Raw genomic sequence first — 72,089 nt, forward strand, 5'->3', positions numbered from 1 at the left:
TTAAATATTTGCATGCTTTCACATTTCATTTCCCTTTATTAATTAGCAGGGACATCTGCATTACCACAGGATCATTAATTTATGATCTAGTGGGTCTTTTCCACATCTAACTTGCCTGATGAAAGAGAATGCGACAAAAAGGAATCGTTTGATCAAGACTTCTCCCACAGATTTAAAAGAGGGCCTCTGAATATCATTAAAGATATTGATTTTTTGTTATCTATTTAGTTTATCAGGCGACAAACATGTCAACAAAAAAAGGAAAGTATATTTTTATTATCATTTGCTATGTTATTGACATGGAGGTTGGTTGGAATCCCATTTAAAATAAAAATAAAACCAAATCAATTTTGGTAGCACTAAGATGTTGCGATATTTCTTGTTAAGCTAAAATCTTAATTTCATTTGGGGAATTGCTGAAAATACAATTGACAAATTAACCAAATTCCTGAGATTCAGTCACTGAGGGCACATTTTTGCAAAACATTTTTATTCCTTTGGGGCTTCTGTCTTTAATGGTTTCACTTCTACAAAGAATTCACATGGTTATTGTTTTAGAGCTATAAGGGGAGGTATATCTCCTCTAGTGTAATTCCTTGGAGGGTATGGAGTGTTCAGGGAAGACTAGCCTCTGGCATGAAGACTTGCTGAGGTCTTATCTTTTCAGGGCTACTCTTCCACCTTTGGTATCTATCTTTCACCCAATTCTTGCCTGTGGCTCTAAGAAACTGTAGCAGGCATAGCAGCCACACCCCAGTAAAACTCTCTAGGTGGACCTGGTTTAGCCAGGTTGAGGGCAACTGACAGGCCTTAAGTCAGTGACTTGAGTGGATAGCTACTCCAAGCATGTGGAGGCTTCTCATAGAGGAAAAGTCAGATGAGCACAATTTGTTCCAACAGTCATGAAGGTGGTTGAAGCAGGTACTTTGGGGCAGCTAGAGTCTAGTCACACATCAAATATGCCAAAGTCATCCACATCATCCTGGGCCATCACTTGTCATCCTGAACTCTAGAAGAAAAAGTGAAGCTGATGAGCTTGTGCAATTCTGCCTCCACTTAAATCCAATTCATGCTCAATTCAAGACATTGCCCCTTGATGCCATTGGTCCTCTTTGAAATGAAGAATGAACAACAATATGAGTATAAATCCTTCCTTTTGTAGATAAGGAATCTATGGCCCAGAGAAGGTAGATAACTTTTTCAAGATCACACAGTTTGTAAGTAGCAAAGGCAGGATCAAATTGACGTTTTCTTTCTCCAAATTCAATTCTCTTTCCAATGTAACAAACTAAGAGATTTAGAGTAAAGAGTCCCAATGCCCCAGGCTCTCAGTAACAACAAGGGAGCTATACCACAAATCTCACATATATGGATATATTCTTCTAGAAGAAGAAATGTATTTGCTCTTGTAAAAAAAATACATTCATCTAGTCATTTGAAGCAACTCATACTCTGAGGTCTCAATTAATTTGATGGAAAATTATGTTTGGATTAGGTATAATATTCATTCTGCTGATTGGTACACAAGCTTAGCCTGTGTCTAGATAGGAACTTCCAGTTGGGCCAAATAAAATAATTTGCCCATATATCTAGTGTGGAGAGTTACCCTAGCCATCCCTAGAATGGAGTTCTTACTTTTTCCATAATAGCAAGATTTGTATGGAAGTAATCTGGAAGAGAATCAATTTAGAATCCTAAAGTAAGCAGAGAGCCTTGCATCACATGCTCTAGTTCACTTTCTGCTAATACCAGGAACATGCCCACATTTGCAAATGTTACTATTTTTTCTCTGTACTCTAATGTAAATGGCTTTATATGAAATTAAAGTGATTATATACCCAAGTATATAAACTACTATTTATTTTATCTGGAATACTGCCTCAAATTCCTAATTCACTGTCCTTGAAATAGGAATACCCCAGAAGCCTGGTTCTCATTCCATATGAATGGGTTGTAGAATCATAGATTTTTATCTGGGAGGGACCTCAGAGACCAACCAGTCCAACTTTTTTATTTTGCAGATGAGGAAACTGAGACTTAAAGAGATTATTTTCATAAGGTCATATAGCAACAGAGTTGGGACTCTATTCCAAAGTCAGTATTCTTTCCATTATATCACCCTCGATTTTATGACCTGACCTGACAAAGGGAAAGGCAGCCCAGCACACATATAATATATGGGATTTATTATTTTTTTGTATTAGCTAAACCTTGTCACTTCAGGTAGTTTATTTTTAAAGTAGTATCAAAACTTCAGTTTCCTCATTTGTGAAGTGATAGTGTTTGCACTACATACAGTCCAACGTATTTCCCCAAAATCTATGATCCTATGATCTATGAAGTTAAAGTCCATCTAAATTTTATTTAGAAAAAAAAATTCTCATTCCAAGAACAAAGAAATATGTACCTTTGGGTTTGTAATAAAAACAAGAAAAGTTGATTGTGGTCAAGATTGTTTCCCCATTTGTAATTATTGTAGCTCCCCTGCTCAATCAGGTGACTTCAATGACAGGATAATGTATTGACCATTCATTGTCCAGCATTCATCATCTATGGAAATCATAGGACATCTAGGTGGCATAACAAATATAGTGCTGAACCTAGCATCAGGAAGACACAAGTCCATAATTCTGTTTTATTAGTTCTTTGATCACAGGCAAATCTGTGCTGTGTGCCTTAGTTTTCTCAGCTATAAAACTGGGACAATAATAGAATTTTCCACCCAGAGTTGTTGAGAGAATAAAATGAAATAATACTTGTACAGTGTTTTGTACTTCTTAAAGTGCTATGTGAATATTAGAGATTATTGAAGAAATTCATAATTAGTGCTGCTAATCAATTCAAGATTCTGGAATTAGCAGAGACCCCTGAAGCATATATTCTATATCATTTTCTGCTAATTCTAGAAAATTCGTTTATATTTATATGCTACTATTTTTCCATGTATTATATATATATATGGTATTATATGAAAATAAAATGATTAATTTCAAGCAATAAACTATTATTATTTTGTTGGCTTTTTATGGGGTATAGATGGAAAGTCAAGAGACAACTTACTATCTCACTGTTATTCTTTTTTTATTTAATATTCTATAGCCTATTTCACAGTTAGATAATTTTTTGGAATTGGAGTTGGATAAAAGTTCATTAGTACGTTTATCTCTAGTACTCTGGTAGCAGAAAAGGCTCCAAAGATTAACTAATTCCAGTATGATTGTGATCTCTTTTGCTTGGTCTACACATGTGAGCTTTTCATTCCATGTAAGTTGGTGATTGTATTTCATATTTTCATCTATTTAAAGTGTTGTTCTGAAATTCTTATGGGTCAATGTTATGTCGTTTTTATTATTGCTATTATTATTACTAACTTGAGTATATAACATGTTTATGTAACACTACGCTTACAAAGTATAATATGACATTTAAAACGGCCCTATGAGGTAGGCAGGGCAAGTATTATTATTTCGATTTTTTAGATGAAATGAGGTTCTGAGAAGGTAAAGTGTTTTAACTTAAGTCGTGTACCCAGTAAGGCTAAATAAAATCCCCAGTCTGTGGATTCCAAAAAACAGGTCTCTTTCCCCAATGTCAGACATCTATGAAATTCACCTATGAAATTCTAGTTCAGAGTCATGAAAATAAATGAAAATGAAATAATTGCAAGGGCATAGAGCACATATGAAATCAGCAAGATGTGTCTGTCCAAGACAGATGCCATATGTGAATTTAATATGCTTGAAAACACTACCTGGAATTCCAAACATGAAATAAGATGAAACACTGTCCATTTGAGCTTCTCATGTAGGAGCCAGTGAACATGTGAATAAAGGAAGATTTATTTCTAGGGTAGACGGATGGCAGAGATTTCCTTTTGATGTTTCCACTCTTTCCAATGTAGTTATAAAGAGCCCCGGTGTTGCAAACTCCACCCTTGATTATAAACATATTTAAAAGTTACAATAAGGATAGATGTTGGACATGTGCAGCCCACATTTTTTATTTCTATTAATGGATTTTGGACAAATAAGAAGAAATGATATTTTTTGTGGCACAGGTGGTTTTAGTTACTCAATATGTTTGTCTAATTGTTCAAATGTTACCTACACAATATTTATAGCAAATATTCCTTTTTAAAGATTTCCTAATCTTCTGGATGTTGCCCATACCACATCTAGCAACAATCTCCTCTTTCTGCATGCAAAAGCTGTAATATGCTCTTGTCTTCCCCTTTGCCATCCAGTCTTAAGAAGCTGGATCTGACATGTAAAACATTAAAAAAAAAATACACACATTCAAAAAGGGGGAACTGCCACCAGCTGTTGCTAATAAAAACAACTATAGAGCCTCCTTCAGTAGCTTCCTCTTTTTACTTCATATCTATACACTATTGGCAGTAATTGGGAGTTGGGTTAAGGGGCATTTCTCTCTTAAGTGAGACAGTAAGAAAGAAAGAAGATGGGTGGAAGAAATAAGTGGACATGCTACTCTCCCCGAATATTAATATTCATGCAATATCTGCTCTTTCAGATGGGAACGAATAAGATGAAATGATTTAAAGAAGGTTTGATCAATCATCCAGTTTCTTGGCAAGAAAATCATCCCTTTGCATTTTAGAAAGAACATCTGGGTAGAATCACAGTGGTTAAAAGAGTTGGGTGGTTGGCAAACAAATCTTTACCCTCCTAGTTAATGCTGGGATTTTTTTTTATGAATTCCAAGCCTCATAGTGGACAGTTTTATAGAAAGTCCTCAGGATCATAAGTTCAGAGCTTGCAGGGACCTGAATAACCTCCTCCTCCAACCCCCTTATTTCACTGAAGAGAGGCCAAGTGACTTCCCCAGAGTGTCATAAAGATAGTAAATTGCTTAAGTGGGATTTAAGGCTGACTGGATCTTTATTTACCTCCAAACCTAAAGCTCTCCCTATTGTGCCATGCTGTTTCTGAATCTCTATGAAACTGCAGTCTTTTTGCAACTTCTTTCCTGTTTGAGGATGAGGGTGTACAAAATCCAGAAAGCCATCTGATGATCTGACCAATCTTCTCTGACTTCAAAGAAAGTATGGCTTCAGTGAAAATCCAATCCCTTTCCTGGCCTGTGAAGTTATTTCCTTTCTTATTCTTGTCTGAAAAGTTCCTGCCACCAGAAGCAGCATCATTAACAAGGAGACGTTTTCTCAAAATCTCTCTAAAGTCTAGGGGAGTCAGGAGGCTTCGGCTTCTGTCCTGCAAAAGGGCTCCAGGGAAGCTTCTGCACAAAAGGACCTCTGCACATGTCAATATACAAGAGTTTCTTAAGGAATTAAGTATTTCATCCCTGTGCTGTGTTGTGTTTTTTTTTTCTTTTGCTACCCAGAGCACAAGTGAAGCCTTGTATAGGAGACAAAGATGCGTGGCCCCAGGAGGGGTAGGGGGTGGAGAGGGAGGGTCGCGCGGGGGCTGATCCATTTACGGCTCTTTCTCTGAATAGTGAAGGACACAGCATGAAGACTTTTGTGACCTGCATCTCCCTTGCCAGATGCTAAAAGGCCATTAGTAAGCCAAGCTATCGACCTTTTCACAGATATTCCCACCCACTAGCCCCTTGCCCCAGAGAATAGCTGCTAAGGCAGGGCTGAGGAGGTGGAGAAATCACAGGAGGGCGGGCCACTAGGACCTCCGTAGAAAGCCAAGTTTGAGAGATGAAGAAGCCTTCCCTCTGCCCTCAACTAATTCACTGGAGATTAGGAGGAGTTCACAGGATTTGGGAAGTTTGGGGGCTTGCTCACACTGGAAGTTCCAGACTGAGGACGTTCATGGGGACGTCTTCTCTTTTTGTGCTTTAGAAGAGGGTGTCAATGGTCTGTCTCAAGTAAACAGAGAATTATTTCTAACTCCTATTTTTACCAGATGAGGTTGGATTTCCCAGCTACTTCTTCCTTCACAAATCATAATGATAATAATTATAATGTTAATTATATGTAATATATCATTATAATAAATTAGAATTACAATTATAATGATTATTATATATTACAAATATATAAAATATAATATGTTATTATAAATAAAATAACCTATATAATGATTATTATATAATCATAAATATCATATAATTATATTATTATAATAGCAATGACAATTATCATCATCATATAATGCTTTAAGGTGAACAAAGTGTCTTACATATTTTTCATTTGAGCCTCATAACTTGGTGAGAAAGTTACTAATAATATCCTCTTTTGAGAGATGAAGAAACCAAGACTAAGAAAGGTTAAATAATTTACCCCAGGTCACACAGGGCCAGGGGCAAGTACTACATAGTTCCCAACAGAAACCACATGAAATCCACCCTCAGTTGTGGAGAATAGGGGAAGTGAGAAGGGTACCTCTCAATCAGGGTAAGGAGTGAGAAAGAGACCCTGGAAAACAGCTGGGAGATTGGCAAAGATGATGGAGGCATTACAGCCCAGCTCTCCCCCCCAACTACTCCAACAAAGAGAGTTCATCCCTGCTACTCTGTCAGTTTCCTATTTTGATTGTTCTTTCTAACCAGGTGCTAAAGATTATAAGACCATATAGTCTTTATATATTTGTTATATATGTGCCCTCCGAATTCAAGACCCCAAGGGATGCTTCTTAACTTTGATAGTTCTGCCACCTATACAAGTTGTCTCAAAAGGGTACAACAGAAAGAACACTGATTTTAGAATTAAGATCTTGGTTCAAAATTTGAGTTCTGATCTTTGCTACTTTTTGTGACCTTGAGCAAGTCACAGCTTCTCTGGAACTGAGCTTTCTGATTTATAAAATTAGATGATTTTGATTAGACAGACTCTGAAGTTCCTTCTAGTTCTAAATCTATGGAACTGAAATCTAAAATTTTTCCATTTACTTTTTAACAGGGATCACTCTCTGATGTGCCATCCTTAAAGTATCTGGAACCATAGGCTCTATCAAAGGGCATTTATTATGTGCCAATCTTTACCTATGATAGTCTTCCCCCCCATGCTGCCTTGTGTGCATAGACCCATTCTAGTTTCCTCAGAACTTGTGACCTAAAGCCAACAGACTAGCACATAATAGTCAAGCTCCTGAAACTCCATTGTGCTGTAGGTGTATCATTTGTGATCCATCTCCCTTGGGCCATTGCTGCTCCAGTTTTGTATGATAAGAAGGTGAGCTTCTTCAATGCCCTCAACGTGAGTGCACGTTTATACACGTGGCTTCTAAAGAAACACTATTCCACTCTTTAGTACATTATGTTATTGCTATGGTAACAGCTATATTTTAAAGAAAAACACTGGAACTTTCCTAGTTTCCAAGTACAGTTTTTATTCTTCTTGTGCTAACAAAATAATGTGTTTCGCCTAAGAACTTGTTAGGTGGCCTGCAGCTAAATATAAAGAGCCAGATTCTCATCCTGTGTAACTCTATGGGAGAATCTGAACCATTGGTTTGTTCAAGATATATTTAAAAATAGAATTGGTTATAAAACTCTTACCATGAATGTGGTCTCTTCCATACAACACTAAGTATATTGTGACTTCTTTTTCATCTAGTAAGCTACATACATCATAATTCCAGAAGTTTCTCACAGTACACAAATTTGGGAAGTAACCTACATTTGTTTGCTCTTGTTAAACTGAACGATTTGCTGTCCCCAATATTTGCCCTGAACTTCCTACCTCCATGCTTTTGCTCATGCCGTTCCCATTCTGTAATGCTCTATTTCAAACTCTTCTTTCTGAATTTTTCTCCATCCTTTAAAGCTGGACCAAAATGCTAATTCTCTCATGAAGTCTTTTCTGATCCTTCAGAAATGAACTTCTTTTATCCTTTTAAACCTTTACATACTCCCTTGAAATGTATGTCTTTATCCGCTTATCACACACAATTTATAGTTATCTATGTATGTAGGGCAGCTAAGTGGCAGAGTAGATGGAACTTCAGCTGGAGTCAGGAAGACTCATCTTCCCAAGTTCAAATCTGGCCTTAGACACCTACTACACCCAAAAGGCATCCTGGGCAATTCTTCAAACCTGTTTGCCTCAGTTTCCTCATTTGTAAAATGAGATGGAGAAAGGAATGGCAAGTTGCTCCCATATCTTTGCCTAGAAAACTCCAAGTGGTGTCATGAAGAGCTGGATATAATTGAAAAATGACTGAACAACATCATCTACATACCTCCCTACTAGACCATAAGCTCCATGAGGGGAGGGATCTTAATTTATCTGAACTTTTTATCTCTTCCAGCATCTCTTATTGAGGACTTGTCCAAGTATTCCAACTTAGCTATTATTGCCCCCTCCTTTTTTTTTTTCAGCAAAACAACTTCTCATTGTCCCTCTTGTTTTATCTTCTATTTGTCTAACCATGGGTGTAGGCAGACTGTTAAATTTGTAGCAAGCATTTACACCTCATAGATAAATTCTACAAATCTGGATTTGATTCATTGTTTTTGTTGCTTGTCTACACTTAAGAAAGTAACTAATAAAATGTTAATAACAGATTAAAATTGAAATTGAGTTGTGCTTTTTGGAAAACCAGTTGTTAAAATAATTATCAGTACACCCATGTGCCTAACTTTCCCTTTTTGTGAGCTGTGGACCCTATGAAACAAAGGGGGTATTGCATGAGGTCTAGGAATCATATGCACAACAAGAACTATCATTCTGATCTTTATTTAGCTCTAGGAAAATACAAACTTAGTTTTAAAGCATTACTGAATTCAGAGCCCTTTTGATCATTATGCAGTTTCTCAATCAATGGATACTAATAGTCCAGCTGATAGCTTGTGAAGGTTTTTGCATGTTTTAATCTCTTTTTTACCCTTGTTTAACTTCTCAAAAGCTTTTCAAACCCCAAAAGGTTGGGAAACCCTGGACAAAACTAGACATTGTTTTGGTTCATGGAATAGACTAAAACTTAGTGAAGGATATTAAGGCAAATACTTATAAATCTATCAACAACTTGGATCCACCTTCAATCTAATCAGAAAACCAGTGTTTATTAGGTTTCTACTATTTGGGAGGCTCTGGGCTGGGCACAGAGGGTACAAAGATCAAATTGCATCAGCAAAGCATGGAGACCTAGAACTGGGCATGAGTAATCCAAAATACATTGCAGCCAAATTTCTTGTTGTTTGTTGGGAAATAGAGTGTTACAATATGGATAGTAGATATTCAGTAAATACCATCTGAGGATGATGATGTTGGCTGTGCATCCACAATTAATTCTGTATCACTTTTCAAGCAAATGTGGATTTAAACAAAAACTACCTTTTGATTCATAAAATTTTAGAATCATGATGTCTACTTTTCCTGTTATCACTGTGTTTAATGTTTTTGCTTGTGTATCTTGGGCAGCATCATGACATGTTCACCTATTTATATATTTACTTTAAATACGTTCTTTGTATAGAAAATTTGTGGAATCTTCTTTAGTGCTCTAGCTTAAGTATTAAGTAGTTTTAGACTGATAAAGCAAGGGCAACTAGGTAGCTCAGTAGACAGAAAACTAGGGCAGGAAATAGGAGGTCCTGGGTTCAAATTTGGCCTCAGACATGTCATAACTGTATGACCCTTGGCAAGTAACTTAATCTTAAGCCCTTACCACTCTTCTGCCTTGGAACTGATACATAGTATGGATTTTAAGACAGAAAGTAAGAGTTTTTTAAAAAAGGATAAAGTTAAGCTAAATAATGCTGATGTATGGATTACACTGTTGTATTCAATAAAACCTTTGGAGCAGAGATTCTTAATGGAGTCTGTAAATTTAAAAAATAAAAAATTTCCATAACTGTACCTTGATCCCACTGGTTTCCTTTATAATTCTTTGAATTTTATTTCATGTATTTAGAATCATTATTCTGAGGAGTCTACAGGTTTCACCAGGCTGCCAGTGGTATCTATGTCCCCCCAAAAGGATAGAAACCCCTGTTCTAGAGCAAGCCCCCTGTACTGCCTGAGCATTTAGAGGATGTTAGAACCTGTACAGTCCTATGAGCATCCAGCTCACTTCAAACACACATTTTTCATATTGCTAATTTTGTTTACACAGAAGATAAATATTCACCTGCCAAAAGGGTTACTTATATCATTGTCATTTGCACTTATATATAGATCACTCTCGATGCTAAGATCCCAAAGCCTTTGGCCAATATTCATTAATTCTCAAATTCCCTCAGGGGGTAACCCAGCATTACTATTTCATGGATGGGCAAACTGACAAAAACAGATCGAGTGATTTGTACAAGGTCACCATACAGTAACTCAGGGGCAAGATGGGAACAAGACACAAAAGTTCAGCATCCTGAACATACTTCAAAAATGAGATAAATGTCTCAGTATAATGATCATTTGTAAGTGTATTTGCCTATTAGGACATGAATTTTAATTTGTGTGGTCCCCGTTGACTTTTAAACCATTTCACTGAAATTATCCTGGAAAATGTTCTGATTTTACATCATCTTTGGGGTGATCCAGTAAACTAGCTCAAAAAACAAAATCGGATGTTCATATATTTCACTGAATCCAATAAAAATAACCACTTTCCAGAAATTACCCTGTGCTTCTAGTACATTGGAGCCTAGAGCTTTACAAGCATAGCAAAGTGAGAAGTAACTGTCTTTATGTTTAACTTATCTAGACCAACATATTTGAGATGTAAGCACAATAGTTACACCCTCTCCTTTTTTGTAAACACCTATTCTTTCTTTGGAAATCCAGTGGTGAACTTTGCACATGCATAGAAAGTGTTTGATGTTGAGTGAACTGTAAAACAGTGGTTAATTGCTGGATTTCACAAAGTTCTGCCTTCTGCTTAAACCATTTCAAAAGCTTGTCTTCCTGGAAGCAGTCATTCATGAAAAGGTGGGATTGTCCTAACTATGTCGACATCATCAATAAAGTGTTTCTTGGGGAAGAGCTTCAGAATTAGACTGTAAGCTCTGTGTGTACATGTGTGTGTGTGTGTGTGTGTGTGTGTGTGTGTGTACATGCACTTTCTGAGGCACTATGGTACTGTGGTAAGTCAGGGGATCCGGGTTCAGATCCCAACTCACTCACTTGCTACCTGTGTTATTCCTAAACCACCTGAATTTAGATAAGCCACTTTACTTCTAGACCTCAGGTTCCTCTTATCCCAGCTGTGCCCTTTTTGCATGTTGGTGTTTTGTTTCCCACACTAGATTATGAGCTCCTTGAGAGCAGAGAGTGGTTTTTAACTTTCTTTGTAGCCCCAGTACTTAAAAAAGCATCTGTTGCAGTGGATCTAGGTGGCTCAGTGAATTGAAAGCCAGGCCTCGAGATGAGAGATCCTGGATTCAAATTTGACCTCAGATACTTCCTAGCTATGTGATCCAGGGCAAGTCACTTACCCCCCCCCCTCCCATTGCCTAGTTCTTACTGCTCTTAGAATCAATATGGTTCCAAGATAGAAGGTAAGGGTTTTAAAACAAAAAGAAAAACATCTGGCACCTAGTGAGTGTTTAATGCTTGCTGACTTGAGAGGACTGGGCCAGATGACCTCCGAGTTTCTTTCCAGTTCTCAATCTGAGATCCTATGATTATTCCATCTAACTCATAATCTATAACTCAACATCACAGAATGCTGGCTGGAAGGCTTAGTATCTTCTTATCTTCCCTGACTTTGGATTGATTAATACCTAAAGTATTTTGAATGTGTGTCCTTCCAACTTTTAATCATCTCCAGGGAAGGAAATTTTGCAACTTCCCCGGGAAATCTTTATCTGTGCTTCAAAAGGTAACAGGGTGTAACAAAAGAACACTTGCCTGGGAATCAGATCTGCATGCTCAGTTAAGCTTTTCCACTATAGGGTGATCTTTGGCTTATTGCTTTACCTCAGTTTCCTTGTCTGTAAAATGAGAACCTTGGACTAGCTGATCAAACGATATCTTTCTTGACTGACTTTTAAAACGTTTTATAAATGTTGATTTTTCTTCTTGTTTTATTGTATATCTTTTCCAACTCTCAAATTGTCTCATCCTACTAGAACTTATAACTAGCAGCTGCAAGGGGAAAGGAGAAAGCAAATAAACATTTACTAAGCACCTACTAGGTACAAAAAATTTTACACATATCTCAATTGATTCTCACAACATCCCTGAGAGGTAGGTGCTCTTAATATCTACATTTTACAGTGAAGGAAACAGAAGCAAACAGAGTTTAAGTGACTTGCCCAGGGTCACACAGCTGGTGTATGATATCAGTTCTGAATTCATATCTTCCTGACTTCAGGCCCAGCACTCTATCCACTTGTGCCACCAAACTGCCTCCAGGGAGCAAAACATATTGACAGCAAAAAACCTTTGTTTGGGGATATCGGTTTTTTAAAAAATCATTTATTTAGTTATTTAACTTAGAATATTTTTCCATGGTTACATGATTCATGTTCTTTCCCTCTCCTCTTCCTTCCTCCCTCTCCCATAGTCAACAAGCAATTCCACTGTTTTACATGCATCGTTGTTCAAAACCCATTTCCATATTATTAATATTTTCAGTGGAGTGATCATTTAAAGTCAACATCCCCAATCATGAAGATATTGGTTTTGCAGTCACTACTTCCAAATGCTTCCTAGCCTCCATTTACCAAGCCCATCTCCTTTCACACTTAATTTCAATGGGATCTTACTTGTATGCTTTCATGGTCAGTAGAAAGTTATTTTGAATGTCTGTTATTTACATATGTTTTCAAGTGTATATTTGCTTTGACATGTAATGCACATCAGGTTGAATGAAAGAATTTCAGGTGATGAAACTCAATGCTTAGAATGTCCAAAGAGAAAATAAATAAGAATACTCTGTTTTGGGTTTGTATGTTTCAGAGAGAGATGTAAGGCCCAAACATTTAACTTTGCTTGTTGCTAGTAGCAGCTTAGCAATGCTGACACTGCTAGATACACGTCTGCTAAATATCTCCTGACTTCAAGATCAAGACTCTTTCAGAAATGATAGTTACCTCCCTTGGTCCCAAATTTGGAGTTCCTTGGCATTTTTTGTTTGCTTGCTTTGCTGGAAAACTCCTATTTTAATTACAGCATTAATGTAATTATTTCTTTTCAAAGCCTACTCCTGTCAGTGGTCCTTGAGGCAAAGAAAAAAAAAAACATCCAAAAAGTACTGAGCAGAAAAGTTAGGAGTTGGCTTTTCTTCCACCCCCAGAATTTCATACCAACAAGGCCTGTAGACACAGGGAATGAAGGTTTGGGACCAATTTCCAGAAGATTAATGACAACAGGGTCATGATAGCTGGGTTGTTCATTTTCTATTTGGCCAGGTAGAAATGTAAATTTCAATGAGGAAAGTTGGGGAGGATGATGCTTCCAGGATGTGGAGCAGTTTTGTGACCAGTACGATTATTTACAACAATTGGTATTCACTGGATTTAAGTTTTATTATATTTGACAATAAAAGGATTATGAAAATTCTCATGGCACCACAGGTATTTTTTGTGAGGTCAAAGTACCATTACTGGATAATATGCAGTTTGTAAGTGCTGAGGAATGTGTGCTTTTGTTACTGGTCTGTGCATTTTGTGCTCCTGAATGGCGCAGGTGGTATCATTCGCTGTAACCTAATAGAAGATTTGATTATCCAGAGAGGGAGAAGCTCCTTGGAACCTTGAAAAATGAGTATCAACAGGGGAGAGGGGGGGGGGGAGGGAGGGAGGGAGGGAGACAGAGACAGAGACAGAGACAGAGAGACAGAGACAGACAGAGACAGAGAGACAGAGACAGAGAGAGACAGAGAGACAGAGAGAGATAGAGAGAGAGACAGAGAGACAGGGACAGAAGACAGAAAGAAAGAATCAGTAGAATTTACAGGCAATGGTCTTGCTGCCTTTTATTAACTTGAGGGGACACAGCTATTCTTAGTAGGAAGGTTCTGATAGCAGAAGCAGCTAAATGCAAACTTTAGGGGACTAAAGAATGGATTACATCTCTATTCAGGTGAGATAGCTGAAGGAAGCATTTGTTTTCCAGGACTTGCTGAATCACAGGTATCATTCTTGTGGGTAGGGAGCCATGATTTTGGGGTTAGTGATAATAATTAAAAAAAAAAACCCTTCCATCTTAATCCCTTTAGCCAAAGATATCATTTCAGAATAAGGAGACCTGTGGCTATTATTTGGGAGATGAGGGGAATATGTATAGAAATGAAGCTTAGTTCACCACTTCTTTTCCTACCTACTATCCATGACTTGTCTCCCCAAGAGGGATCATATTTTGATTTCTGATTTATTAAAAGATGAAATTTTGGAATGTTGGAGAGACTCAATTCATTTGTCAGATCACGAAGTCCTCATAACATTTCTCAGCCTTAATAACACATCTGCTCTTAGAATGTGGTCTCTTGATAATAGCTGTCTGAAAGTGTCTGAATTTAGGGATTATTTGAGACAACAGATTTCCTTCTATTTGGAATTGAATGAGGCATCTGCTCCCTTACCGTTAGCTTTGTGGGATATTCTCAAGGCATTCATAAAAGGGCAGATCATTTTGAACATTATGGAAAGGAAAAAAGACCTCTGTTGTCAATGCGAGATTTGGAAGGAGAAATTAAGGACCTATAAGGACAATATTTCATCTCTGAACACTGTACTTCTCATACTTTCTTCTTCAATTTGGGAAGGAAATGACAAATAGAACAGAGGGAATAATGCAGCCTTCCAAGACTAACAATTTAGAGAAGACCAAGTTGAACACTGCACAGAAACTCACAATGTGATAATCAGATCATTTTACCTTTTAGAACTTAATGGAGAAAAGCAAACATGAACTATCATGGCCTTATACCAAATTAATGGCCCGGTTCCATGAATAGGCAAGATGGAGAAAATGTACATAAAAGTGACCTACTCCCACTTATTTTCCATAGGAAATGTTAAAAACTAAATTGTAACAAGATAAAGAATGATAAAAATAGGGGGCAGTTGGGTAGCTCAGTGGATTGAGAGTCAGACCTAGAGATGGGAGGTCCTAGGTTCAAATCTGGCTTCAGACACTTCCCAGCTGTGTGACCCTGGCCAAGTCACTTGACCCCCATTGCCTAGCCCTTACCACCCTTCTGCCTTGGAGCTAATACACAGTATTGACTCCAAGATGGAAGGTAAGGGTTTAACAAAAAAAAAAAGAATGATAAAAATACATGCTAAAAAATATGCCACAAAATTGCTATTTGAGAGACAAAGAAGGGGGACCAATATTGACTATTTAAAAACATTTAAATTTAACAATTTATAATTGGATAAATCAAGTATAAAGCAAGAGGATTGTACTCTCTCTTAAAAACCAACAAAAACAAACCAACAACAATAAAAAAACAACAACCTAGTTATCTTGGAAAGGAACTATTTGAGATTGTTGCCTTATCTTGGCCCTTTTCTACTCTTCCACTTTTTATACTTTCTCCCCTTTGAAGAAAAATTCTCACAATTTTAGTTGACAAAGATTTATTGTAATGGCTAATATATTTTCAGCTTTCCAAATCTGAATTTCCAAATACCTAATAGATTATCTCTACCTAAATGTTCCATCAAGTATCTCAAAATCAATATATACAAAACTGAACTCGTGATCTTCCTCCAAAAATCCTTTACCTTCTCATGGTTTCCTTATTAATGGTTCTACCATTTTCATAGTTGTTCTTATTTAAAACTTCTATCATCTTTGACTCATCTCTATTTTTTTACTCATTTCCATTCTTTCGACAAGTCAGTTCTGTAGCCAAAATATCTCCAATCAACTTTCTGCTTTCCATTTCTCTTTTTGACCACACTATGGCTAAATCAATTGAGTCTCTCCAATGTTCTAATACTTAATCCCCAACAAAAGCTCCCCCAGTGTCTTCCAGAATTTAAGTGATAGGAATTCACTAATCCCCTAACCTTTCCCTTCTACCCCACTTCCAGGCAGACCATTTTATTTTTGGACAAGTCTGATTATTAGTGTAGGGAGTCCTGAATGAAGGAGTCGCTCCGATCTACAAAAGTCTTAAGCAATTGAATTATTCCCATTCATCCCCAATGAGAGTCAAATGGATTGAAAAATGAGCATTTGTACCTTCTCTATAGGGAGATAAAATTCCCTGTAACTTGCTCAAATTGTTCAGGGAATTCCCTTGAAAAACCTAAGAAACTTCTTCCTTGTGTCAAACTAGAATCAGACTCTCTAAAAATTGTCTCTATTTCTTATCATTCTTTTCTCTGAGACCAAGTACCACTATACAGGGAAATACATATATTTGATCATTTCAGCACCAGCAGTCGGTGCTACACAATCTTCAAAGTGTTCTCTTAGCTGAACTAACCAAAGTCTAACCTCTTAGTTTGTATTGAAGGTATTCCATACTCTGGTTAGGTCCAAAAAACCAAAAACAAAACTTATCTTACACCATTTGCCCTACCCTCCTACCCCCTTCACAGTAGGATTTAGCTAAACTGGGTTACTTGGTGTCCCCTGAACACATTCTGCTTTTCCCCACCTCCTTATCTTTACTCATACTATTCCCTATTTGTTCAAGAAGGACTAGCACCTCTTTCATAAGGGATTGCTGAGCTTTTTTCAGGGCTAGTCATCCACCTTTGATGACTACCTTTTACCCAATTCTCACCTATGGCTGCAAGAAGCTGCAGTACATGCCAGAGTCACATCCCAGCAAAACTGTCTTAGCAGATGGCTAAATCAGGTTGAGGATAACCAACAGGTCTCAAGTCTGTCAGTGAATTAGGAGAACATGCATCCAAAGCACATGAAGACTCTCCTGGTGGAATGGGCAGATGAGAACAATTTGTTGCAATGGCCATGAATATAGCTAACAAAGGCTGTTTGGAGCACATAGAGCTTGATCAGACATGGAAGATGCCAAGTTCATCGACTATATCTCAGGCCATCACTAGTCATCTTGACTTTTGTCTTGCCACTGGGACTTTGATGACTGAAAGAGAAAGTAAAGCTAATAACTTTGTACAACTGTACCTCAAGTCCAATTCACCTGTAAAATTAAGACATCATCCCTTGATGTCATTGGTCCTCTTTAAAAATTAAGGACAAACAACAATAGCTAAGTAAGTATCTATAGCTAGATTTGAACTCAGATCTTCTTGACTTCAAGTCCCTTATACTATGCACTATTACCACATGAATATACAGCTAATGGGAAATCTAATGGGAAATTATTTCTATCTTATTTACGAAACCAGAATTTATTATTGAATCTACTCTCCACATGTTTATTAGTTGTATTCACGGTGACAAAAATATAACTAAATTCTCATGTTGTACAACAATAAGAAAATCATTAAAAACATGATAGATAACTATTTGATTCTAATCAAAGAATTATAGGAATCTGATACTTTACTCATGTAACAACATCTAACTTATTTTGTAAAGATAAATGTTAAAACAGTCACATAAAGTTGGAATTATTTTTGTTTATTTGGTTTAAATCTATGGTTTCATCAGTGTGGGAGCTCCTATTGTGGAAACTACCCCCATAAATACAGAGAGGTTACTTGTACAAAAATATTTATAGCTGTGTTCTTTGTGGTGACAAAAAATTGGAAAATGAGGGGGTGTCCGTTGATTGGGGAATGGCTGAACAAATTGTGGTATCTGCTGGTGATGGAATGTTATTGTGCTGAAAGGAATAATGAACTGGAGGAATTCCATGTGAACTGGAACAACCTCCAGGAATTGATGCAAAGTGAGAGGAGCAGAACCAAGAGAACATTGTACACAGAGACTGATACACTGTGGTACAATCAAATGTAATGGACTTCTCTACTAGCAGCAATGCAATGATCCAGGACAATTCTGAGGGAGTTATGAAAAATAATGCTATCCACATCCAGAGAAAGAACTGTGGGAACAAAAAAGCAGAAGAAAAACATATGATTGATCACATGGTTCGATGGGGATATGATTAGGAATATTGACTTTAAATGATCAGGGTATTGCAAATATTAATATGGAAATAGGTTTTGAACAATGATACATGTAAAACCCAGTGGAATTGCTTATTGATTCCAAGGCAGGGGGGAGGGAGGGAAAGAACATGAATCATGTAACCATGAAAAAATGTTCTCAACTAATTAATTTTTAAAAATACAGAGTGGCATCATATCTGTAACTTATAATCTTAGAGCTTGGCCAAAGGCAATGAGAATTTAAATAACTTGTCCCTTGGTTCACAGGTAACATATGTCAGAGGTAGGTTTTCCTGACTACAAGGATAGTTCATTATCTACTGTGCTGTACTGCCTCTCTAATAATAAACTACCTTTTGCAGCTCATTTTTCATATCTATTGGACACTTTCAGAATATCTTTCTTAAAATTCTATCCTTGGGTTTTTTCATATTACAGTAATCTATTAGTTCCCTTTACCAGTACATCGAACACTGTTCAAGGACCTACTACTATGTATAAACAATTGTGTTAAGAGTTAGAGTTGTCCAAAGACAAAATAAAAAAATAGTGCCTGAAGGTGAGAAGCTTGCATTCTTCTTATATTATAAACAATAAAACATACAGAATTATTTGACATTGAATAGCGTTCTAAGTGTGGAATGAAGCCTACATTAAAGGTATGGAAGTGGGAAATGGAATTCAGGGTTTGGGAAGTAAGGAGACCATTTTGACTGAAATGAAGAGTTCAGGAAAGGAAATAATGTGAAGCACACCTAGAAAAGTAGGCTGGAGTCAGAGCGAAGCCAGATTTATCTTTCATTGTCATAGGCTTGTTGGATTTAAAGTTAAAATGATCACCTATTACAAGCTACTCATTTCACAAGCACATAGAGGTCCAAGTAACTGCCCAAAGTCACAGAACTAGTAAATTGGATTCAAACTTCATATTCTCTACTTCCAAATGTAGTGCTTTCTACTTTTCTTTCCCTATCTTTTTACAATGAGTTTTGCTTACATGGTTTAGGAGTCGTAGACTATCCATTATGAATTTTCAGACCTGAACTTTCATACTGACTCTATTTTCCTATCTCCAGTTGCATAGACTCATCGTTTTTAAGAATCTGTGATTGATGGACTACTACCATGCTGTAACAAATAATGAGCTGGTTGGTTTTAGAAAAACATGGAATGACTTGAATAAGCAGAGGGAAACAAGCAGAACCAAGAGAATGTTGTATGTGGTTAACAGAAATATTATTTGAAGAGTAAAGAACTTAAAAAAATAGAATCTGTGATCTATTTTTTCCTGACTCCTTATCCTGACCCTCATAGCTCCTCACCATTCTCCCTCTCTGCCCTACTCAATCTAACTTATTACATTTCATTCAATAAATACCTTTTATGTATCAGAAATTGCGCTATGAACTGAGGATACAAAGTAAAAAATGAAAAGAGGGGAAAACCCCACAAAATACAAAATGCCCTCAAAATGCTTCTATTGAAGGGAAACAATGTGTACTAGATAAGTAGATACTATATATAAACATGCATATATATGTATACATACACACATTAAATACAATGTATTTCAGTGGTAAGCATGTAGTGATACAATATTAGCAAGTAGAGAATGAAATAGGAAAGGCCATGTGTAAGTGGAAATAATTAAACCAGTCATTTTATTTCTCAATTCCCCATTAATTCTTGGACAAACTAAGTGGCACAATAGAGTTTTGAAGTTGGAGTTAGGAGGACCTGAATCAAATCCTGCTTCAGACAATTATATCATACTGGATAATTCATTAGCCTCCCTTTCCTCATCTGTAAAATGGAGTGACCCAAGGCCAGTGATGGTGAGCCTTTTAGAGATGGAGTGCCAGACCCTGCCCCCACCCCACCCAAGACCTAGTGCCATGTCCCTCCCCCCACCAAGTGCCAGGCATGCACACCCCCTCCCCTTTACTCCACACAGTAGGGAGGAAGCACTCCCATTGGGCTCCTAGGTGGAGGGGGTGGGTGAAGTGAGGAATGTCCTCAGCAAGTATAGAGAGGGAGAGGGAAGTGGCCTGAGAGCTCTGCTCCCCTCCAGCTTTGCCGCCTATGAGCCACCTGCCTTACTTTCTGAGCTCTCATTGGGCTGCTAGGCACAGGAATGAGTGATGTGAAAACATGTTGTCAGGCATGATGGAGAGGGGAGCAGCTTCACCTGATTCCTTTCTAGTAATGAACTCAGGGCACTCTGAGTGCCATCTTTGGCACCTGTGCCATAGGTTTACCATCAGTGCCCTAAGCAACTCACTTAACCTTTATCAGACTCTGATTCTGCATATGTAGAATCAGAATAATAAAAGCACCTATTTCAAAGGGCTATTGTGAGGATCAGATGAGATAGGGTATACAAAAGCACTTTGTTATCTTTATCATCATCATCATCATCATTTTTTTGTTGTTGTTGCCTGGTCTCAATCAAGTTTATCTGTCTAGCACTGTCCATAGGTGAATTTCTTATTCACTTTCCCAATGCTTTTGGTATGAATTTATTTCCCAATGTTTTGATATGAACTTATAATACTCATTCCTGTGAGTTATCACCGCTCACCAATCTATGTCCCATGCTTTCAAAAGCCAGCTTAAAATCAGCTCCTTCAAAGAATCTTCCTTCATTTCTCTTCTTCCCTCCTTTCCTAACCCGTTCTGATTGCTCTATATCCCTTCAGCACTTACCTGCTTGGAAGTTGTTCACCTGTTGTTTTAGAAATGTTGCCATTCTTCTGCTGTGACTCTGTATCTCTAGCATGAAGCCTAGCTATGTCCTCTCTTTTTCTCTGCTGCTCCTATCTCCCATAGTGTTGCTATAAGTATGAAACTTTCTACTTATATCTTTATATCAAGGATACCCAATTTTGGTCCTGTGGATTCTTCCTCTACTGATATAGGCCATATCCACTTTCTCACCTTTATAGCTAGGCAGCACAAATTGCTCTTAACTATTCTGGTCCTTGGAGAAGCAATAGTATTTTATCACAGGCCTATATATTTGAATTCTATTATATATTTTCTAGCCCTCCCCCCACAAGCTTGAGTTCTGTGTCTAGTGGCCTAGCATTCTAGTATCCAGTATGATGCTCACCTCTACACCATGATGAAATAGCTATTGATTCGAGCAAAGTCATGCTATTCACAGTGGATGGAAACTGATGACAGACTGAAACTTCAGAAGAAAGAGTCTCATTTTAACCTTATAGCTTAGGATACTTATTGGTAATGTAGAAGAAAAAGCATGGTTTTAGTCAGAGAACCTGGGTTCAAATCTTGCTTCTGATATAGACTACCTGTGTGATGTTGGACAAGTCACAGAATCACAGAATCCGGAAGGCTCTAATTTCCATATCAATAAAACCAGGGGAAGCTGTTCCTTCTGGCTCTAAACCTTCAATTCTAGGATCCAGATCCCCAAATAGGAAATGTAATGCTTAAAGAAACCTTGCAGGGACAAGAATTACAATATTCCCAAACTGTTTGTTCCTTTAAAAATGTTCTGGTGCTTACCAATTTCCCTTAAATGATCAGATCAGAGATTGAGAGCAGGAAAGGACCTTAGAAACTCAGTCCAACCCCCTCGTTTTACTGTTGGGGGGGGATAAGGAAAGTGGTGGGGTGGAGATGGCAATCTGTATTGGCCCACTTACAGCATTGGATGCCATTCTGAAGCAGCTCCGAGAACTCTCTGGCCTGGGCACTTTTGCCTCCAGTTAGCTGATTCTTCCCACAACTGTCATCCCCAACTGTCACAGAACCTTTCAGTTCTAACATTCCATCTCTCGGCAAAAAAGGAGTTTAAACAGCTCCTCCTACCTCAGCTCTGAAACACATGGCTATCAAATAACAAGGTTAAGCATTTCTGAAGCGTGTGGCAGAATAAATTAGCTTCCTCTCAAGGAAGAATAAAGGCAGATAGGCTGGAAGCTAATCTCATGTGCACATCTGAAGGTGGCCTGTCCACAACCAACTTGGACTTTGGTGATTTAGTCTGGGAAAGAAGGACAGTCAAGGTAGTGGGATGAATTAATGTAATGCCTCTGGAAGTTTAACTCCCTTCCCCCTCCACATTTAATTGACTTGTGATATTCAAAGAATGGGCAGCTGGGAATCTAGGTCAAACCTGTCCCTATTGAAGCTTGGTTTCCTTCTCTATCTCTGCCCCTTCCCCACACCCAAGAGTCCCCCTTTAACACTTTCAGACATGATTAGCAACTCTAATGGCACAAGAGAAAAATGAAGTAACAAAGTTAAGGATAATTATTTAGATGTGTTTGACACCTTTCTAAGTGGCCTCAAAGCAAGGCACTTTATAAGCATAAAGAGATGTAAATTATGCATGGGATTCCTTCAGCCACTCTTGAAATGCAATCAGTTTTGCATGAGTTGATTATTTTGAAGGTTACATAGGCAGTACAGAACACCTTTTCTAGCCACAACAAAATAACAAAGACAGAGATGTAGGCAAATTGGAAACAGTTGGCTGTTATCTAGAACAAACCCAACTAACTGTTCTGTAGAGTAACTAAAAAATAGAGAATTCTGTTGTCCTTCATTCCAGTGGAAAGTCAAAGTCCATTTCAAGGCCTTCATGACTTAACACTGCATTGGTATGTACAGTAGTGCATTCCATTGGAGGATTAGAGAAAGGAGCTCAGAAGGGCCAGCTTCCTTCAGTCATAAACTTCTAGAAACTGCAAGGAAGCACCAAGACGTCTCCCTGAGCTACTTATGTTCTCTGATTGGCATCCATAAGAATACTAACATTCTTGGACTAGCTGACCAAAAGTTTTATTGGTCTATTTTCCATAGTTCCTGTAAAACCAATATTTGTTTAAAAATAATAATAATAATCAAGGGAAAGGGAAGAAATGCTTTCATTTTACCCAAAGAAATCTCAAAATAACCAACCCCAAAAGAGAAACCCATATGAGTAAAAAAGAAGCTCTTTAATAAGCTTTTAAAGGCATAAAAAATGAAAGGAATTACATATAAACAAGGAATAGAAAAGTGTTGCAAGAAGTAGCAAAGGCTGTGTCTAAAAGACAAACTGTCAGAATAAATGGAAGGTTGCAAAATATGTCAAAAACAACACAAAGGCCCAATTTATCTATGTTCAAAGCAAAATGAAGGAAGGATAGACTCATTACTTGGAGAATATGATGGCAGAGAGAAGATAGAACTTCTGTCTTATCCAGCTTATATTGCCTCTATTTTCTTCAAATAAAATGGTGTTTGAAAATTTGAAAGACTTAAACATGCTGACCAATGATCAAGCATGATTCCAGAAGATGAGTAATGAAGTATGTTCCCCACCGCCTGACAGAGAAGTAATGAACTCACAATGCAAAATAATGCAAATATTTCTGGACATGGCCAGTGGAGGAATTTGTTTTGCTGGATGCAGCTTTGTTGCAAGGATTTCCTCCCCCCCCCCCTTTTTCTTATGGGGAAGAGAAAAAGTGGGAGAGAAGATAAATGCTTGTTCATTGAAAAAAATCCCCTAATTTAACTTAAGAAAGAAAAGGTGCAAAAAGACCTAGTTTTAAATCCTGTTTCTGACATGTACTAGCTGTATGACCTTATACTTGGTATCATATTAACCTCTCTGAACCTCAGTTCCTTTTCTTTCTTTTTTTTTAATACTTACCTTCCATCTTAGAATAAATATTGTATATTGGTTCTAACGCAGAAGAGTGGTAAAGTTAGGCAATGGGGGTTAAGTGACTTGCCAAATATCACAGAGCTAGGAAGTTTCTGAGTCCAGATTTGAACCTAGGACCTCCCATCTCTAGGTCTGGCTCTCAAACCACTGAACCACCCAGCTTCCCCCTAGACCTCAGTTTCTTCAGTGATAAAATGAAGTGATATCAACATTGTTGAAAGGATCAAATTAGATAATGTTTATAAAACACTGTGTAAATAGCAGCAAAATGCCACAGCTACTTGTAGTACTTTGTGACAAATTGGTTGTGTAACCTTTGACAAGTCGCAATGTTTTAGATGTCTTCACTTATAAAATAGTTGCATTGAACCAAATCTCTAAGCTATGATGCCATGACTCATAGAATTTATTATACTGGGTTGAAACCAATAAGATAAAATTTAATGGCAATAAATGCAAATTTTGGCATTTATCTTTTTTAAATTAATTCCATAAGTAATTAGCAACAGTTCCTATGACAAATAAAAGAAACCAACACTGAGGTTTTCAGTTGACCATAAGCTCAGTATGGCAACTGACAGTATGAAAAAGCTGTTAAAAAACTAATGAAGTCTTAGGCGGTATTAAGAGAAACATAGTGTCCTATTTTCAGGAAGCAAGAGTCCCATTGTACTCTGCCCTGGTTCGACCACCCATGGAGCATTAATTCTGAGGGCCACATTTGAAGAGACACACCAATAAACCAAAACGAGCCCAGAAGTAGGTTGCTAGACTCAAAAGGAGTCTAAATATTTTGGGATAGGAAAATGATAGAAAGAACTGGAAGTGCTTAGAAAGGAGAAAACTAAGGAAAGGATAACATAACTGTCTCCAAAGGGAAATTTCTGAAAGATACAGTAATTAAATAAATAAATAAAATAAGTAATTAGAAGAGAGGTTTTTGTGAACCGTAAGACAAATGCTCATGGGAATAAGAAGGATATTCTCAGGGAAGAGGAAACACTTTTTCTCTGTCACTTCAGGGGAAAGAATTAGGATCAATGTGAGAAAATTAAGAGGAAGTAAATTTTACTCAATTTATGGAAGAACTTCTGCTGGTTTATTTAACCATTAGAGATGCACAGTATCAAAATGGGCTACCGTATAAAGTTGTAAACTACCCCTGATTGGAGGTATGTATTCATACTGAGACAGGATGACTGTAGATCAAAGATTTTCTAGATGGGATTTTTTCCCCCTTGGCAGCAGGCTGGGGCTTAGGCTTCTCTAAGATCTTTTCCAATTCTGTGAGCCTATAATGCTATAAAATTCTTGTCGAACAGGTTATAAGAAAGCTATAAAATCTGACCAGCCCTGTAGTGAGACTTAGAATCAAAGAAGTCTAGATTTAGAGCTGTACAGGGCCTTAGAGGCTATCTAGTTCAACTCGTTTTCAGAAAAGGAAATGAGGCTAAGGGAAGTTAAGTCACTTGCCCAAGTTTGCACAGCCAGCTTATGTCAGAGGCAAAAGCAGGACTTACACCCAGGTTTTGTTGATTTTGATGCTGGTTCTCAATCCACAGGTATATCTTGACTTCCAACAACTGTCCTTCTAGTACTTCTTTTCTAAAAAAGATTCAGCCCCCCTTTGGCATTTTGATTCTTTGATACGTCACACTTGGATTTTCTTGAGTTTGTAGGCCAGCATCGTCTTATTTTGTAGGTTGTTCTTGTTCAATTGTTTTCGCTTGTGCAACTCTTCATGGCTTCATCTGGGGTTTTCTTGGCAAAGATACTGGTTTGTGATTTCCTTCTCCAGCTTGTTTTACAGATGAGGAAATTGAGGCAAACAGGGTTAAGTGACTTGCTCAGACTCACACAACTATTAAGTACCTGAGGACAGATTTGAACTCAGGTCTTCCTGATGACAGGTCCAGCATTCCATCCACTACACCATCTAGATACCCTGTTTTTTTGTAGAATGTTTACACATTCATATTGTCTGAAAGTATGTTTCCCAAGGATGTAAGGAGCATTAGTTCTTTAACAAAGTAAGGACAATATGCAAATTCCTTCTCACCAAAAACCCTCCTCTTTTTTTGACAGAAGACCTAGATGTGGTTAGTACATTGTGAAAAGAGCACAAAACACAGAGTTAATTCCTGTCCTGGATCTGCTCGTTCTTAATTGTGTGATCTTGGGTAAGTTTCTTAACCTCTCTATAAGCCTCAGGTTCTTTATCTATAAATATGAGGGTGGTAATAATTGCCCTTGCTATCAACAACCCCACTACCAAGGTTGATTGGAAGAAGGCACTTTATAATCCATTATGCACTATATAAATGTGAATTATTTGTTGCCACTATTATCGTTAGTATGATTTTACATCATTGTCTGTGCCGTTAACCCTAACGACAAAGATGGGTAAAATGGTATGAATTAGTCTTTCCTTTCTCCCATTCTCTTTGAAGAAAATCATTCTCTTTATTCCACTGGATATTTTTTGAATGTCAAGGCTGCTTGGTGTAATAAATGAGTAGGGAGCCCTTGGCACTATGAAGAGTTGAATTCAAATTCTGCTCTGATACATACTGTACCACTTAGCTGCTTTGGGCAATTCTCTAAGTTAAAGTTGCAGAGTAGAACTGACCTGCTTGAGGAGAAGAAGTTCCCTGTACCAATGAAATCACAGACCTGACCCCAAACTCTCTTTGTTAGATAGTCCAGAAAGTTCTCTTCTCTAATTATTCATACCACTGTCGTTCGGATCTTTAAAATGTAACCATGTGCTATTACAAAGAATTTCAATATTTGCATTTCCAATTCTGATCATTTATAAGTATTCATTTTTATTAAACTTGGAAGGATGACTATTTTGACTCAAATCATAACCAGTTCTGTAGGCATTGCACCAGAACACAGAATTACAGAACATATGAGATTGAAACCTGACACTCAATTTTCCCTGTTGAGATGTGTTAAACAGAGAAAAAAAAATGTACTGCTTTATAAAAAGCTGGGTAATCAGCTTCAAAGCTCAATGAGATTAAATCAGTAAAGGAAACGTTTTAAAAAGTACATTCTTATCAGAACCTTAGGGGCGAAATCCAATAATAAAAAAAAAAAACCTAAAGAACATATTTTTTATATTGCATGTGGATTTAGTAATCTAGATTTGAAATTTTATTTTGGATAAATGTCCTTTTTTCTTTTAGCAAAGATTTACCTTTAAGTAAGTTTGAGGGCATTTCTGACCCCTCCCCAAAGATAGCTGTTCATCAAAATAAGTAAGAAATGATGTCTTCTATTCTTGAAAGTTGAAAAAATTAATTTTTAATTTCATCTTTTCTAGTAAAGTAGCCTTGTTAAAATATACCAGCCGGCAAGTAATCTCCAGCTTGCCAGATTTCCTCAGATCAGAGTCTGCAAAGTAGTGTCCAAGGAATGGTACATCTGGTGAAAATGACACTTGCTTGCAGAACAGAGAGAGAAAGAATATCATGGATAATATTTAATATTGTAATTAAAATATTTGAGAGGCTATATATAGGAACGGATAGGTAGTTGGCCTCAGAGTCATGAAACCTGGGTTCAAGATTGGCCTCTAACACATCCTGGTTATGTATAGGCTTGGGCTGAGTAACAACTTCTTGTGTAAACTCAAGTAGAATGGGACTTGGAAAACCACAAATTAGCTTTATCAATATTATATTTTTTATTTTGTTAAACATTCCCCAATTACATTTAAAATTTTGGTTATTTTTTTCCAAATTACATGTCAACAAATTTTTAATAATTGTTTTCTGACTTTTTGTGATCCATATTCTCTCTCTCAACTCACCTTTCCTAGAAATGGTAAGTAATATGATATAGGTTGTATATTTTATTTTTGTCATGTTGTAAAAGAAAGACACATATCACTTATATTAGAAAAAACTCATGAAGGAAATAAAGTGAGGATGGTATGCTTCAATCTCCATCTCTTTTGTCTATGGCAAAGGACAGTCTTTTTTGTCATGAGTCCTTGGGATTGTCCTGGATCATTGCATTGCTGATAATAGTTAAGTCATTCACAGTTACCCATCATACATTATTGTTACTGTGTACAACATTCTCCTGGTTCTGCTCATTTCTCTTTGCATCACTTCATCTAGGTCTCTCAATATTTTTTATGGCTAATTACACTTTAATCTATGTAGGCCTTCTACAAATCTCGAGTTTGACACACCTCTGCTCTAGTCAACTCCCTAAGCCCAATATGAGCTACAGAGATGATATTTCTTTGTATTAGAGGAGAAAGTCATTTGGGAGCTCCTTATACCACTGAAATAATGGTTCTAATCCTCGTCCCCTATTGAAATCCTTACTGTCCGTAGATTGATTTCTTTTCATTCTAATCTAACATTTTCCCAGATTTGTGGATTTCTGTTCATTGCTATTAGGATAAACATTTGCATACTTTTATTTATAGAAAAAAGTTTTTGTGCAAAATCTAGGGTGCAAGTCAAATATGTCTGGATTCCCTCTCTATAACAGATTCTAAGATGGAATGATTACTTTCCCCAAAAGTTCAACCTCAGCTATCATTTCTTCCCTACTGGCAAAAAATTTGGTAAAGCATGGCAACCCTTCTGGTCATTTCCTCTCTTTTAGAACAATTCTTAACCTTTCTGTGTATGTCCTGGGCCCCTCTGGGAATCTGAGGAAGTCTATGAACAACTTTTTCAAATAATGTTTTCAAATGTATGAAATAAAGTATATAAAATTATAAAGTAAACCAATTATATTGAAATAGTTATAAAAACGTTTTTTAAGCTCATGGACACCAGATTATCAACTGTTGTTCTAATGGATAAAATGATGTGTAAAAGTGAAAAGAACTATCCCAGTTGAGGTGCCAGTTTGTGCCTCTCTCCTCCAGTGCTTCTAGTACTTCCTTGGGATTTATTAAAGCCTCAGGACAATTATTATGGTCAAATATTAATTATTGGAGAGCATCAGATGAAGACTAAATATCTTCTTTTCAAGAATTTATGTCAGATTCTAGACCCATGAATGAGATCTTTGTTATATCCTTGTGGATGGACACACTAAGGGCCAGAAAACTTGTTTACCTAGGTTGCAAAAACATCAAAAAAGTAGTTTTCTTTTCTTTATAACTAAAGAGAATATACTATTGCACCTACAGTGTCGGTAGAGGAATTTTGGTCTAAATGTTTTAGATTAACAAGGATTCCAAATCAATATAAAATCATAGACCTCCTCTTTTTGAATTTTCTATATTTCCTACAGTCAGCTGGGTAGCACAGTGGCTAGAATGCTGGGCCTGGAGGTAGGAAGATTCATCTGTTTTCTGGGCTCATATCCTGCACAAGTCACTTTATTTGCCTCAATTTCTTCAGCTGTAAAATGAACCAGAGGAAGCAATGACAATCCATTCCAGTATTTTTGCCAAGAAAACCCTAAATAGGCTCACAAAGAATCAGACACAATTGAAAAACAACTGAACCACACATTCCCTATATAGCAGTGGTTCTCAACCTTTCTAATGCTGTGACCCCACAATACAGTTCCTCATGTTGCAGTGACCCCAAACCAAAAAATTATTTTGGTGGCTACTTCAAAACTATAATTTTGCTACAGTTATGATTTGGAATGTAAATACCTGATATGCATTAGGTATTCTCATTGCTACAAATTGAAAGATTGAGAACCGCTGCTATATAGTGACAAATTTCAGTACGATATAATTTTAACATTCAGAATGACAGGATTCAATTGGATTTTTAATTCTCAAAGATTTTCTTTTGGAGCCTACATACATTTTGTGATGTCAGTTTTGAATCATCTACACCAAGAACTATGAGAAAAACATTGTCAATTGGATAGCATGTCATTTTTATTGTTGCCATAGTCTCTTGGGGCTGATGCAACTGAAGAGAGTTGGGGGAGCTGTCTTCACATCATATGATCTAGATAGAGTTCAAAGGGACCTTAGTGGCTATTGAGTCCAACTTCCTAAACTTTATTGATGAGGAAACTGAGGGACAAAAATAAAGTGATTTGCCCAGGGTGACACCATTAGTAACTATCGAAGTAGGATTCAAATTCAGATCTTTCACCCCCTAAGTCCTATGTTCTCTCCACTAAGTTATACTGTGAAAGAGAAATTCTATTTATTGTTTGGCTTCAGGAAGAACTTGGATGAGGGAGTTGGAATTTCCCCTAGGGCTAGGGCTGTGTCATATTTATCTTGGTGTCTTCCTCAGTGAATCTCATAATATTAGAGTTTGAAAGGATGTCAGAGGTCATCTAGTCCACACCAGTCTTTGAACAACAAAATTCTCTCCACAACATTCCAGCCACCTGGTCATAAAACCTTTGCTTAAAGACCTCTTAGTAGCAGTACATTCCACTTTGGGAGAGTTCTAATTAGATTAGGAAGTTCTCCCTTTGAATCTAGCCAAGATTGTCTCTGCAGTTTTTACCTTTATTCTTCCCTCTACCTAGGAGAGCAAGTCTAATCTGCCTTCCATATTACAACCCTTCAAGTATTTGAAGACAGATGTTATGTACTTCTACCACCCCTAGATATTCTCCCTACAATTTGATATCCCCAGTTCCTTTGTTTCTCATGCTCTAGCAGTTACTACAATTAGGCCACACTCTTGAGACCTTTTCATTGTTCTGGTCACCATCCTCTGAACATTTTCCAGTTTACTACTGTCACTTCTACAATGTGATATTCAGAACTTGACATTCCAGGTATGATCTGACCAGATCAGAGTATAGCACAATGATCACCTACCTCTGTCTGGACACTATACATGTCTTAATACCATCATAATACCTATTCTGGCTGCCATGTGCCTCTGTTGCCTCCTATTGAGCTTGCACTCTACTAAAATCCCCAGGTCCTTTTCTACTGAACTGCTTTAAAAAATCCCTTTTTGCTGTCCTTGGTTTTTCTTACCAGACTCCACTCTAGCCCTCTTGTCACTATTCTTAGTGAGCTGTACCATGTGTGTTTGGCCATATTAATTTGTCAGTCTTTTTAAAAGAATTCAGTTAGTGCATTTTCTCCACGCCCATGTCAGTCTCTTTCAACAACAATTCCTTTTCTTCCTCATCAGAATGTTTATCTTTGTGTTTTCATAATTTCATTCCTGAGATCTTCTCAATTCATCCCCAATGACCTCCCTATAGAATTTTAGTTCATAAAATCCTACCGATCTTTTCTAGGAACTCCATTTGTCAAAATCCATTTGTCAAAAATCTAGGGTAAACATTATGCTTCTTCTCCAGGATCATAAATTCTAAGGTATGACTAAGATTCCCTTTCTTCACCTTATGGACGAGATAATTCATGATGAGACTAGGATTTTGCCAGTAGGAGATCTAGCTTGTGCGACACTTAGCTCATATTCCCCACCTCACCCCACCTTCTTTAGACTTATTGAAACTTTAGAGCAATTTACATGTGCACTAGTTAAGGGCACATGATGGTAGTAAAAAGGGGCATGCTTTTTTTTTTTATTCCCACCCTCAGAAAAACTCAGTGGGAGGCTGTGTCTAAACACTGGGTCCAGTCTGAAATAGCAGATGAGAAAGAAGTGAATGGAAATTAAAATCACAGGATCACAGAATTTTAAAGTTGGAAGGGACTTCATAGATCACCTAATCAAACCCATCCACATAACTCTAAGTCATTTAAGGTTGAGGAGGGCAACAATGAACTCTTGCAGCTGCCTGAGAAACCTTTTTTTGTGGGTCAGCAGGGACAAAGTTATGAAGCCAACAATAGATCTTGGAATGTGTTGATTGGTCCCTAGGGATGTTGGCCAAGGTGGTCCCTCTCTAAAACTAGATGACACTACCCTAAGGCAATGGCAGGAGTAGTGACAGCCAAAGAAAAGTCAGGCCAGTTGTTGGGAAATGCAGTTGTGAGAACTCTGACTGGAGAGGTTTTCTCAGCTGTGATTCAAGACAGATGAAACTGAGGCCCTTTCTCACCACAGAGTGTGAGGTTTCCAGGGATTTCTTCTTTTCCTCATTAATGCATGGTTCTATGGGAAATTACATGAGTTTGTGTATGGGAGCTGAGAATGATACTAATATAAGATTTTACTATTATTTACTTTGCTATTCTGTTCCAATTAAGTATTCTGTTATTTGATTTATGGCTCTTCATGGTCTGTTGATAGAATAAGCACTGGCTAAGTCCTCAAGATGTATTTCTCTCCCTCAGTGAGCATAAATAATATATGACTCCAGGGGTGAAAGGGATAAATGGTATGTGCCATTAAGGCAAGACAAGAAGTCATTAGTTGCCCTGCTTCTGGCAAGGGGATAGGTTCATTGGATTCCAGATAACTGAAGTTCCCGCTCTATAGTGTACCTCCATTCTAGGCTTGTGTTTCCAGAGCTACTCAACTATGCTCTCTTCTGTCCATGTGCCCTGTAGTTTACCCTGATGGCAATATTACTTTGATCTCCATTGATCTCTATTCAAATATTCACCATCATACTCTCTGCCCCTTAGGTTTTTTTTTAAACCTTACCTTCCATCTCAGAATTGATACTGTGTTTTGGTTCCAAGGCACTGAGTGGTAAGGGCTAGGTAATGGAGAGTGAATGATTTGCCCAGGGTCACACAGCTAGGAAGTGTCTGATGCCTGATTTGAACCCATATCCTTCTGTTTCTCCCAATCTACTGAGACACCTAGCTGCCCCATGCCCCTTGGATTTTGTTGAAAGAGTATATATTAATACATATTGCTACTCTATCACTTTTACCTATCCTGTACCTTTTGAATAAAGAATTATCTTTCAGTGTCATATTCTAGTCATGAATTCCATTCCACTGTTTCAGTGATACTGGTGAAGTAAAACTTTCCTGCTTAATTTAGGCTCACTAATTTATCCATACTTTGTTTATTCACATGTAGATATCCAAGGCAATGAATTTTATTGTTGACTTACTTCTTGGACTTTGTCTTCTGTGAATTTGGGAATATCTATACTGCTAGTCTCATTTTCATTTTGTAGTTCCTCTTCAGGGCAGTGGTCTCCAAAATGGAGACTGTAGGCTGATTTCTAAAGCACGTGTGACCAATTCAATAACCATTTATGAAGGGCTTCCTGTGTGGCAGGCATCACCATGTAAAAGCACTAGGAATATACATAAGAAAAAGACAGCCTTTGCTGTCAGGGAGCCCACAATCTAATGAAGGAAGGCAACACAGAAAAGGAAGCTGAAAAAACAGAAGGCAAGAACTTCCTGACAATTAGAACTATCTCAGAAAGGAATGATTGCCCTATGAAATAGCACATCACTGGAGAGCATTGGATGATAAATTACTTCCATCACTGGAGAGGTTCAAGAAGAATTCAGACCATCATTTGTTGGCATTGTTAGGCAGAGGATTCAGCATCGTGATCATGAGCAGATTATATTGAGTGTCCATGCCAGTTCTGAGAGTCTATAGTACATCTATACTTTCTGGATAGAAGGAACTATATTTTGAAGACCTCCCTAGAAGGAAATTCTATCCCTTCTCTGAGGTGACATTGAAATCTTTCACAACCCTCCACCACAGAGTTCTCCTTTGTAATTAACCCAAATCCCTCATTCTCCATTTAATATTCATTTTCCTTTGTTCTGTACACAGTGGAGACAAAGAATAGCTATTCATCATTCCCTGGGTAAGAATCCTTTATATCCTTTATTTCTTAAATCCCCCACTCCACTTCTTTTAATGGATCTGCTCATCTAAAAACATTATAGATTATGTTATGTCAGCCAATAAGCGTTTATTAAGTGCCTACTGTGTGCACAAAAGACAACACGGCCATCCAATGCAGCTGAGGAAGTCTCCAGGTGTAAGGACTTTTCGTGCCACTGGACCCAGGCTTCCAACGCCGAGAGAGTGGGACTGTCTCTGTGCATCGACTTTTCCACTTAAATCTCCTTCACGCACAAGTGTCTTTGTGCACACTCATCTTAGTACACCATAGATGAAAATGCACAAAGACAATCGTCATTCTCGGTTACCGAGAGACTACTACTACTATTGTGTGCTAGGCATCCATCTCCCAAGCCCATGTAGCCTCTGATTTAGAACTTATGGTCATCAAATCATAGATGTAGGGCTAGAAGAGATCTTAGAGGTCACAACATTTAACCTCATTTTACTGATGAGGCTTAGAGAGGTTACATGACTAAATGACTTGCCCAAAGTCACAAATCTCATTAATGATAGAGGTGATATTTGAATCCAGGGCTTCCTGTCTCCATGTTCAGCATGCTAGCCACTATGCATCTCTGACTCTCTTGAACTTAATTCTTCCTTGAAGAAGGCCACTCTTAGAGGCTCCAGAAGCAAAACTATTGCACCAGTAGCCTAAAGAATTACTCTGCTAGTCAGCACTTAGTGCCTTGTTTGGCCCTTAGGTGCTGATTAATAGAAGATACATAAAATGACAAGAGAGATTCCCTTCCTCTATTGGAAGTCTAGCTATCATCCTGTTTCAAGAAAAAAATTAATTAGACTCTCTAGGCTAATACTTCCCAAACTTTTCAGCACAACTGAAGCAGGAAAAGGTGGGGTAGAGGAATGGTGGGATGCTTCACACCTCTGAGAAAAACTGGTGAAGAAGAGATTCAACCACATTGTTGCAAAAGCTTAGCAGCCAGACCATTTAAAATATATTTAAATACACTTCTCAAATGGGCAGGAAAGAGGCAGATGTGACTAGAACCCAGATACAATGGCAACTCAGCCATCACTAGATAGCGTAAGGTTATGCCAAGTACTTTAGGTGACTTTATTATACTTGGAAAGATTCTGACTAATCTTGAAAAAGCAGAATAAAATGATTCAAGAGAGTAAAAATGGACCAAGAGCATCAAACATAAGGAAGTGGAATGGAATGCTCTAGAAAAATAAAAGTTGGAGGTATCTTAAAGATCATATAACTCTCTCATTATTCAGATGAGAAAACTAAAATCTAGTGTGTTAAAATGATTTTGACATGCTTTAGAGTAAATTAAAGATAGAGCACTAACTAAAACCAAGATCTTCTGACTCTCCTTCCAGAAAGATATATGATGGACACAGACTGAATAGGCAAGAGCATCCTTCTGTGAAGAAGGATCTAGATCCGAAATTGAGAAGAGACCCCAGCTTGTTCTGACACACCAGCAAAATCTTTAAAATAAACTCAGGTTTTTTGACATCAGCCTGGACAAAAACACCCAAAATATATTTGCGGGTTAAAAACACTAATTAGAAGTTTCTCCAGGCTTCAGCTTAACATTCCAAAATTGGAATTCTTTTGTTTATTGTGGAAAATTCTTTAATTCACCACATTATTAAAATGGGTGTGGCACTTACATTTAATGGCAGTTTTTATTGTCATTCTTTTCTTCCTTTCTTCTCAATTTCCTTTCCTCCTTTCCTTCTCTTCCTATTCCCTTGCTTCTTTCCTTTTTCCCTCCTTTCCTTCCATCTTCATATTACAATGGAAAATATGGTGACTCTGGAATCCAAGGATGTAGGTTCAAACATTTACTGACACTCATTCTCCTATGTGATCCTGAGTAAATCACAACCTCAATGGGCCTTAGTTTTCTGATCTATTCTACCTGTGTTGGATTTACCATCCTAGCAAATGATTTCTCTGTAGTCCATTAGATATGCTAATTAATTGGCTCATTTTAAAAATTCTAAATGGAGTTCATGTTACAGACATAGGGTGGGTTAAAGAACAATTAGGGAATGTGTTGATTGCAAAGTTTTAAAAATCAATAGAAGTCTTAGTAGACTAAAAGTCAGGCCTAGAGATGGGAGGTCCTGAATTCAAATGTGGCCTGAGACCTTTCCTAGCTATATGATCCTGGGCAAGTCACTTGACCCCCATTGCCTAGCCCTTATTTCTCTTCTGCCTTGCGACCAATACACAGTATTGATTCTAAGATAGGAAATAAGGCTGTTGTTTTGTTTTAATCAGTAGCAGGAAGATAGGGCATTGACATTGGATTCAGAAAACAGGTTCATATTTGTTCTGATACTTTTTTGTGTGACTTTGATCAAGTTACTTGCTTTCTCTATCTGTGAATGGTGATCAGGGAAGGAATTTTCACTTGGGAAATCAAATAAATGGCTAATTAATCATTAGGGCAGTTGATTGACATGTCCATTCTGGAAACAATGAAACTACTGATTTGATCAGTGCTCCCAGATTAAGAATACACCATGGCAAGGTAGGTGACTAGAGAGTCTGCATGGATGACTGAATGTGATAGAAATAATCTAGTCTAATGATGGTGAACCTCCTACTGCATGTAAGCCCAAACAGGGGAGGTAGGAAGGGCTCTTATTGCGCTTCTGAATAGAGGAATGAGTGATAACAGAAATGCCCTCAGGCACACTTGGAGAGTGAGAGGGGAACAGTCACCTCCAGCATGTGTGCCATAGATTCACCAACATGGGCCTAGTCTGTGCCTAACTAGTGAGCTAGGTGAGCTTGCATTCACTGACTCTTCAACTTCAGGGTGGAAGCTCTGATCCTGAGAAATTTAACTCTATGGTAAAGAAGGTAACACTTTATGATATAAAGGGAATTTCCTTTGAAGTCAGAGTTGGGTTCAAATCCTGATCTTGTCACTATATCTGTGACCTTAGACAAGTCAGAATTTCTATGGGCCTCTTAAAGGTTTCCACACCCTTAAAATGATGAGAGAAGAATAGATGGTCTCTAAATTTCCATCCAGGGATTAGGGGCATGGTTTCACACAATCTTCACTCCCAACATGTATAACCAATAGGCTTCCATTTCTCATTGTCTCAACATTTCATTGCTACAAAGGGCCTTAGAAACTTACCTATCTCTGTCCCTTCATTTTATAGATTAGAAAACCCAGGTTCAAAGGGTTACCTTGTCCCAACTCAGGGCAGCTAGTTCCAAGGCTCTGGATTCCCAGGCTCATGCTCTTTCTGCCACACCATGCTGCCTCTCTTGATGGAAAGGGAACCTTCATGGGGAAAAATCCTCATGAGAGAAGCCATGTGGGGGATTTTAAGTGTGATGCATTTTTTATTCCACTTTGAGCAAAATGCTGCCAAACTATTCTCTAGGGAGTGGAGCCTCTATAAGGAGAGGAGAGCTCCCTTGCTTGGAGATCACAATGAATAATCAGCCATTTAACACCTAAACTGCATCCCAAAGGCCAATAACTACCCTGGGGGAGGTTGATCAGATGGAAAGCATGACAAGGAGAATAAGGAGGGAAGCAGACACCAGGGAAGTTGAAGGAATGAACAAATAAGGGTTATTGAAATAGAAGTGAGAAGTGAACAGGACTAAAGAAGGGAACAGCTTTGAGAAGTGGGAAAGAAACACATTCTTAGATACAGATACAGACACACACACACATATATATATACATATATACACACATATACACAACACATATATGCATATGTATAATATATATGCAATCCAGACTCATATAAATATTATTCTATATAATGTGTGTATGTATTATGTATGTGTGTATATGACCCTTAGTCTGGGTCAGGTATTTTTCTTTTTTGATTCATTAAAATCTTAGGGACTAAGAGGAAGTGTGAGAGAATAAAGATGTCTGGAAGGAGTCAGATGAAAATAAAAGCATCAGGAGATGAATAGAATTGGAGTACAATAGCAGAGAAGAGAGAGAGCAAAGAGGAGGAGTACATTGTGTCTCAGTCTCAGCCATGGAGGACTGATCGGTTTCCATACTCTAGGTGGAAATCCGTGGGATTTTTCCTGACCTTTACAACTTCGATTTATTTTCCATTAAAGTATTAGAAAGTGACTATGACTCAATCTGTGACTGTGGATCTGTCTATATTATAGAATGTATCTGGGTGAAAGGTTTCAATATCCAGATATTTCTAAATATTACAAACTTCTCTATGAAAGTGTAAGATCCCCACAGGCAGGGATGGTCTTGGCTTATCACTTGCATGCCCTAGTCTAGTGAAGGTGAACCTTTTAGAAGGGTGGGTGATATAAGAAATGTCCACACATATGCATGGAGAAGAGGAGGGGAGCAGCCTAGCCCCACATCCCTCTAGCTTTCTAGTAATAAATTCTGGCAAACTCTGTGCTGGGGCAATGGCATTCATGCCCACAAAGAGGTCTCTGAGTGCCCCTTCTGACATGTGTGTCATAGGTTCACCACCATGGACCTAGCCCAGTGACTTACAAATTAAACAGTTCAAAATAAATGTTTGTAGATCCAGCCAATGTATCTGAAATCAGAAATCATTTTAGATAGCACCTTTCATAGGGAGTGGAGATGGGGTTGGGGAAGGGAAAGGGAACAAACATTTATTAAAGACCTACTATGTACCAGGCAGTATGCTAAGTGCTTTACAAATATTATTTCATTGGTTCCTCACAACAACTGTGAAAACTGGATGCTCATCTTCCCTGTAATAGGAATGGAAGTATGATAACTTCATAAGAGTTTGGTTTTAATGGTTTTATTTTCTTTGGAGCTACTGAAAGAAAGCTCTAGGATATAATGCCATAGCTAGAATCAGAGATCAAATCACCTAATTCCTTTTCACTTATTTCTTTCTTATGAAATTTTCATTTAGGAATATGCTTCCAAACACAAAATAGTGCAGCAAAATAATATCTTCCTTCCTTCTTTCTTTCCTTTCTGGTGACTCAAAGGCAAAAATCACAATAGTCCTTGGCATCAGGGATTTTCCATTCTACCACTTTCCTTTCTTCCATTTCTTTCCTCCCCTGCTTTCCTCCTTCCAGGCTCACTCTTTTCCTTTTTTCCTTTTTCTCCTTCCTTCCTTCCTTCCTTCCTTCCTTCCTTCCTTCCTTCCTTCCTTCCTTCCTTCCTTCCTTCCTTCCTTCCTTCCTTCCTTCCTTCCTTCCTTCCTTCCTTCCTTCCTTCCTTCTTAGACAAAAATGCAATAGTTTCTGCCTTCAAGGGAGCATACATTCTATATCTTTCTTCTCTTTCTTTCTCTTTCCTACTTTTCTCTCTCCCTTTCTCCTTCCTTTTCCTTTCTTTTTCAAACATTTGTGAAATAGATCTATATTACTGCACCATTTTAGGTGCTGGGATTTCAACAAGGAAAAGGTGACTGGAGGAAATTATTTCTAATCTCCTTTCTCTCAGCTCTAGCAATCTGTAAATCTCTGATAGTCATATCAAAGCCTAAAAAAAGTAATTCTTGCTTGAATCTCTTCCTAAACAACAAACATTCTGGACATTTAGACTCTAAATCTCTAAATTTTAGCATGTCAGATATACCTTCTGCTAAGACCATTCACTCTATTTTGGCTGAGTAGAGTTGATGGATGTTGACTCATGTTGGCAGGTCCTGTACTGAGGAAGGACCATGAATTGGATCATGAATTGACGGGGAAGCCGAAAGGTTTTTAGCCAAGTCCTCTTGATTATTGCTTCTTGTATGAAAATTGACACCCAAGCTGAAGTAGATATACACACATATATCTATGTATACATATACCTGAATATACAATGCTGTATATAGCTACATACACATATTTAGAAAATCATTTAATTTTCATTATACACTTGTAGAAATATCAGCATAGTAGGTGGGTTGGTTGAGCTCATGGTTTATTCCTGTCTTTTTACAGAAGACCCATGACCTGAGAAGTATGAAGTCTTGAGACTCCAAGTGACCGTGCCATCCTACAGTAAAAAATTATAGAATTCTTCACTCTTTATATTCATTATTTTTTTAAAAAATGAGTAAGAACAGTGTCCCTCATCAGAAGAGATTCCATGCCAGCTGCCCCCACCCACCCACCCAATTTTCAGGTCCTTGAAGATGTTTTCAAGGTGACTTTCACTGAACTGTTTGAAAACACAGAGACATATAGCCTTGTATTTAGCATCTAACACTTAGTACCATTTCTTCTCCTAGCCAGAAAACATCTGATGGGGCTCTACTTCCATATCTTTGGTTTGGGTGAGTTTAAATATGAGCCACGCTGGAAAACCCTGCTGAGTCTGGTGATCCAGCCGAATGAAAAGTGCTTGGAGCTCAGTATCAACAAACAATAAATGACCCTTTTTAAACGCATCTAATTTGCCGAGCCCATTAGGTTTATGATAATAAATAAAACCTCTGTAATGCATCATAATAACAATAATACCCTCCCAATCATTCAGCACTTAATGGCCAATTTAAGAGCATTAAACATTGTTAACAATCAATTTACCAGGTATTATTGTGCTTCTGTTTATAAATATCTAATTATATAGGTCATCTTGCCACCTTCCCTGGCCAGTTGTAGCACTTAATAGAGACGCACTGTGAAGAATAATTGCTAAGAATTCTGTCACGATGAGTTCATTGGGGGAAAAAAATCAGAGCATCAGTGGGCTCCTCGGCTTTTATTTTGCACTGCCACTTTTCAGAACTTTTTTTTTTCCCCAGGATCAGGTAATTAAAAGGGTATTGATGCAAAGGAGAGCAAAGCACCACATGGCTTGGCAAAGTGTTTCCATAAAGTTCTGTCCTGTAGCTGTGGATACAAACTCAAGCTGGTCATGTGCAGAACTCCAGCATGTTGAGCCCACTACCCCTCGGCACAGCCAAATGTTTCAGCAGCTGCCCTTTTGTCCTGTTTCTTAAATAAACAAAGAACAGATACAAATTAATGACCTAAATTTATGGCAAAACACACTGCCTTCCCAGAGCAAATAGCCTTCAAAGAACAGATGTTAAAATAGCATTTCTTCCTCACAGACACCCAAAGTAGCTACTTTGTGAGCACGTTAGCTTATATCATATAGAAATTAATAATTGGAAGAATGTAATCGGGTTGTACAATGTCACGCTTCCATTCCCACTCCCCCCTCGGGTTTCCTAAGCTCCCCAAGCCTGAGCAGAACACCGCGATGTCCCCCGCTCTTTGGTTTTGTTGGAGAGCAGAATAGGTTCATTTCACTTTGTCAGTTTCCTTTTATTTTATTCTGTTTGGAGGGCAAAAAGGGATTAGGTGAACATTTTTGCCAGGATTTTAAGTAACAGCCAACAATTTGATTATGTTCACATCAGAGCTACAACTCTGTTTCTACAGACTCCCCAATGTCAGCAAATCTTGTTCCATTTTCTCTGAACTGCAGTATCAAATGCTAAGGAAAATAGGATTGTTCCTGATAAGCACTGCTCAGAATTTGCTTACGGATTTTTTCCCCCACTCTGGGCAAATGTCAGCGACACGTATGAAAAGACAAAAGTGGCAGAAGAGACCCGAATCCTCGTTGGGGAACAAGGGAACATTTTCTCTATCCAGGGACTTCATGGTATCCTCATAATTTATGGCAAATGGGAAGGCAAGCTAGGTCACCTCTATGCATGCAGTGGAAGCAAAAGGTACAGTATGTTCATTGGCCACACGTTGCGTATTCTCTTTAGACCACACCGTACAATATTTCCAATCTTATTCAATAATTTAATATACATTTTCTCGTCAAGATTTTTGGCAGCAGGCTATGCAGCTTGCAAGATGGACTGAAAATTCCACAGGTGGGCTGATTAGTGGGTGGCATTTCTGAATTCTAACAAGCTGTTAGCATTATGTCTGTTTGCTTTAGGTACAGATGTGAAATGATTTGACAGTAGATTTCAAAAGTGTGTGAGTACATTTTTGTATGTCAAACGATGGAAATATATTTTTTATATTTCACACATCGATGGTATGCATTGTATTTATTAATTTCAGAAATTATACGCCACTGACGTGGAACAAAAAAAAAATCAATGCGGGCTCCATAATGTATAAAAAGAACAGATTGGAGAAGCATCCCACCCCCAGCTAATCAGAAAGACTTCTCTTGTGCCTTAGAAGAAGTCAGAAGGTGGGAATATCATAGCCAGGAAATAAGACTCTTGGAAAAGTTTGTTTTAATTGGTGATAAGAAATCTAACAAACACTCTGTGGAAAGAGTATGTGACATTTTTGCAGTGACACTGATCCTATTAAAACTTGTTTTCAAAAATTATTTCTAGATTTATAAAAGGGATTCTCATTGAGACAATGCATGAAGATCTAAGAGACTTGGTGACATAGTGTCATAGAAAAGAACAGAACTTGGAGTCAGAAAAAAAGTGGTCCAAATCTAGAACTTGCTATAAGACCTTGGGTCAGTCACTTTATCTCTACAAGTTTCCGTTTCCTTAGCTGTAAAATGGAGAGAATGATACTTCTCTGACTCTGATATTTACTAACCTGAGATCTTAGATAAGTTATTTCATCTCTATGAGACTTAGCTTCTTCCTATGTCAATTGGGAATAAGATCACTGGAAATACTTTCCTCACAGGATCAAATGAATTAAGTACGGCAGGTGTCTTTTGAAGCTTAAGTCACCGTATAAATACTAGCTGTACTTATTAGCTGCCTATCCACGTTGTGGGGTGGGAGGCCTTTGAAAACTATACAGAGCCAAAGAACTGTGCATTTCTTAGCCCCATTTAGAACTCTCTAGCACTACTAATAGAACTAATAACACTATAGAACAAATCATATGAAGAGCCAAACTGGTCCTTTTCGACTCTAATGTAGGCTTCATTGTCTCAAAGAGCTCTGAGACCAAATATTAGCCCAAATATTAGACTAGGCACCTTCTAAAGCAAATTCCTCTAGGCAATGCTGCTTCAGGTACTTCATTTCTTTTTTCTAGGATAAGATAGCATCAGACATTGGAGCAGGACAAGAGGTCTACAAGGGCTGGGGCAGATCAGTGCTTCAAACTTTGATGGCATCAACACTTCAGGCTTCCCTTCCAAAGAAGTATATGGAACACAGGACTCCAACTGTGGATTGGATGTCTTCTCCATGGGCTCAGGGGTCACTTCCTTCCATCCCCAAGTCTATAGCTGAAATTTGTATAGTATCTACTGTGCTGAGAGCTTTATAATTATTATCTCTTTTGATCCTCACAACAAACCCTGTGAGACTGGTGCTATTTTTATTCCCATTTAACAGATGAATAAAGTGAGGCAAACAGAGGTGAAATGATTTGTCCAGGGTTACACAGCTAGTAAAGTGAGGGCAGATTTGAACTCAGCTCTTCCTGACTCCAGGTGTAGTGCTTTATCCAGTGCACCACCTACATACCTAGGATACTTCCTATAGAATATTCTCTGTTGGAGCAATTCTTTCTCCTTTTGGAGGGTAATATCTGAGAAGTTGCAAGTTAATAATTCAGTACCACCAATCATACAGAAGAGGTAGCTATAGTAGCTGTTCAGCATTCCAATTATTCATATGAGAAGCTATCAAATGGAAACCAACTAGCGTGAGAAAGAAATGTACCAGAGAAATGGCAAACGCAAAAGTCTGGGCCAGAAGAACAAAACAGGCCAATTGGCACCTTAGAGAATTTTTACTATTAGCATTATCATAGAATATCAGAGTTTGAAAGACCCTTTGAAATAATCTAATACAGAAATTTCCAACCTGCATTATGCCTATTGTAATGGAAGATAAGAAGATTCTCAAGAGGGTAGAGAGAGTATTTGGTAAATAACTATATGAATCTTCTGAAATATTCCAGAAGTTGCAAAGTAATTTCCAAAAAATAAAGTTACAACATTTTTGTTTACCTTGGGAGAAGAAAAATTATTATCCTTATAGAATTTATTCTATGCATATGTATAGCAAATTGTAGGATTTATTTGCTTTCTTATTGAACAGAGGGTTAGAAAAAAATTCAATGAAAATCCAAGGAATAAAGGGACCAAAAAAAAAAGATGGAAAGCTTTGATCTAGGTAACTAGGTGGCACAAAGGATTTGGAATCAAGAAAACTGGAGTTCATGTCTTACCTCAGATGTTTAACTATGTGACCCTGGGCAAGTCACTTAACCTCTCCTAGCCTTGGTTTCCTCATCTATAAAATGAAGAGAATAATATTGGATACCTCACCAGATTGTTGTGAAATCAAATAAGCTAGCATATGTAAAATGCTTCCCCAACTTTAAAGGGCCATGTAAATATGTTAGCTGTCATTATTATTGATTTAGTCTAATGGTTTCATTTATTAGATGAGAAAACCAAAGAGAGCTGATGTGACTACCAAAGTTCCCAAAGAAACAATATTTAAATAATGGTTAGAATTTATAATGCCACTAGTCCACTAATATTATAGGTTAAATTTTGTTGTTGTTGGAATTGAACCAAGTTTTCTGTCACCATTCTATTGATTAACTTAATTGTTTAAAAGACCCTTACCATCCAGCTAAGAATTAATACTAAGTATTGGTACCAAGGTGGAATAGTGGTAAGGGCTAGACAATTGGGATTAAGTGACTTTCCCAGGGTCACAGGAAGAGGAAGTGTCTGAGGTCATATTGGAACCCAGGACTTCCTGTCTCTAAATCCACTGAGCCACTAATCCACTTCTACCACTATTTTGACTGGGGAAATGCTTTTTTTTTTTATTCCAAACAACTGATTTTAAAATGACCCTTTGGCACACAACCTGTTCTTAAGCTGGATCTTACCTCTGAATGGTAAAGTGTAATCCATAATAAGAGTGAATCAGGAAGACCTGGTTTCAAGTTCTACTTCTAACATGTATTATTGGCTGTGCTCTAGGCTAAAGGTATCAAATGTGGCTTGTAGTCCCATGTGGTCCACAATACTCCCAAGTATAAAAACCAAATTAAAATATAATTGGGGAAAAGTTAGCAAAAGAGATAAGAAATAATATAGATAATGTTAATTTGTGGTTTTCTAAGTAAGTATGTAGCCTGCAGGTTTACCTTTCTCTTTAGGTTTGATGCCATTGCTCTAAGAAACTATATAGTACAGAGAGGATGCTGTCTTGCACTGGCAGAGAGGGAGTTTCCTCATCTAAGAGTTCCCTAGACCAAGGAAATGAGAGATCCAGGTCCTATCCACAGTCTCTCTCTCTCTCTCTCTTTTTTTTTTAAACCCTTACCTTCCATCTTGGAGTCAATACTATGTATTGGCTCCAAGGCAGAAGAGTGGTAAGGGCTAGGCAATGGGGGTCAAGTGACTTGCCCAGGGTCACACAGCTGAGAAGTGTCTTCAGATTTGAACCCAGGACCTCCCATCTCTAGGCCTGACTCTCAATCCACTGAGCTACCCAGTTTCCCCCCACAGTCTCTTATCTATAATTGTATCACAACCTGGGCACCCAGCAATATTACAAAGTTCTCTGGAATATCCTCTAGTATGAAATGGCCATTTGTTTATTTTGTTTTAAATGTTACTAATTTCTAAAGACTTCATATCCCTCTTTCTATTTGTCAAATGAGAGCATGCTCCCAGGCTTCTTATGTCTGTGCCAACAACAGAAATAGAAAAGCTGATCCCCTGGGTCTTCTGTAAGCAAACTCTGGCCTTGGAGTCAGTAGACCTAGATTTAAGTTTGATTCTACCATTTATAAACTGGGTGACACTGAGCAACTCACTTCAAGTCTCAGAGCTTCAGTACCCTCATCCATTAAATGGGGATTAGAATACTGGCAGCTAGGTGGTTCAGTGGATAGAGCACTGGATCTAGAAGCAGGAAGACCTAAATTCTAATCTGACTTCAGACATGTACTAACTGCATGATCCTGGGCAAGTCACTTAACCACAGTTAGCCTTAATGCAGTGGAGAAGGACGTGACAAACTACTCCAGTACCTTTACCAAAAATCTCCATATGGGGTCATGAAGAGTCAGACATGACTGAACCAAAAAAGTAATGCTGGCAACTTCTCCTTCACAAGGTAGCTGGGAGAAAAGTGTCTCACAAAGCATTTATCATATTACATTACTTCTCATATATACTATGTTCTTGCATCACATCGATCAAGACTATAAGCTCCCTGTGAGCAAGGATTGGGTTGCGTTTCATCTCTGAATTTCTGATACCTAACCCAATGCATTGCACACAGTTTCATAGACCTAGAGCTCAGAGACACCAGAGTCTGTCTCCTCCAATCTAGCCATTTTACAGAGAAGGTCATTTGGACCCAGGAAAATTGAGTGAATAGTCTAAAACAAACAAGTAATAAGCATTTGAAATGGGATTTGAACCTAGCTCTTTCGAAAATGTGCTGCCTCCATTTTCCACCAATACACCAAGGACCTGTGATTTCACAGGCATGGCAGTTCCTTCTGTGATACAGATCACAACTTGTAATCTATCCTCTTAGAGAGTGCCCTGAGGTCTGAAGTCTTACACAGGCAGTAGATTTCAGAGGCAGAACTTGAATTGAGCTCTTCCTTAGAGGTAGCTAGTGGGGGTATAAGTGGACAGATCACTAGATCTGGAGGCAAGAAGACGAGTTCAAATCAGACTATTGATAATTACTAGCTCTCTGATCCTGAGTATATCACTTGTCCTTCTTCTGTCTACCTCAGTTTCTTCAATTGTAAAGTAGGAATCATACTAGTTAACTTATCTCCCAGGGTTGTTCAAGTATGACTGTAGACATTTATTAGTTCTAGTAATCCTGAGTAAATCATGTATCCTTCCAGTTCTGCCTCAGTTTCTTCAAGCTAAACCAGGAATCATAATAGTATATGCCTCCTGAGGTTGTTCAGATCTGGTTGCAGACACTAGCTCTGTGATCAAGTATATCACTTGTCCCTCCTCTGTCTACCTCAGTTTCCTTCACTGAAAAAAGGGATCATAATCATACTTATCTCCTGAGTTGTACCACGGATCAAATGAGATAACATTTGTAAAGCATTTAACTCAGTGCCTGGCACATGGGTGCTTAATAAAAATTTGTTCTCTTCCCCTTCCCTTCCAGACTCCGAAGTCCAGCATCCCAGGCACCTATTCCATGCTGCGCCTCTCTAAGTAAATAAATAAATATTTCTGGAGCAAAATTTACAAACAAGAGATTCATAGAGATCACTATCAATAGACACTTCACATGGAGAGCTGGCTATTTGTAATGAATCTATTGCCTTTTCCATCTAATTAAAGTGTGTCTTACACACCCCCCTTCCCCCGTCATGCAGCAGTTCGCTCCCAGAAATAACCCAGGCAGAAGGCATGCAACTAAAACACAGTGCACATGAGAGGGCTGCAACGATGAGGGCATCTCACTATTCTGGGTCAACACTGTGAAGGGTTTTTTTTTTTTTTAGGTACAGAAAGCTATCCTGTGTTATTGTGAGGTGAAGTGCTTTGATGTACTTTCCCAACCAAATGACTCTTGGAGAGAAGTCAGTGTTCACAAACATGATGTGACCTTTCTTCCATTTGTCCAGCTGCTTTGGATTGTCTCAGTTCACCTGTTGGAGCCCAGCTGCTTCGTGATGCCATCACATGCCTGACATCAACTCTAGACCCGTTCCAGATATCCAGCAAGACTCCCCAAGAGCATGGAAAAGAAACCCACGCATATTACCTGAGCTCCTTGAAGTATTACTGCCTTCCCAAGTCTGAGCTCAGCCAATCAAAACCTTCAACTTTGGCAACAAAATGCATTTATTTTCAAAATAAGAGGAAATAACATTTATCTTGGAAAAAGAACAAATATCTGACCCTCGTACATGAAGATGCTGTCACTGTTGACCTGCTAATGGGGGGATCCATGCATTAGGAAGTTCAATCCGCATGATGGATTCTATGGATGCAACCACACTCTCTTTTTGTAGGCCCTCCCTTGTGGCCAACGGCATGCATTTGTGAGACAGCTGGCCCTGTTAGGGAGGCCAGCATGTGGTTGCTGATGGAAGAAGCTACCTGCCCTTACAGGGCCAAAGTCTTACTAGCACTGTGCTCTAACTAAATCAACTTATGGGCTGAAGCAATATACTCTACTCTAAGTCATTCCATACTCTGAAAATGTGTAATCAAGATGAGAATTTCCATTTTGACAGTTTCTATCGAGAAATAAAAAGAAGAAAAAACACAACAGAAAGACATATTCCATTTGGGGTCATTCTAATTCTTTTGGCAAATGAAAACTCCCAATTCTTTTTCACTGAAGAAAAAAAAAGTAATTTTAGATTTCAAAATATGACAAATAGCAAGAAAACTAAGGAGATAAAACTCTCCTGGGAGAGAAGTAGCAAAGCATTGAAGTTTAGCTTTTATGGTTTACAATTTCTCAAGAATCCTTTGAAAATGGACAAACTAACAGAATTTACAATGTGAAAGGATACTTTGTGAGTTTATCAAATATGACTGCTCAGTGGATTATATAAGAATCAACTAGGAATGTTGATTCTACTATATGTTTTATCTTTCACTTGCTGTGTGGCTATTAGAAAGTTACTCAACTTCTCTGAGCTCATTATTTTTAATATGATTTTTAAAAGATAGACTGCCAAATTGATTCATTTTTCCATCAGAGGAAGACCAATGGGAAAAAATTAGTGGAAGATATGAAAACTTTTGCAAACATAAAAAGCCATCCAAAATACATGCTAGGACAAATTTTATTTATCAGAGAGATGCAACTATTAATTTCAAAACTTTCACACGTTGAGAGTATGTCTTTTATACATTTGGCATTTTACCATAATTTTTTAATGTTTAACAATTCTGTATGGCAGCTGTCCATTGTATCAAAAGTAACTAGGGATTCCCCCTTTCTCTTTATTTTTATTTGATGCAACCATTGGTCCATATTATATTTTTGTCTGCAGCGGGGAAAAGTCAATGTATTTTAGGTACCACAGCTTCTTAGATATTTCTAGAGTTCTCCAAGCCAGGAAAGATGCAACCTTTGTAAATAAAATCCTTCCTTGAAATTATAGTCTTATTGTCGACAGTGGACCATGCCCTTTTATGAAGGTGTAAACAGCTACATTTTACTGACTTGAATATTCCATTCCAATTTGATGAACTTCAAAAGATAAGTCTTCCACTCTTGACATTGCATACGGGTTTGGTCAATTCAAATACCAGCGATAAAAATAGAAGTCATTTGGTTAGTTCCCAAATGGGAAATTCTAGAAAATATATGAAAATTTCCAAAAGGGGGTTGAAAATAGCCCCATGCTGCACACAGAGTAAGCTGGAAACAGCTGTTCAGTGGAGGGGATAATGGATGGCTGGTCTGGAGAGCAGTGCTGGGGAGATGGCTCAGTGATGCTGGGCATAAAGCAAGGATCCTCCTGTTAGGGAGAAGGGAGAGTGTCAGGGCAATAAATCAAGTCAGAAATTCAAATCATTGTATTTGCAATGAGGATTTACTTCTCAGTGTGTTGCATTTTTCTGCTCATAACTCTCTACAGTGGAGGAAAAAAGATGGAAAGAAAATTTATGTAACCATTTACATTATGGATGGTTTAGGGAGCTATTGGTCTAAAATGTGGTTCTCATCTTAAAGCTCTCTTCTAGTGAAGGCTCATTGGAACCTCTTCCCTTGATAAGCCACAAAATTAGGCACAGGAATAAAAAATAAATAACAGAATATAATAAATTATATATTAATAAATATGAATAATAATTATATGTATAGAATAAATATAAACAAAAATAAAAACCACTTAAATAAAATTTATATCCATTGGATACAAATTTTACTTCTTTTGAAACAGTCTTAAAACCTGACATTACTCACCACTTCAACCTTTGGATGTTTGTTGAGCCTGTTTCAGTTTTCTCTTAACGGCACTGCCCTCTACGTGTTCGTATGGTGTTTATTGAACATTAACTCTTATGATTAAAGAGATGCTAGCAGTCTTGATTTAAGATCTTCCATTCAACATTATTATAGTCATTGATTATACATTGGCTTTTCCATATGTTCCCATGTCATTTATTCATCCTTCCTTAAAATATATCACGTCTCTCAGAACCAACAATCAGTTAATTCAAATAGTAAAAATGCTTTTTAAAACAATTTTTAAAATACCATTTTACATTTGCATACTCCTTTATCAATCACAAAACAATGTCCCATCTGTTTTGGGCATGTTATTGACTCTATAGTGTTTCTAGTTGTTTTTTTTCCCCTTAAATAAAAATCCATCTATTTCATTCCCTTCCCTCCACCCCCCCCCCCCCGACAATTTGCTTTAGTTTAACTGTTTATGTGTTTTTGGGGATGGGTTTGTCTAAATCCATCCTCTCTCATAAATGAGTTTAAATTAAATTATGTCAGAATTCAAAAGCTATATCCAACAAGAGAAAAACCTCAAAATTAAACCAATTTCACCATAGGAAAGTAGGAATGCTTTGTGGCTCCTGGGCTGGGAAATTCACAGTTAAAAGTCAAAAGGAATAGATTTGGAGCAAAACTGGCCCTTTTGCTGGGTAGACTAGAGGGTGGTACTGTACTCCACAGGGTACCAGCATTCTCTTGATGCTGATACAGAAGGAAGGGTCACCATAGTGCCAGGACAAGAACAGCAGGGTCAGCTGCCACCTTATTGGCATGTCCTCACTTGACACAGTGACTAAAGATAACAAAACTAAACCATAGGAAAAAGAGAAGAATTCCATTAGATATAGGATCCATCTCATGGGAGAGGTGAAAAGCCTCCAATCTGCCAAAATTTAGTGAGTAATGAACACAGCCCCTGAAAAAATCATGGATTCCACAGTTTTTAACCACGCTCCATGATTTTTCTGTTCCAATCAGCAATTTTAAATGTATGCACCTCTGTTGCCTACCCACTGCAGTGCTGAATTGGCAGCTTGGAAAGGTGTACCTCCTCTTACCTGGAGGGGTTGCTTTCCTCCGTGTGAAGAGATAAGAAGTGTTTGCCATTTGATGTGAACCAAAATTGGAGGTTGGATAAATGGGGGTAGGGGAACTGGCAGAGACATTGGTGAGAAAAGTGGAGGAGACTGACAATTTAGGGCAGGGCAAGAAAGACAACACCACGCTGATATCTGGCTCTTTCATGGAATGTCTGAACCAGGAGAGAAGAAAAAGTAAGCGATACAAGACAATGGAAAAGTTTGGGTTGTTTTAAATAGCTACAAAATGAAGGCAATGACTTGAGTCACCCTAAAGTCAGGAGAGTTGAAATATTATACCTTAGGAACGGTAACTGAGACACCCAAACAGTGACAAGATCAAAAGCAGATGAGTTCAGCCACCCAAGTACTGTACAACCCAACTTCCATTCCTTGAGCTGCTTTGAGGACTGTGCCTTCTGGGTAATTGGATTTCTGGCTAAGAGTTGGCCTGTGTTAACCTGTGTGTTTTAAGAATGAATGGTTCTCAAGTACATCAGCCCACTTTCCTGCCTTTGTAAATACAGTTTCATAGACACAACTGAATCTTTCTTTAACGACTGGAGAGCACATCCTTCATTAGAGGCATCATTATATACAGGAATTCCTAGTGTACAAGACTGTGGATGATGGTGTGATGGTTTAGCAGATTGGAATGAGGATGTTCTTAGCCCTCAGGACATCCCCCTGGCGGGCTTTCTTAAAATAAATCCTTAATACATACTTCTTGTCTTGTCATCTGCCTTTCAATTAAAATCATGGGAGAGAATGAAAACAATTCCAATGAACTGAAGCTGCCGATGAGTTAGGTTACAGTTTATTGAGGCTTCACTCTGCTTCAAATAGATCTTCAGCCACAGAATCCTATATCTAAACTTCCTGGCATCGCCCAATGAACAACTTGAAATTGGCACAGCAGCCATCCCCTTTCCCCCATATTCTTGATAACTCCACACTAGTGATTCTGGGGTTTTGCAATATCTAAGGTATGGGGGGAAATCCTCAGATGTTCCTGAGAACCGCATTTATCTTGTCACCATCATTTTTCCAAATGAATTTAATGTACTTCCTGTAACACTGGCTCCTCCCTGTCCCCACCCCAGGTGGGAGGGTGTCAGGAAATCAAACAAACGGTTCATTTTCCAAAGAGCCTGGGAATCACTGCTGTTCCCCTCTCACCACTGAGATGCCACCATCTGTGGTTGGGATGAGGTGTATCTGCATTTACCAGGTCCAGAAAAACCAAACAGTATAAGAGACAGAAAGCAAATACTACATAATTTGATTGGACCTGGGGAGGAACTTTGCAAGGCCCTGAAGTGGAGCCAGCTTTCCAGGCTAACCAGAACGCTCAGGAAAATCAGCTGTGATATCTTTAATGACTGCAAGTGGTTAAAGTCTCCATTTTTGCTTTCATTTGCAAAATAGCATTTCACAACCTAGGGGTTTCTCACATTATGTCGGGGAATTGTCCCAATACCAGTCTTGGAAGGAGAAGTACCCCCTCCTGGGCCCTTCGAGCAAATCTTCCCATCCAAGGACTGACCCTCTTAGATTTAAAGAGTTGACAAGATCACAGCCCAAGATGGCATGACAGCAGTTTTATTAATAACTATTATCACAGCAGATGGAAAAACTGTAGACAAAACTTTGCATATAATGTGTCTACCACAAAAAATGCTCGATGAAACAGAAGGATGGTTAGCTACCACAGAATTTTTTTTTTGCATTTTCCTTCCTTAATGGGATAAAAATGTTGAATTTTTATCCACTCCTTTGCAGTGATTTTCACAATTCGCCAATGCCTTTCATTTACGGATCATCATCATTCACTTGTGAAGTCTGCTACTTAATTGCTGTAGGTGTAACACCTCATGGAAGCACAGTCTTAAATATGCACATCCAGTGTATTTGAGTGAAGGGGACAAGAGAAATGATCTTAGTTCTTTGGGTTTAGAGGAAAGAATACCAGACTTCAGGTCAGGAGAACTTGGGTTCAAACCCAGCCTCTGATACTGACTTGCTGGGTGACTATCGGCAAATCACTTAACCTCTCAGGTTCAACATCCTCATCTGTAAAATGGGACCACCTCTCTCGAAAGGTAAATGAGATAATGTCCCTAAAGTGCTTCACAAACCTCAAAGCACCATCTAAATGTTAGCTATTCTTAGGTGTTCGCCGTCTGCTACATCCAGCTGTCCCTCTGGTACTAAGAGAAATTGAATTCCTCATCACCAGAACATCTTTGGAGCCTTTAGGTTATACTCCTTAGGTTTTGTCTTTTGTTTTAATATTTAGTTTGCAGTGCAAATAGCTATAGCAGGCACTAGCTGTTAACTCTGGAGACTGGAGCCAGGAGCGCTTTCTAATCCCCTCTTTTCTTTTTTCCCCTCCCCCTCCCCATTCTATCCTCACACCGCCCAGCTCGATTCAAAGAAGATCTTACTGTCTCATTTTTACTGCCTTCAGAGGTTGAAAGCACCCTCCATCTTCTGCACATCTGCAGGGGACAGAGAGTCCTTTAGGACTGCATGCAGGCGGGAATGGCTCTTAGCTCTGGCGCTCAGACAACGGGAGAATGACCAGTTCCAAAGCAGCAAAAAAAGGAAAAACATCCTCCTGTTTGTGTTCCAAAAGAGCCTTCCAATGCTCAGCAAAGTTGCCAGTGGTTGCCTTGGTTCTTCAAACACAGGCTGGGCTCGCCTTTTCCTGTACCAAAGCTTCTACATCAGGGAGCCCACTCCAGCAGCTTAGCTTAATTACCCTGATCTTCAGAGAGGCTAGAAAAGCTCCCTCGGCCCAATGCTTCACAATCTGAACCTCAACTGCCAGGAGATGTTTGTCATGGATGCTACTCAGACTTTTAATTGTATTAGTAAGCACTGGGGGGTAGGGGCGCCCCTAAACTCTCTACCCCCACTCTTAACTGAGAGTCCAGAATAGAAGATGGGGAAGGGGAACCCAGCCACTTTAATCCGTTACAAAGTATAACGCTGGGAAATCTAGTAGATGAGAAATATAATTATAACAATGGCAGCATTTCTATAGTGCTTTAAGTTCTACAAAGCATTTTACAGATCTCATTTCATCCTGAGATGTAGGTGCTGGTATTATCCCAAATTTACAGATGAGAAAACTGAGGCAAACTGGGCTATGTGATTTTCCCAGGGTCACACAGCTAGATAGTTTCTGAGGTCAGAAACTCTGAGGTTTCTCTTTCTGTTCCACCAGTCTGGGTAGCAACCTCTCTTTCTTGCAGGTCTATCCTTTCTTTAAATCTTTTAGCTCATAAGGATAATTTTGTTGATCTACTTCAAGGTGATACAGTAGAAAGAACCAGGGGTCTGGAGTCAGAGGACCCAGATTTAAGTACCATCTCTGAGGTTTACTATCTGTAGGACCTTAGACAAGTAATCCAACCTAACTTTCCTGGTCCTTTATTTCCTCATCTATAAAATGACAGAGTTGGAATAGCTTCTAATATTCTTTTAAGTTCTTATTTAATGTTTCTCTCTGTCTCTTGTCTTTCCCTTTCTTTCTCTCTTTAGCTTTCTCTTTCAGTCTCAGCTTCTTTCTCTCTCTCTCCTTTCTACTTTCTTTTTTTCCAAATATGGTTGTCTCTGTCTCTATCTTTCTGTTTCTCTCTGTATGTCTCTGTGTGTCTGTCTCTTGGTCTGTCTGTCTGTCTGTCTGCTGTCTGTCTGTCTCTCTCTCTCTCCTCCCCTCTCATCTCTCTTTTTCTTTCTCTGACTCTACTCCTCTCTATATATATTTTTCCTTTCCTCTCCTCTGCTCCTCTTCTGTCCTCTCCTCTCCTTATTCCTCTTCCCCTACTCTTTACCTCTCTCTTCCCCTCAACACCTCTATGATTCACTGGTAGAATTGGTTCCCATCACTAGCAATTATCTAACAAGTGGGTGCCAGGGAGCCACTTATGTATGGTGATTTGAGGGGTATGAGGCAGCCCTACATCTTCCCCAAATATATGTCTAACCACCTCTCATGGTCTTCAAAATTCCATCATTGGGATTTAGTGGGGGGGGGGTTGTTTTTTGTTTTTGTTTTGTTTTGTTTTAAGTTTTAGAGACATTTTGGTCTTTAAGAGTTCCCAATAAAAGATTGATATCCTTGGGAAGGATAATTCCTAAGCCTTTATCAGCAAAGGCTTTAAGAGTGAGTTATAATAGCTCTTGCTAACATAGGATAAGTGATTAGGGCTAGTCAGGGAATCTGCAAACGGGAAGTGGGGTGGAGAAGGGGATGATTAAGGATGCTTAAAGAGAAAGGAAGAGGCACCAAAAACAAACTTCACAGTTGTGTGTAAGACCACGCCAAACCATTTCATTTCCCAGGACCTCAGTGATCTCCTTGGTAAAATGAAATGCCAAATAAAATAAAAAGCCAAATTGATGCAGTGAAAAGGGATATAGTCAACTGGGAGATGATGTGGATCTTTGTAGCAAATTTCTCTATTAATATAAATAGTATCCAAAATACATGGGGAATTGAAACAAATATATTATTATAAAAGCCATTTCCCAATAGATAAGTGGTGAAAAGATAGGAACAGCAATTTTCAGATATATAAAAATGCAAACAATCTACAACCATATAAAAATTTCTCCAAGTCACATATAATAAGACAAAAGCAAACAGATCTGTGATTCTACCTCATACTCATCAGATTGTCTAAAATGGCAAATGATTAAAAATCACAATTATTTGAAGAAAGGAATTTTAATGCACTGTGGATGGAAGACATGGAAGTCATTCTTGGAAGTTCTTTGGAAATATACCCCTAAATTACTAAACTTTTTATACCCCTTGACCAAAGTAGATTTCCTAAAGAGATCAAAGAAAGTGGGGAAAAATCTATATGCAACATTATTTATAGCAGCACTCTTTCTTGACCAAAGAATTGAAAACAAAGTAGGTATCCAACAAGTGAGAAAATGATTGGATAAATTGTGGTATAGACAGACATTTTACAGACTATTTACTGTGTCATAAGAAATGATGAATATGACTTTTTCAGAAAAAAAAGGAAAATATTTATGAACTGATTCAGAGAGAAATGAAAAGAACCAAAAAGAACAATTTACATATCAACCACAGAAATATTGAGGAAAATGACTTTGAAAAATCACAAAATTTATATCAATAAAGTACTCAATCATCATCAAGATGGTTTGGTGGATAGAGTGACAAGCCTAGAGCCAGGAAGACTTACCTTCAAATTCAGCCTTAGACACTCACCAGCTGTGTGATCTTGGGCAAGTCACTTAACTTGGTTTGCTTCAGTTTCCTCATCTGAAAAATTAGCTGAAGAAAGAAATTGCATACCACTCTAATATCCATGCCAAGAAAACCTCAAATGGGATTGGGAAGAGTCAGACTTAATTGGAATGACTGAACAACAACAAAAAATGACCAATCATGCCTTCCGAGGACTGCTGAAGCATGCCTCTCACCTCTTGGCTGACAGGATATAAACTAAAGCAGTGGTTCTCAAACTTTTTAGTCTTGGGACCTCTTTACACTCTTAAAAATTGAGTGCCCCCAAAGCTTTTATGTATGTGTTTAAAACTACCGGCATTTTTCATATTAGAAATTAAAACTGACAAAAATTTAAATATATTTATTCATTATTTTAAAATTATATAAATACAACCATTACATGTTAAATATAATACATTTTTATTTAATTACATTTTGAGAATAAATATTAATTTTAAAAAGTGGTATTGTTTTATGTTTTTGTAAATCTCTTTAGTGTCTGACTCAGTAGAAGATGACTGAATTCTCATAACTACTGCATTTAGTCTGGTATAATGTGCTATTTTTTGTTGAAATAGGTGAAGAAAATCTGTAGTTGGAAAAGGGAGGAGTAATTTAATATATAAATAATATTTTAGAATTGTTGAAAATAATTTTGACTTTGAGGACCCCCTGAAAAAGTCTAGGGGATGCCTAAGGGTCCATGGACCACACTTTTGGGAAATGCTGAACTATAGGAATAGAGTGCGATAAATTTTTAGACATGGCAAGTGTGTCGAATTATTTTTCTTGACTATTTTTTACAAAGGAAGACTTCTATTGTTTTGGGGAATAATTTGGGGATAGTGATAGAGATAAAAAAGAAAGAAGATAACATCAATAAAACATTTAAAAGTACACAAATCAAAAAGAAGTCCCAAAGGGGACACAATCAAACAAGATAACTTTATTATACACTCTCATTCCTCTCCAGCCTGCTCCCAGACTTCCTCTACCATGTCTCAGCTCTTCATCCTGAGGCTTCACTCCAGGCCTGGAATTCACCCTTGGGAAGTATCTCTTCCTCTCCTAGAACTCTGTTTAAGGAGGACACCTAGACCAGCCACCAAGTCTCATTTCTCTCCAGATTTCTTTTACTCTGCTCCACCCCTGCTTTCCCTTCACTCTTTCTGGCTTCCTTTTTTGGATTATCTTCTTCCAATAAAATGTGAGCTCCTAAAGGACTGGGAATGAACTGGGTTAGATCCAACTCAGACTAGCTTAAGTGGGAGGAAGCTGTTAAATTTTCAGCTAATACTGAAGGTTCATTTGGACCTTGGAAATCCTAAAATGACCTAAAGCAAGATTTGATTTATTTTTTTATTGATAGTCTAGAGTTAATAAAGTGATAAAGCAAATGTTAACAGTGCAGATTAAACCTAAAAGTGCATTGTGTCTTTGCAGAGACACAATTGTTAAACATTTACCAATCCATTCCTGTATTCCCAGTGCTTAGCACAGTACTTGGCATATGATGAGTATTTCATAAATGCTAGTGAACAAACTTAAAAAAACAAACAAAACAACAACTATATCTCAAAGTTCAGTTTCACATACAATCCTCTTTTTTGGTCTTTATACACTGAAATGTTCATATTTGCTTATTAAGATCATGATTAAAAAAAAGAAAGAAATGAAAAGGATTAGGCTAGTCACTAGATCAATCACTTCTAGCTCTAAATCTATGATCTCTGTTTCTACCCACAGGTGATTCATTTTTGTTTACTTTCCTCTTTTTCATTAATTTCTGTGCTTTATGTTTATAGGGGACAATGCTAATATTGATGAATCCTCTCAACCTGTGCAGTGGGTGTGCTTATAAAGATGAGTGCTTGAGTATACCAAGTGTATATTAAAACTGAGGCAGGATGATAGCATAGGGACAGTCCAATGCTATTTGGAACTTGTCTAATTGACTTACAGCTAGATTTCCCCAGGCAATATAACAACATAATTCTGGGAAACTCTTCCTTCTCCCTTCTCCCTTACCCCCTCCTCTGCTCCCAACAAAAATCAATCAATTGACAAGTTTTGTGACTTTTACCCAGACAATATTCTTCATGATTATTTAATAAAAACAACAACTGGAAAGCTCTAATTGAACTGATGCAGAGTGAAATAATCAGAACCTGGGAAAAACTGTTCACAGTAATAGCAATATTGTATGATGATTAATTGTGAAAGACTAAACTACTCTAGCAATACAATGATCCAAGACAATTCTGAAAGACTTATGACAAAAATGTTGCCCCCCTCCAAAGAAATAACTGTTGTGCAAATCAAAATATACTATTTTTATGGCAGTTTTTTTGTGGTTTTCTTTGGGGATTTTGGCTTTATATGAGTATTTACTTATAGCAATGACCCATATGCAAGTATGTATCACATGATAAAACATGAATAACCCAGATCAAATTTCTTACTATCTATGATGGGGGGAGGGAGGAGAAGGAGGAAAGGAACTTAGATCTTATAATTTCAGAAAACATATGATGAAAATTTATATTACATGTATTTGGGGAAATGAATTATCTTTTAATTAAAAAAAAAAGAAACCGGGCATGAAAAAAGAGGATAAACGTGTGACAAATATCTTGTGGAGATGATTGGTTCAAGTGAAGGTTTTTCTCAGGATGACGGATGTTTTGAGCATCAAGCAAAAATGTAGTAGGGAAAGACTGAAGATTAGTGATAAAGTACAGATGCTAGTGGGGACAATCTACTAGAATGGTTGAGAGGAAATAAGATCATGGGTGTGTATAATGAGACTGGCTTTGGCTAGGTGATGGACCACCTTTTTATCTGATGCAAAAGTAAAGGCAGAGGTAATGGAGGAAGATGCTCAATTGATACGAGAAAAAGGAACTCTAAGCTAATAGCCTCAGTTTTTTCAGTGAAGCAAAGGGATAGTTGAGAAGGTAAGATAAACGGTTGAATGAGAAAAGGGGATATTTAGAATAGCATCTGTAGAGAACAAGATTGATTAAGGAGGAGTCGAATAACTGCCTTGCTTCAGTGAGGGGCCAGTTGAGATTATATAACATGCATTTGTAATGGACCCAATCAACATGATTTCATGATTTTCTCCAGCTTCATACAGCAGCACATAAATAGGAGTGAAGGAGGCAGATGGTGGAAGTAGTCCAGGATTGAAGTTTGGATGATAGCTTTGCTCTAAAAAAAATCATCCATCTTTGATTACAGCAGTTATAAACAGTCCTACCATAGGTAAAGTTGCCAAGTGGTAGGATTTTAGGGGTGCCAGAAAGGTCCTATATCCTCAAATATCTCTTCCACTGACTTGTCAAAGTTTAGAAAAGTCCTACCTTTAGAGATTCATTCTTTTGGATTAAGCCATTATATTATATTCATCATACTTATATAGGTATGTCTCTCACTTCCTATCCACTATAAGAATGTAGATGCCTTTTGAGTAGGGATTAAGTTCATTGTACTTCTATGTCCAATGCTTAGCCCAGGGCCTGTTATTTGATTAATAATTTCATTTCACTGAGCCTTAATATTCTCATCTCTAAAATGGGGATAATAATACTTATACTATATATTTCACAAGAAAGGAAGAATTTTGTTTGTAATAAATTGTGAGGGAATTGGTTTGTGAATCTTAAATTGTTTGATAAATATAAATTAATTATTGTTGTTGTTTTGTTAGTCTCATCACTTTCAAGAGTTTCTTATTAAAAATCCAAGTACTGCTGAGGAGATAACTCCTCAAGGCATGAGATACATGTTAGCATAAAATACTTAATCAGAAATAAACCAACTAGTCATCACCTAGTAAAGTTGCCAAGGAAATGAGACACATGACAAGTAAGTTTTGAAAGAGGAGGAAAGGTAGAGTGATAGAAGAATATAAGGGGAGATCAGGCCCAAAAAGCAGAACCTCAGAGCAATAATGAAGCAACATAGGTCATGGGATAATCCAGGGAAAGCTAGCAGGAGAGAATAAGGCAGAGGGAAGAAGGGAAGGCACTGAGCAAATGCTGCCTAGTTCAGAGTTCTGAGGCCAAGACACCATCTGAAATCCCATTTCAGTGGGTTATTATTTACAACCATGGGGTGTATGGAGTGCTCAGAGAGGCCTAGAACATCTATTATGAGGGCTTACAGAGCCCTCTTTAGGGATGCTCGTTCACCTTTGTCGGCCACCTTTCACAGAGTTCTCACCCATGGTTCCAAGAAGCTATATAGCACGCACAGCAGCCACACTCTAGTAAACCATATTGGTAGATAGGCCAAACCAGACTGAGGGTAACCAAAAGTCCTCAAATCCCCTGGTTTTAGGCATGCAAAGACTTCCCTCACCCCCGCAGAATAAGCAGATGAGAACAATTTGACTCAACATCCTTGAAGGCAGCTGAAGCAGGCACTATGGAGCCCTTAAAGCTTGGCCAGATATTGAAGATGCAAAGGTTATCCACTGCATCCTGGACCTTCAAGAATCATCCTGACTTTTGTCTTGCCACTGAGTTTGAATGACTCTGAAAGAGAGAGTAAGGCTGATAACTGTGTGCAATTCTGCTCACTTAAAACCAATTCATTCATGAATCAAGACATGTGTATCATTGGTCCCCTTCAGTGAAGGACAAACAACAACCACTTATTCCCATTACAAGTACCCTCATTTAGTCCCAATTTCTTCTTCTTCATTTCTTGTGAAGAAGAAGACCTCATTGACCTTCCTGCCCTGATTTTCCATATCCAACCCACCCTCCATGGCATGGCTGCCCCAGCAATCCTTGTATTGCACTGCTATGATAATGTTACTCCTCAAGGCAGTCAGCTAGATTGGCCTGGGGTCAGGAAGACCTGAGTTCAAATCTAAACTCTGCAACCCTGGGAAAATCATTTAACCTCTGTTTGGCTCAGTTTTATTATCTTTAAAATGGAGGTAATAATAGCATCTTCTTCACAATGTGGTTGTAAGGATCAAAAGACATCATTGTAAAGCACTTATCACAGTATCTGACACAAAGTAGGTGCTCAATAAATGTTTATTCCTGCTGTCCCCTCTCCACCCACCCCATACATACCTCTAGAGAGGTAGCAAAACACAGAGGGGAGGGAAGGAAATGGAAAAGTGCCAGATCAGGAACTAGCGAGCTCCCAACCAGTCTTTGAACATAAACTAAGTGATCTTGGACATCCAACCAAGCATTGATTAAACATTTCCTACACAGCTAGGCATTATATTCAGCACTGAAGCTACAAAGACAAAAGTGAAATAGGTCCTATTTTCAAGGAATTTAATCCTAAAGAGGTAGACATGTACCTATATAAGAATATGTTTTGTTGTTGTTCAGTTATTTCAGTAAAGTCTGACTCTTTGCAACCCTACTTGGGGTTTTCTTGGCACAGATACTGGAGTGGTTTGCCATTTCCTTCTCCAGCTCATTTTACATATGAGGAAACTGAGGCAAACAGGAATATTTAACTTATTTCACTTACCCAGGGTCACACAGCTAGTAAGCGTCTGAGGTTAGATATCAGGAAAATGAGTGTTCCTGATTTGATACCCAGCACTCTAACCACTTCACTACCTAGCTGCTCCACAAGTACATACATATTTGCAAAATGAATTTAAAGTAGTTTAAGAATAAAACACTAAGCTGAGTCTTAGTTTACCCATCCATAAATAACTATGGTAACTACCAAAGAAGTTTATGATGAGGAAAGCACTTTGTAAATCTTAAAGTACTAATATGAATATAAAGTATTGATACTTTTGTTATTATATATATGTTCATATATATATAATTATATATTGTTATATATAACCTCAACATTCTACATTGCCTTCCAAAAATGTTTAAGTTCATCATCCTAATATTTGGGTCTTTTTGCAATCTGCTTCTAACCAACTTATCACTTAACCTATAGCATTCCCTTTTATGGTTTCTTCCTTGCAGAGAAATTGATCCACTCTTTTGGTTGTTTGAGTCTTCTCCTGTCTCCATGACCTTGTTTATACAATTCTCAGGGTTCAAGTAGACTCTCTCCAACTCTCCACATCCCTACATCTCTATCTCATTCTTCAAGGCCCATTTGGTGCCTCATTCTCCCAAAGTCATCCTTGATGCAACCTATTCACCTATCATTTTTCTCTTCCAAGTAAAAATGATCTAAAATTTTGCAGAAAAATTCATCTGGCTTTTCTGTCTCCATTATATTCTGCCTTGTATCATGTTCATTTGCAAATATGGCATAAGCCACCATAGTTAGACTGTAAGCTCCTCAAAAGTAAGAATTCCCTTTTTTTTTTCAACTTGTATCTTCAATTCCTTGAATATAGTAACTGCTTAATAAATGTTTCTTGAGAATTGAATATACAGTTAACCTTTTCACATCTTGAGGGTTAAGGGTATAGTGCTCCACGATCTGGAAAATCCATATAAAAATTTTGGCCCTCCTTTTGTACCAGAGAAGTCTGGATTTTTTTCTTTTTCTTTTTTGAAGTGTTTAGAGGACCTTACTGTAAATTTTGGATAAAGTATGCATTTCTGAGTTTCTAAACCTTTTCTGTGTTATCTGCTGATTTCTCTGTGTTATCTGTGGCTTCTGCAAAACTCCTTCAAAATTCTTGTCTCATTTCTCATGTTGACCCATGATATATTGAAACTGTAATGGAGAAAGGTGCAATATGGAAGAGATAACTGTAGAAGAAATGAACCAACTCTTCTTGACATCAATAAAAATAATAATACTTTGCATGTGTATAAGGAATCACTTTGTGTTTTTTGAAATGCTTTCTGCATCCACTATTTAATTAATTTGGTCTTCACATCATGAGCTCTTCAGGGATTGTAATCCATGTTTTCATGTGAGCAAACAGAGTTCTGGAAAGATTAAATGAATAGTCATATTCATAGTCATATGCCTAATATGTGGCAGAGCCAGGACTAAAACACAGGACTTCTGACATTCAGTGTTCTTCCCATTACATTGCACTTCCATCCTGTAAGATTACAATAAATTTTTTTGGGAAAAAAAAAACTCTCAGAGTAGGTTATCTCTGGCTGTCAATGCCTCTTGAGGCTTATCAGCCCTGGGAAAAGTAAGAGGACTTTAAAAAGTTCATGGTTTCCAACAATCCTTGGGCAAACAAAAGTCTTCCCCATTTCTGTTCCACAGAATCCCTACTCTAGATTGATGAATTAGATTTTTTCCTCAAAAACAAAAGAATTCTCAGTCTCTCTCTCTGTCCTTCTCCCCAACCTCCCCCCTCACTCTGCATCCATGATTCTATATTACTTATCAAATCCTGACTTTCAATTTGCCTCCATCATATTTCCCTTCCCACACTATATAGACAAGAAACCTGGCAAAATAAAACAAACCAAAAACAAACCAAAACATAAGCAAATTTCTGATCTGAATGGTGGAACACCCTGATTCCCTGATTTAATTCCCTCCTTGGTACTTCTCATTCATATTTCTGTCCTCATCACACTTGAAGATGAACTTTCTGGCCAGATAATGACTTGAAGCAGGGACATCCTGCTCAGCCCTGCTTCACTGTGCAGTACCATGAGAGCAATCAGGCATCTTCCCAGTAACTTGTAGGGTAACATTTTGTACTTTTCTAAAAGTGGAGGAGGAAACTTATTACCATTGCACCATTTTATTACTATGCACATCTTTCCCTCCCACTAGGCAATCAGGGCATAGGGATTATGTCCTTTGCCTTTGTATATCCCACAGTGCCTTGCACATAGTAGGTTTTTAATAAATATTTGTTGAAAGAATAAGTGAACAAATGAATGAATGACCAATTAAAGATCATTTATCAGTCACTCTGGTCTTCAAGGAACTGTGCCCTCCATTCTCTGGTCCTTCCTTAGTTATAGAATTTACCTCCCACTGCTCACCAAGATGAACCTTCTGCTTTAACCCAGTTGACCCTGGCTGGCCTCTGAACATACTGTACTTGGTTCTGCTTTCATGCCTTTGCTCACATTTTTTCAATTTATAATAGCCTCCCACTCTTATGACTGCCTATCTAAAATCAGAGCTGTCATTTCAAGACACAGCTTAAAATCCTGCTGCTCCGAAATGTCCCCAACCTATTGGAAACCAGACTGATTTCTTTCTTCTCTAAACTCCTTTGCCATTTTATTGCCTAATAATTCATTTCTGTACTGAATCAGATGTTACATTGACCTTCCTCTTCAAAGTTCCTGTGATACATTGTTTAACTCCCTGCCTATACACTTAGGATGCCATTTGGGGTGTTAGACAATAACTTTTTTTTGTTGGTGTCTTATTCTGTAAAGTCAATGAACTCAGAGATGATATCTTGTAGAAACTTTGTAGCTCCTATAATTCCTAGAAATCGCTATGCATATAGTAGATTTTTAATAGATGCTATACTCCTTTTCTGTATTACTTTATATTAATATGCAATTAAAAATCCTGCACTTAGGTCCATTTCCAAGTACATTTGAACATTTCCACTTGGAAATTCTGCTGTTTCTTCAAACTCAGTTTGTCAAAAATAGTGTGCCTGTAGGGCAGCTAGATGACTACAAGAATAAAGAGTCAGCGTAGAGTTGGGAGGATTTGGGTTCAAATCTGACTGCAGACACTTTTTAGTCATATAACCCTGGGTAAATCACTTAACCCCAATTGCTTAGCCCTTACTTACCACTCTCCTGCCTTAGAATCAATACTTAGGATTGATTCTAATAGAGAAAGTAAGGATTTTTTTTAAAATTAGAGTGCCTATCCTGACTTCTCTATATCTATAATTCTCCAAATTATTCATAATTCCAAGAATTCATCATTCATAAATATTGAAGATAGCTTTGACCCTCATTTGCCCCATATAGTCAGTTACCAAGTATCATTCTTTAATTTTTTTGAAAAGAAGGATAGAAACTGGACCAGTGATGTCATTGGTTTCAAGAACTCCTGGATGAAGAAAACCCCTCTATTTATGTAGGTGGCCACCTTCTCTGAAACTTACAGTCTTAAAGATTAGCCCAGGGAATGGAGAGGCTAAACTACTTGCATAGTATCATAAAGTCAAGTATATTATAGAAGTTGGATTTGAACCCAGGTCCTTCTGGTCCAAGGCCACCTCTCTAGTCACTATATTATACTACTTTAACTTCCCTTAAGTCACCTATTATGTCCATTTCTTCCCAATGATACTACTGGCATTCCTGCTCTTTGTCACCTTACCCTTTGACTTTAATAGCCTTCCTCTAAGCTCTTATTCCTCCTGCTTAACTTACACACTAATGCCATGTTAGATCCCTGCAATCACATCTATCTGTTACTCAAAAACCTCTAATGATTCCCTGCCTCCTGCCAAATCATGTCAAAACTGCCCAGCCTGGCATTTGCGGCTTATCATAAAAAAGCCTCAGCCCATTACTTTATCTTCAAGTACTGAATATATATCCCATGCACCAGTCATCAGACACTCACTAGCTGTGTGACCCTGGACAAGTACTTTACTTGCCTTTTGCCTCAATTTGTTCAAGTATAAAATTGTGTCCATAATGGTACCTATTTCAAAAATGGTTGTAAAGATCAAATGAGATAATATTTGTAAAGTATTTAGCACAATTTCTGGCACATAACAGGTGCTTAATTAATTCTTATTCCTTTGCCTTCTCTTCTTATCTTCCTAATTCTGCCTTGTTCATTCTTTTTTTAGTTCATATGTTTTTCCATGCTTTTAAAAATTCTTTATATTTATCATTCCTTACAGTGCATTGTTATATTCATGTTCCATGACCTGTCTAACCATTTACCAATCAATAGGCATGAGCCACTCTCACACTCACACAAATTCTGCTATGATTTTTTTAGTATCTACAGAATGCTTTTATCTTTGATCTCCATGGGTAAGTGATGAGCAGTCAAACAAACCACTAACTTTTACAGGAATTATCAAACATACTAGATTTAATAATCTTGCCCTTGTCTGACTTAATTTTTGCTTCCTGTCTCTCTCAAGGATATAGCTTTTGCTCTTTGTTAATTTTATCTTATTTTGCTTTTTCTTTGACAATAGAAGGTACCCTGGAAAATATCACCCACTCCATCATTCAATCAGGGAATACTGGTTTCATAGAATCTCTCTCTAAGTTGAAGGGACCTCAGAGATCATCTAGTCCGACCTTCACATAAAATTTAACATTGCCAAGAATAACATAGTAAATAGTCATTTTGGCTGCTACTCAAAGCAGAAAACTATGAGGCTTCCTTTATGATCACCTTCCATAAAGATCCCACAATTCTCTGAATTGTATTGCTCAATACCAATGATTAAGTGTTGTTTTCTTCTCTCATTGCTTCACATGTGATAGTTTTTGTCTCTCTACCTAGATTATAAGCTCTGGCTGAGTAGGATGTTTTATTCTCCCGTACAAGTATAGCCCTAACATCATTCTGAAAACACACCAATTGCACAATAAACTTTGAATGATTATCATTCTTGCAATATTGTCCAAACATGTTCCACCTAATCATACCCAAAGCAAAAACAGTAGATGAATAATGGGTATTGCCAATATTCTGAGATACAGTTGGATGAGAGCCCACTTAGTTAGTTTGTAACTATATATCTCTTGGACAGGTAATATAGATGGACAATGAGTTGGCATGTGGAAATTATTCAATACTTTTTTTAGTGATTTCAAGTTGCTCACTGCCACAAAAATCTTATTCAGAAAAAAACCAGTCCTGTGATTCTGGTGTAAACTGTTAACTTATGATCATTTAAAAATAGACATTGCCTCATTGATAATATATCAATATTTATGAATCATGAAACACTCTAATATCAAAAGAGTCAAACTTGCAGGTGACTCATAGGGCAATGAAATGCTACATAATTAGCACAAGTAGGCTGTATAGCATATTACTACTAATAACTGCTATGTGAAAAGTGGCATCAGCATACATGATCAAGAATGCATGAATGCTTCCAAAAGAAAGTGGTAGTGTCATGTAATAAGAGTGATGGAAAGCTTTTGGACTGGTATCCATAAAATATCAGAAAAGCCAGTAAGGCCATCATCAATGTCTTCTCAACACCAGATCCTGGGCTTCGCCCCTAGAACAATAGAGCTCATATAGGTGAGGATAAAGCTTATCTTATCTTTAACCAGGATTCCAAGCAGGGGTGTACTAGAGCCTGTTCCAAATGGCTTTCATAAGCCAATTGCCAAATGTTCAGTATGTGCATTTACACCACGAAAATCAATAAGTTGTACAAATCACAACTTGATTTATCCCTTTATAAGACTATCTAGACCTAAGAAAGAGATGGAGAAAGTGGTAACAAGGTAGATTAAACTTTTAAGTGATTTCTGTGTCCTTTTGTCCCCTCAGAGAGCCAAGTGAGTTGTCAAAATTTAAAGTGCATCTTTGTATTCATATCATGTAATTTCCAGCTACTTTCTTGCCTTCTTCAAACCATACTACCATTCTGTTCCCAACTCTTTATGACTATGAAGTCTTATCTTTCCACTTGGAAAATAATCTCCTTGAGGGAAAGGAGTGCCTTGCCCAATGTATTGCTATAGGCAAAGCTAGTACAGTGCTTAGCATATAGCAGGGACAATGTGCTTTTATTAAGTGCTTTGTCTATCTTTTGCTTGTCTGTCTGCTTGCCTGTCTATCTATCATCTATCTGTTGATCTATCTATTGATCTATCTATCCATCCATCCATCCATCTGTCTTTGTCTATTCATCCATCCATCTATCCATCCATCTATATATCTATCCATCCATCCACTTATCTATTTATGCATCCATCCATTTTCAGATGAAGCAATTGAGGTCCAGAGATGATAAGTAACTTGTCCAAGGTCACATAATTCACAGCAGTAGATTCAGAACTAGCATACAGGCCTTCTATTTCCCATTTCAATGCTTTTACCAACACACTATATTCTCCCTTGCTATACATATGATCATGCCATATAACTTTCCTAAGCCTCAATTTCCTCATCTCTAAAATGAGGATAATACCCATAGCATCTACATAACAGGTTGTTATGAAGTTCAAACAAGAAAATGATAAAAAGTTCTTTGAAAACTTTAAAGTACTAAGTAAATATTAGCTATAGTTATTAAAGATGTCAAGTGCTACCCACCAAAGTGTGAAAGTTGCCAGGCTCTAATTTTTTCTTTCCAGTATTTCACTTCCATGTTTAAATGAGTGTTATCTTCCACAATGTAACTTTTGCCTTTTTGACTCCTGTCTTTTTGTTAGATGAATGGTGGAGAATTTCAACCTGATCCAACCCAACTCAGTCCAATCTAATCCCATAAGCTTTTATTAAGATTGTACTCTGTAAGTAGAAGTCCAAATGGGGTCATGAAGAATCAGGTGTAACTGAAACAACTAAATGACAACTCTCTAAGAGCTAGGCTAAGACACAAAGGTAAATAGCTCTTGCCCTCAAGGAATTAGCCATCTAACTGGATTAAAAGATGCTCACAGATAAATAAACAATATAATCAGAGAAAGAACAGAGCCAGTAAGAAAGTTGTTCATGATAGGCTTCACATCAGGTGACCTCTGAACTGAACCTTGAACAAAGCCCAGGATTCTAAGAAGTAAGGAGAAAGTTGATGTCAGGCTTGACTAATGACAATCTGTAAAAAGGCTCAGATTTTTTTGTCTACTGATATAATGTCAAATGTGAAGGTCAACTAGTTGATCAATTTGGCTGAAATACAGAGGAATGGGGAAACTCCAAGTTTTCTCTGAAACAAAAATCCTATATTTAATCAATTAGTTCATGAGCTTCTATTACCAGGATAGGACAACTCTTACATAAAATGAGATCACATGTCTAAAGCAGGGCTTCTTGACCTGGGGTCCATAGATCCCCAATGGGTCCATGGATAGATTTCAGGACATCTATAAATTTGGATGTGAAAAAATATATATCCATTAACATCTAGCTGAAATTAATCCTTATATTCAATAATTATTTTTTAAAAATTATTCTGAGAAACAGTCCATAGGTTTAGCCTTCTATTCCAAAAATGGTCCACAACACACATTAGAACCCGCTTTTCTTTAAAGGTATCAAAAGGAGAACTACAAGCTATTAACAACCATATGAAGAAATTCTCTTAATCAGTAATAAAAAAGAGAAATGAAAGTCAAAACTACCCTGAAGCTTCATCTCACACCCAGGGAATTGGTTAAGGTGACAGAATGTGGGAATAATCCATTTTAGAGGGGGTATGGAGATATAAGGATACTAATACATTGCTGGTAGACCTGTTAATCAGTATAACCATTTCAGAAAGCAATATGGAATTGAACAAATAAAGTAACTAAAATATTCAATGCTCTTTGACTCAGAGGTTCCATTACTAGACTTATACCTCTAAGGAGGTCAATAATAACAAGAAATAGTTTCCATATACACCAAAATATTTATAATAGTCTTTTTTGGAGGATCAAAGAATTAGAAATAAAAGAGACATCCATTGATTGAGGAATGGCTAAATATATTGCATGGTATAGAAAAGTAATAGAATATTACTTTGCTAAAAGAAATGATGAACATGATAAAAACAGAAGCATGGAAAGATTTATACCGTTTGATGAAGAGTGAAATAAATAGAGCCAGGAAAATAACACACACAAGAATTACAATGATGTAAGTGGAAAGAACAACCACAAAACAATCAAAAGTGAATTGTCAAAATTACAAAGAATAAGCATAGCCCCAAAGAAGAAATATACAGAGGTGGGAGGCTGATTGGTATGATACATGGCATATATTTTTAGGCAGGTTCAGGATATTTATTAGTTTTGCTGATTTTGCTAAAATTTTTCTCTTTAAAAATATTATTAATGGGGGGGTGGGGGAGGCCAGCTGGGTAGCTCAGTAGATTCAGAGCCATGCCTGGAGATGGGAGGTCCTAGGTTCAAATCTGGCCTCAGATACTTCCCAGCTGTGTGACCCTGGGTAAGTCACTTAACCCCCATTGCCTAGCCCTTACCACTCTTCTGCCTTGGAACCAATATAAGTATTGAGTCCAAGATGGAAGGTAAGGGCTTTAAATATACATTTACTATTATTATTATTATTATTATTATTATTGGGGTGTATGGGGTGTTCAGGGAGGGGTAGTATCTCTGGTATGGAGGGCAGCTCTCCAGCCTCTGATCCTCACCTGACACCCAGCTCTCACTTGTGGCTCCTAGTAGCTGCTAGTATGTGGCAGAGGCCACACCCCGAGCAACAGCTTCGACAGGCCAGCTAAACCTTGTGAGGTCGTAGACCCCTGGTGAACCAAGGCTTTGCTCACCCAGCATGTGAAGACTGCTTCAGCTGAACAGATGGAAGAAACCAATAAGAAGGTTCAACGGCTGAGATGGCAACACAGCAAAGCACTGTGGAGTGCTTAGGGCATATTGGAACACAAAAGACAACATGGCCATCCAATGCAGCTGAGGAAGTCTCCAGGTGTAATGATTTTTCGTGCCACTGGACCCAGGCTTCCAATGCCGAGAGAGGGGGATTGTCTCTGTGCATTGACTTTTCCACTTAAATCTCCTTCATGCACAAGTGTCTTTGTGCACACTCATCTATCAGAGATGAAAATGCACAAAGACAATCGTCATCCTCGGCTACCGATAGACTACTACTAACTAATTATTATTATTAAGAAGCCTCTTGATGAAAGTTAAAGAGGAGAGTGTAAAAGCTGGTTTGAAACAACATTAAAAAAAAAAAAAACTAAGACCCAGCACTCCCTGGCAAAAAAGGGGCAAGAAATGGAAGCAGTGCCAGATTTTATATTCTTGGGCTCAAAGGTTACTGCAGACAGTGACTGCAGCCATGGAATTAAAAGATGGTTTCTCCTTAGAAGGAAAACTATGGCAGATCTGAATAGTGTACTAAAAATCAGAGACATCACCTTGCTGACAAAGATGTATACAGTGAAAGCTATGGTTTTTCTATTAGCAATATATGACTGTGAGTGTTGGACTATAAAGAAAGCTGAATGCCACAGAATGAACGGTTACAAATGATGGTGGTTGAGACATTTGAGAGTTCCTTGGACAGCAGGGAGATTAGATCAATCAATACTTAAAGAAATTAATTCAGGCTATCCACTGGAAGGTCAAATTCAGAAGCTGAAGCTTAAATTATTTGGCAACATAATGAGAAGACAAGGACTCACTAGAAAAGACCCCCATGTTGGAAAAAGATTGAAGGCAAAAGGAAAAGGGCACAGCAGAGGATGACATGGATAGCTAGTGTCCTGGAAGCAACGAACATGAGCTTGGACAGACTTCTAGATACAGTGGAAGATAGAAGGGGCTGGCATGCTACAATCCACAGGATCACCAAGAGTTAGACACAACTAAATGATAACCAATTATTTTTATATGAAATAATTTTCTAGGAGGAAAAAGGGAAGAAACTGGGAGAAATTCTAGTGATGTAAAAACCAAGATATCAAATACATTTGTTATTTTTTAAAACTATAGTTTAGTGCTAAAAGAAACCATTTCACTAATATTATAGGGAAGGGAACTGGATCATACAGGTACTGTTTAGTTGCACGGACATGTCTAATTCTTTATGACCCCATGGACCATAGCTATCTATGAGGTTTGCTTGGGAAGGATACTGGAATGATTTGTGCAACCTCCTACAGTTACATAGTAATGTTTTCATGGGTGGACACCTGAGAAGGAGATTGGAAACTGAGGGAAAATGGATAGAGGAGAGAAAGAGAATTTGAGATATAGAGAGACAAAGGAATAAAGATTCAGAGATAAGGAGTTAAAAAATATGGGCTCCATCATGCATGACCCTCTGATGGAATTAAGAAAGGGTTCTACATGTGTCCCCAAACTTTTAGTGGAGAATTTAGGAATGTAGAGTTGGAGGTAGCTAACGAACATGTGACATGGCATAGGTTTTAACACTGGCTCAATTGACAATCACATAATCAAAGAGGAGGTTAATCAAATATGTGACTTGGTAAGGAATGTGGTCTAACAAGGTGGGAGCTAGGACCCTGTGGCAAATAATGTCCTGCTCGGGAATTCTTTTGTCCTTTGGACTGAAGATCTGGAAATACAATAATCAATAAATTACATGACTGGTATATGAACACATAAGATACAATATCAATACGCCAATAGTACTTGCAAGATGCTAATATACCCGGTATGCTACAATTTGCCATTTCTTTCTCCAAAGGATCTTTTTTTGTCAGACAATCACAGGTTAGATGACTTGCCCAAGGTCACATAGCTAGAAGTGTCTGAGTCCACATTTGAATTCAGATCTTTCTGATTCTAGGCTCAGCCCTCTATCTTCTGAGCCACTTAGCTGCTTCCTAGGCATATAGAGGTTAAATGACTTGCCCAAGATTACTCATCTAGGAAATGTCTGAACCTGGATTTGAACTCTGGTCT

General features: G+C 37.8%; 2 long non-coding RNA genes across 2 annotated transcripts; one reads left to right on the plus strand and one right to left on the minus strand.

The window, feature by feature from the left end:
• Window positions 1–254: 254 nt before the first annotated feature.
• Window positions 255–22,012, minus strand: LOC107651315 (uncharacterized). The gene is made up of 2 exons (XR_008916241.1): window positions 21,606–22,012; window positions 255–1,009 (listed from the first exon to the last, which is right to left on the minus strand). It is a non-coding gene; the product is annotated as an uncharacterized LOC107651315 (long non-coding RNA).
• On the plus strand, window positions 21,705–39,863 carry LOC103095676 (uncharacterized). The gene is made up of 3 exons (XR_001627936.2): window positions 21,705–21,968; window positions 25,706–25,800; window positions 39,281–39,863. It is a non-coding gene; the product is annotated as an uncharacterized LOC103095676 (long non-coding RNA).
• Window positions 39,864–72,089: the final 32,226 nt, after the last annotated feature.

Source organism: Monodelphis domestica, chromosome 2, assembly GCF_027887165.1.
Source record: "Monodelphis domestica isolate mMonDom1 chromosome 2, mMonDom1.pri, whole genome shotgun sequence".
In the NCBI taxonomy this organism is placed as follows: Eukaryota; Metazoa; Chordata; class Mammalia; order Didelphimorphia; family Didelphidae; genus Monodelphis; species Monodelphis domestica.